Below are 72089 nucleotides of genomic sequence, written 5' to 3' on the forward strand. Positions count from 1 at the left end.
TGGGCCACTGTGGGGAGCCACTGTGGGGAGCCCTGAACCCTCCACCTTGGGCGGTGTGCCACAGTGGGCAGGGACATGGGTCAGGTTCTTCTCTCAGGGCCCCCAGCCTCCCACTCAGGCTTACTCCTGCTGGCGGTGGCCCTGCCTTCAGAGCGGGGCACCTGGCCAGCAGCTGCCACTTTCTCTACTCTGCCATCGGAGCTGGGTGGAGGGAAAGCAGTGGCTGCTATGGGGTGGCTATGGGGAGGCTGAGGAAAATTTTGGGGTGTCAAGAGCCCCTACAAGCTCCCCATAGCACCACCCCTGGTCAGAGCCTGGGTGTCAAAGATGTGAAGGGCACAGACTGAAGCATGCACAAGAACAGCTGGAGAAGGTGCATAGGCAGACGCAGGAAGCAGGACAGGCAAATGTGCTGAGCAGCCAGTGAGCTCTGGCTGTTGCTGGATCAAGTAGTAGCTAGCTCCACGCCGCCACCAGTCAGGAAGTGCAGTGGCTCAGGCAGCCCCTGCTGAGATCAGCTCTGTCCAGTGTGTTGCTAGGGAGCTGACCCTGCTGCAGCTGGGTCCCTGAGAGGGCATGGCCACTGTAATGAACTTGCCCCAAGCTGGAATCGCCAAGGGGCATGCATGGGTGTGTGCTCGGATTTAAATAGGGAGGTGATGTCCTGGGATGGCGACCCTGGAGCAGAAGCGCTGGAACCTTGGTAGAAGCGGGGTCAGGCAGTAACTTTATGTGGCCCCACCCTCAGCTCCTCCTCTCACTCCTGAGGCCCCGCCCCTAGCCAGGCTGGAAGCCAGAGCTCGGCAGCAGAAAGAGCCACCCAGGGAGCCCAGGCCACTGTGGGGAGCCCCGGACCCTCCACTTGCCATGGGCAGGGCTCTGTGGGTCCCAAGTGGTGCACAGCCCAGGACAGGTGGAGAGTCTGGGGTGCCCACAGTGGCCCAGGCTCCCTGGGCACCTCTTATCACAGCCCAGCTCTGGATTCCAGCCTGGCCAGGGGATGGGGCTTTGGAGGAAAAAGGAGGAGCCAGGGAGGAGCCACTGAGAGGGACCAAGCCTCATGGCGAGGCGGAGCTAAGGCCCACCTCAGCCCCCCTACCTGGAAATGGCTGGCACCATCGGCAGGGGCTGCACTTCATGGAAGGGGAGCTGATCACATTATCAGCTGATCACCCCTACCATGAAGCACAGGCCCTGCCAGCACCGCTCTGCGCCTGCCCAAGGCTTGCAGTTTGGGGGGGAGGGCAACATGGCTCCCAGCCCCCCAAACTACACCCATGTTAAAAAGTGGGCAGGCATGGCTCTCCTTTTTTTAAAAGTTGCGGGGGGGGGGCATGGCTCGCCTGATCCTTCTGGTTCTGGCGTCCTTGCCCTGGAGCAGTGGAGGGCACACAAGTAAGCAGACAGGCTCATCCAGATGTGAAGCAATGCAGAGTGGGAGGACTGCCTGAAGTGGTATAGTTAATTTGAAATAGGGATACAGCCACACAAATCATATAGCTAAGGCCCTACTTAATTTGCAATATTGCAGATCCCACAATATTAGGCTTCCACCACAGTTTTGATTTTAATGAGCTTACTTTGCATAGTCTATAATTTTGCATACATTCTGAGATCTACAACACACACTTTTTTTTCCCCATTAGTACCCTAGAACCCCATTTATCCAAGCTGATAGCAGCTGAGGCTTGGGCTGTCAGCCCCATGCATGGCGGGGCTCCCACTGTCAGCCCTGCACATTAATGACTTTAATATAGTTGCAGCAAAATGTCTAGTTGTCAAAAATCTAGCAGGCATAACGTAATACTTGAGTGCTTATATTGTTGAAGCATATTTTTTCTAAAACAAATAGGTCTTCTCTGGCTTTTCCAAATGACTGCAATTAATAAAGGTCCATTGTTACTTTTCCACCGTTTTCCATGATTTGTCCGCAACTCAGTGCAATTATTTGACAATCATCCCACAATTCAAGTAGGGCCTTGCTTATAGCAGTTTAACTCATTCTGAAATAGAGATGTGTTGCTTCCAAAGTGGATTAGTTAAAGTGGGATCAGACACCAGATAAATTGGAAAAAAAACTGTTTGGGGGGAGGGATGACAGGAAGCTAGGCAGTTTATGTCAAAAAAACCAAAGTTATACACAAAAGAAAAAAAACCCACCCGTTCCTGTGTAGACAAGTCTGAAGTCTGTGTCTCTGCGGCGTGTAGAGTATATACACTGCACACACCCCTAGCAGGGATATAAATAGCAGTGTAGATGGCAAGGCACTGCTTAGGAGAATAAAGACATGCCTGAACCTTTGGGTATGTACGCTATACTGCTCCTTACAAGGTCAAGCAGTGCTGCCCATGTCTGCACTGCTATTTTCAGCAGAGTAGTTTCCCATAGCTTCCCCACTGCCAGAGCCTTATGTGTAACTGCACCTACACTAAACTCTGCCACCAGCATAGACAAGGCCCTTAGATGTGATACAGTATATATTCTGGGGAGCACCCAGTTTCCTGGCTCCTTTGTAGCCCAGCCCTCCAATGCTGAAGAACTAAAGCTAGTCTGATTTCTGTTTATTTTTTAATTGAAAATTTCCATGGACACTTTTGAGTTTTTACTAAAAACTCAAAGCCAAAACTTGTTTTCCCCTGAAAACTTGAAAATAGAAAGATTTCGTCTGAACATCAAAAGCTGTCATCTGAAATCTTTCGGTCTTGCAGCTGAAATATGTGGGTAAAAAACCATTGTTTTCCCGTGAAAAGCAGGCACTGTTCACTATATAGTTTCATCAACAACACAATTTTCTCACTCAGTTTGGGTGGAAAAATTTCAACCTGCCCTATGTAGACTGTCCAGAGGAGTCAGGCCTATCACCTGCTGTCAGCCTGGAGTTTAGTATTCTGCCAGCACAGTGAGTCTGGCTGGGTGTGTAACCCACACACCTACTGGGTGTGGTGTTGTGTCCCATCTAGTGGCAGGGAGACCACTTTGGGCTTGTCTACACTTACATTTTATAGTGCTCTAACTGGCTGGCTCAGGGGTGTGAAAAATCACCCCCAGCGCTCGGAGCTATTCCCCTTGTGGAGGTGGATTACCAGGAGTGCTGGGCGAGCTCTCTCCCAGCGCCCACGTGTGACCACACTCGCACTTCAAAGCGCTGAGGCCGGAGTACTCCCACAGCAGCGCTTTGAAGTTTCTAGTGTGGCAGTAGCCTTAGAGAGAGAGTTAAACGAGGCTGCTCTACAAGGTTGGTGACCAGCCAGTTGGCTTCTAGCTCATGCTGTAGAGGCTCATGCACTAAGCTCCAGAAGTCTCCAGTTCGATCCCCCCCCGGTCTGTTGGGGCCACAGGTGCACACGGGGTAAGTGACTTTGGCAAAGATCAAACAGGATGGCGGGGGGGAACCCACGAGTCCCTATCCCTTGGCCCCTCGCTAGCCCGCGGGGGGTGCCAGCCTCTCTTCAGCCCATTTGCCTTTGGCCTCCCTGTTTCACGCAGTGACGCTGCAGAGCTCAGGCCGGCTGCTTTCTTGTTTTTGCCGCTTCAGTCCCCCGCCCCGGCTTCCTGGCACCTGCAGCTGCGTAGCCCAGCCGGGCCTGGACGCCAAGCCGCGTGTCACTGCTCCGCCCATGCAGCGCTCCCGGCCGGCATTACCGAGCAACACCGCCAGGGGGTGCCGGAAGCGCTGAGCAAGACAGGAGCCCCAGCCTGCAGACGCGGAGGGCCAGGCTGCCCCGCTCAGAGAGCCTGGCTGTCGCCCGGCGGGTACCTGTGCGAGGGGAGGGCCAGGAGCAGTGCGCCTCTAGGCCACTGTGTGGCGCTCCTAGCACAGGCATCAGCGTCTGCTTGAGCAGCTGCCAGAGCTGCGACCCTGGATGCTGAAATAACTCACATTCTTCCTACGTGTCACAGCTGGGAGCGCAGTTCAGTGTCTGTCCCATGGTCTCCCCGCTCCCGCGCCTCCCCCCTGGGGTTGCAGGCCGAGATGCTACTCGCCTCGTCAGTCGCATAAACTCCGCAAAAGTCGTTGGTTTTTTAAATCTTTCAAACATGCAGCGATTTGAGCCTTCTGCTGCAGGGGCGTCTAAGCAGGGGCCCTGGGCAGAGTCTCCTTCAGCCACTGAGCCAACCATGTGCTGATAAACAATGACCATATTGTGAAATAGAAAACAGGCTCCCGCTCCTTATAAAACGCTCTCTCGCTACCGGATGTGTTAAATAAAAACCACTGAGAAAGTCAAGAAAATCGGGTTCAGACTGGTAAAGATGAGGGCAGGAAAGCCAGAGAGAAACTGGTTTATATGCCCGAGGGCCAGTAATCCTCCCTCAGGTGGACTAATGGACAATAGATTTACCTTTTTAAAAAATCAGCTGTTTGGTTGTGTGATTATCTGGGGGGACGGGGTTGCTATTATTATTTTAATATTAAAACCTCTTACTCCAGGGGCCTGTGAATAATAAAAAGGAACCCGCGTTCTGTTCTGGAGGATTGTAATCCAGATGCACAAAGGCAGCTGCAGATGATCATGCCATTAAGGTTTGGCTGGTAAATCCAACTCCGGTTCTGGACCGTGCCTCAGAGTAGCGCGATGCCAGCACTATATTGCGCTTTATTTTCTTCTTTCAAACGTTACTATCTTGCCTGGGCGTGTTGAGGTGCACTGCCCAAGAATTTATGGTACAAATACGTCTCTCGCTCTCCCTGCTTCGCCTGGTTAAAATCTCCACCGTCCCTACCAAATGGCTGCAAATTGGACATTTTAATAAACTTGCTTCCCCCCCCCCAGTGGTAAACAGATCTCCCGCCCTCTCCGCCCCTTTTTTTAAAAAAAGTATTTGCAATTGATTTGAGTAAGTGATTCATATAATTAAATGGTTAGGGATTTGTTTAATGTGATTTTATATAAGCTGCGGACATTTCCAAAGCAAACAATGAGTTCAAGTACAACATACATGGTTGTGTTACAAGTGTTACCCAGCTGGCTAGGAGATCTTCAGAGAGCAAACAGTCTAAATCTGGAGAGTAAACAGCTTCAGAAAAATCTACAAGTCCCCAGGTCACTGAAAACAGCCTTTTATTTGTTTTCCCTAATGTCTAGTAAAATCTGATACATTTTTGCAGTGCTATTGTAAAATACCTTGAGACCGGCGCTCACAGATCTATTTCTGTTTTAAGGGGACCTGGGGCTGCTTTGGCGGGGGTTGTTGTATGTGTGCTTTTATTTAACTGCTCTGCGGTGTGGATCTAGTGCTACATTTACTTAAGACTATATTTTGACCATCATAGAGAGACCAATGTTAGGGGGGTTGTGAATGGTTTTGCTGCAAATAAAAGAATGGCTCTTGAAAACAGACCTCGTTAAACCAGTCTTTGGGGGCAGTGGGATTGTTATGTTCTAAGGGGGGAAATATTTTATACCAAATTTAAAAAGCCTAAGCAGACTGGAAAGGACATTATATATGTATCTTAGTACATAGAACTTAGAAGGATGAATGAGTTCTGGGATGGCGAGGAGACCTCATAAAACCTGAATCGTAAGTGATTTAACTACAAAACATCTTCCCACCAGCCATTTTTTTTTTTTTTTGATGGAAGTAGCTCCGGAAATAACTCTTGGGACGAACCCTCAGTTAAGAAGCGCAGCACGCTTTCTCCCATTTCTACGTGTCACCCTGTCCTTTCTTTAGGTACCATCGATTTAGTGTGGATCGCTAAGCATTTTCCCCAGCCTCTCTCTCTGGTCACAGCAACAGTGGGGTCATTTGCAAGGAGACAGTTTTAAACCTCCAGAGCTATGGTCGTGTGGAGCAATAGCATTATCAAGCCAGGGGGCTTGAGGAAGGGGAGAAGGATCCGGCCCGCTGGGATTCGGTTCTGGCGTCCTGTGTGAAAGGCAGCTGGCAGTCGCGTGGGGCTGCGTGTGACACACTTATTCTTTTTGCGAATACAGACTAACACGGCTGCTACTCTGAAACTTATTCCAATGGCGCGTTCCACAGCGATGGAACCCACGTAACAGAGAAACTTACTAGACCCTATCCCGTGCTCAAGTCTCCTACAACCCCTTGTTGATAGCAATGGGGAGGTCGGCTGGAAAACTGATACCCCGGGATGAGGTCTTTATTGCATGCAGTGATTGGACTAGATCTATTTTACATTCATTCGTTGTATTTAACAGAAGCTCTGCAGCATGTCTCTGAGGGGAGGAAGAGCCCCGGCATGAGAAAGTTACTCATTTGTTTCCCACCAAATCAGAATTCAGAATTTAAATCAGAAATGTCCGCTACGTTAGTTACAAATACTGAAGAAGCCACCACACTGCACTTTTCTTTCTGGACTTCCCTTCGTTATTGATCTCGCAGCAATAGACAGTACGGCGGTATTGGGCCAAATGTATCCCTGGTCTGAATCCACGGCAGTGCGTGGATTTGCACCAGGGATGAATTTAGCTCCGTGTATGTATTGAGCAGTAATGGTGACGATCTTTCACCAAGCGTGGTGTCTATAATATTTGCACATCTCTCTCCAGCTGACTGGGGAGCAGAGAATCTTCTGATACCGATGTTATGCCTTGTGCATTGCTGTTGTTATTCACTTTAAAAGAGCTTGAAATGGACTTTCTCTCCCCCCCCCCTCCCCAGCAAAGCTTTGTTGTGCAAAACTAGTTGGACGAGTTAGGGTGTCGCTGCTCCTGATTGCTCTGGCCAATGGAACCCGATCCACCCTGCTGTGCGTAAGAGCGCAATTAAGGATTTAACCAAGCCTATGCTGCGCCCCAGCCAGCAGTCTGCCAGAGACAGAGACAGACACAGAGACTCAAAGACTCCCAGCCTCCTCCCCCAGACATGTCTGCTTAGCCCTGAGCAGTCCCAGCAGCCAGCCCCAGCAAACAGCCGTCTCCAAGCTATGACAGGAGTATTTGACAGAAGGGTCCCCAATATCAGATCCAGCGATTTCCAGGCTCCTTTCCAGACGTCTGCAGCCATGCACCATCCGTCTCAGGAATCTCCAACTTTACCCGAGTCCTCGGCTACGGATTCTGACTATTATAGTCCAACGGGGGGAGCCCCGCACGGCTATTGCTCGCCTACCTCGGCTTCCTACGGCAAAGCGCTCAATCCGTACCAGTACCAGTACCACGGCATGAATGGACCTGCTGGGAACTATCCTGCCAAAGCCTATGCAGACTACGGCTACGCGAGTCCTTACCACCAGTACAGCGGGGCTTACAACCGGGCACAGAGTTCTTCAAACCAGCCAGGTGAGAGTTGGGGAAGGGGGCGGAGGTGGCCTGGATTAATGGGGGGACATCTTGCTGGTGCGGAGGGGGAGGAAATTGACGCTATGAGAAACAGTCTGTGGGAGTAGTGGCTGCTGGGAACCCAAACCACCAGAGCAGAATGATTCCCCGAGAGGGTTGCTGGGATGGATCCTTCCTCGGATAGGTCTGGGTGCCTGGCTTCATGGCGTTTTAATATGTATCTTGCGCAGTTAGCGATCCTTAAATGGGGTGGGAATAAAGCCACGGAATTAATCTGCATGATCTGAAAACTCCTCTCAGAAGCAGCCATCCATTAGCAAAGCAAATGTTTGTAAATTGCCCAGGGCCTCTGGGGCTGCCTCCAGAGAAATCTAAGTAAAGAAAGAGAAAGAATGTCGGAGCTTGTCTCAAACGCCGGCTTCTTGCAATCGTGGAAAGCGAAACTCTGAAGTTTGCTTCTCCCACCCCTCCCGGCCCCCGCGGCTGGGAAAATCCCTGGGAAGGGAAGGGTGCGGATCTGGCCGGAATTCTACCCCCAAAACATTGAAATGTCTGACTGCTCGAGCAGTTTGCAATGTTCTGCTTTAGCCGATCGGAGCCTGCTTCGAGATGAATCTCGTGAGGACATTGTGGTGTTCACGGCTCGGTCAATGGCTGGGGGAGGGCAGGCTCGGGTGGGGAAGGGAGAGATCTAGCTTTTGGAAAAGTTTCTGGTCCGATCTGATCTGGTCCCAGCAGCTCGTGTTTAATCCTGCTCGTATTTAGCCTCCCGTTCGTGTGCGGAATGAAAACCATCCGCCCGCGAGCGAATCTGCTTCTCTGGGGCTCTTCTTACACAGGTCAAGATGCACACTCAGGAGCAGACGGATATACTGGGGTACCTTATCTTTCCCCTGCCCCCACCCCTTTGTGAAACAGATTGGATCGCAAACCAGACTTTGCCAGTAGCAGTCCCAATGGATTGCAGCCTCTGCAATTCTCTCCCGCCAACCTCTTACGTCATTATACTCACAGATATTTGCTTTCACGTTTTTTCCCTGTCGTTTGCTCTTGCTCATCAAATCAAAGGGAAAATAAAGGCCACTGGCGCATTAAGGCTATTTGTAAAAGAAACCAGACGCATCTGCGCGCCCTTTGCAGATCAGCAGCGAGATGATTATAACTATAATCGGCCCTCTGTCTGAGCCGGAGCCGGCCACTTTCTGTCGAGCTGAAGGAGGCCAGTTTTCTTGTGGGCCTTTGAACTGTGTAGACCTCAGTATCGCGTCTTCCCAGCCTGGCCGTCTGGGCTCTGCGGGTTGGAATTCGAGACATTGCAGCCTGCAATTCAGTGGCTGCCACTCGCCCGAGGGGGGAATGGAGGGATGAAATATACTGCCCAGTGCACACACCCCCCCCCCCCCATAACTGGGCTCCTTCACAATGGGACTTCAGAGGTTTAAAACCAACAACAACCCTGAACGACTTGTAGGCTGGAAGGAACTGATCTGCCGTCCCCGAGAGCTCTCCCCCAATACATTTCACAAAGAGTGAACGGAAAGTGGTTAGGTGGGAGATTACTCCATTTACCCCCTGCTCATTTCTTCACCTCTATTCCACCAGTGGCTTTAAATAGCCCTTACCCCGCGCGGTTTGTGTTTGCAGAGCTGGCGGCTGCAGTGGCTGGGCGAGTGGGCTGGATCTTTGCTCTTTTTCTCCACTGGGGACTTGATTTTTCCGGGAAGCTCTAACCTGGTCTATTTTGGATTGTTTAGAAAAAGAGGTGGCAGAGCCCGAGGTGCGAATGGTGAATGGCAAACCAAAGAAAGTTCGCAAACCCAGGACTATTTACTCTAGCTTCCAGCTGGCTGCCTTACAGAGGAGGTTTCAGAAAACTCAGTACCTAGCCCTGCCAGAAAGAGCTGAACTGGCTGCTTCTTTGGGACTGACACAGACACAGGTAATGCAGCCTTGGGACCTATTGCGTTTTCCTTGTCGGTATTAAGACGGTCTTTCTCACCCCCCTGAGAGGAGAGCCGATACCACTGGTGAGGGATAGAAACAGTAGCCGGATCCTATGCATTAAAACGCGCGAGAGAGGCCTGCTGTTCTTGAAACGGGCGGGGTGGGTTTTGTTTCCTTGTTGTGCTGGTTGATTTTTGATTCCTGATTTGTCTGTTACATACAGCTCTATATTGAAAGGCTTAGGAGCTCGCTGGCGTACACACACAGGAGCCGGGCTCTGCGTAAAAAGGGGAGCGGGGGGATGTGATGGGGTCTCTCGCACTCTCATAGTCTGCTTGAAGGCTTTCGGATCCATATGCAGAGAACAACTCCATGGGCACCTATCTCCAACGTTGCCCGTTACAAACATAACCTGTCACTGTTACCTTCCGGGTTGAATTCATGGCACAGAAAGCGATAGATCGATGTGCTGGCCAACCGCCCACCCGGCCTGCTTCTCTGGGGCGAGACTGGCGCGGTTGTTGGTGGTGTTTACAGTCTGTCTCCGGAAAGGCACGGGAACAAAAATAATCCTGGTGGCGGTGCAGAGCCGGCTCAGTTTGCCAGAGAGCGCAGAGATTGCAAAAGACGTATCTGAATCAGATGCGGTTCTCTCGTTTGCCTTCACTCCCCCCCCCACCCGCTTCCTTTGAAATGTTTTTATGGGCTTCTATTACCCTCCCATAAACAAAATACTTCAGAAAGAGACGGCGGTGGATTTCGCAAGATAATTGCGGCAAGGCACTGCCTTCCGCAGACAAGGGAGGGGTAGCGCAGGGGCAGAATATCTCCCGACCGGACCCGATCTTGCAACCCTCGAGCCTGGAGACTTAAGTTGGCCCGCAAGATCGGGCCCGGCACGGTCGTTGTAAATACCACACTCGATAGTAGATTGCGCTGGGTAACTGACCAGCTGGTGTTGGGAAAGATTTAACTCGCTTCTCTCCCCTCCTTGACTGAAGACAGACCCTTAGCCTGTTGCCTCAGATCGTTTCCGTTACGCTGGTATTAATCATCTTGATTTCCCCTCCTCTCAGGTGAAAATTTGGTTTCAGAATAAAAGATCCAAGATCAAGAAGATTATGAAAAACGGGGAAATGCCTCCGGAGCACAGTCCCAGCTCCAGCGACCCCATGGCGTGCAACTCTCCACAGTCACCTGCGGTTTGGGAACCTCAGGGCTCTTCCAGATCCCTCAGCCATCATCATCCTCATCCTCATGCTCCAAACTCCAACCTATCCCCTGCATCCAGCTACTTAGAAACCTCCACCTCCTGGTATTCCAGTGCTAACTCCCTCAATTCCCACCTCCAGCCCCACGGCTCCCTACAGCACCCGTTAGCGCTAGCCTCTGGGACAATTTATTAGACTGTTTTTTTCCCTTGGACTCCTATGTTTTACTGTTAAGGAATCATAACGAAAGGAATGCCTGTGGGGGAGTTTTAAAGGGAAACAAAACAAACAAACAAAAAAGATTAAATGTGTAACGCTTGTGCATGTAACTTATTGCATTTCAAAGGAGACCCTTTTTTTACAGACGGACAATTTTTGCTCAGCTGTGGACACTATCAATGGTGCCTTGAAATCTATGACCTCAACTTTTCCAGAGACTTTTTTTTCCCAATGTTATTTTAACCCTGTAAATAAGTGTAGATAGAGGGATTAAACTGTATATTCTGAATAAATAAAATTATTTCGACCACAAGAGACGTTTCCAAAATATCCCTTCTTCCATTGCAAGGAGAAAACAGAACAGCTTCGTTTGCTTTTCTTGTTTGTTGGCGAGATAGATTTTTAGGGCCCGATCCTTGTGCAGATAACGACTCCTTGCTTAAAGGCGCAACCTCATTGGAAGCACTATGGATTGTAAAAGTTTACAGGCTATGGCCCGTGTAGCCCCCCCACCCCCTTGTAAATCTAGAGCTGCCAACTAGGGCAGCTTTCATCTGGAGAATGGGCTTTTCAAAGACAATTTGCACTTTACCCAACCTTATTTACAATTAAAAGAAACGTACAAATTTTAACACTGGGAAAGAGAAATCTCCCAGTAAAGCCCCTCTGAATCCTGGGCCGAGAGCAATTAGCCTTGAGAGCTGCGCACTCGTCAGTCGCTGTGTGCGCTAGGGTAATTATACAAATTACATTTCCTTCAAAGGAGGCTTCTAAATGCGACCAAAGGATAACATGAGGGCAAAACTCCCCTTGTGCCTATTAAAAAGCGTGCGTCGGGTAGAGGCCAGCGGTACCCTGTGAATAAGGGATGTTGGAGGAACCTTTTTAACTCTGTTCATGGAAAAGCCCAGACCTCCGAGCGATCGTTATCTTCTTCATATTTAAAGTCTTACTGCAATTAACGGGGACAATTTTCAGATAAGAGGTTGGAGAGCTGATAATGGGGCAGGAGAAATGGCTTTCCCACAATACACCGGACTGATTCCAGTCGGGGGCATCAGTGATTGTATTGTGTGAGCTGGACGTGACTTCAAAATGTGTGCTTTGCTGTCGGCCTCCTCTTCTGCAGAATAAAACCATCTCAGCGCCCTTTATTACTATTTATTTTCACCTGGAAGAATTTCCCCCTTAAAATAAAAGAGCGGACAGGCAGACGTCCACTGTGCAAATAGAGCAGCTGCTTTCCCAGGGCTGCACAGTGTTCTGCAGGGCCAAGAGTTGGCCAGCTCTGGGGCAGAACTGAGCGATTGCTATTAAAACCCGGGCTAGAAATAGGAAAATGTATGTGAAATTGATTGCAATGCGGGAAAACTGCAGCGATCAATGTGACAAGGGGCTGGGTTTTTTTTCTTTTCCCCTGGGTTAGAACATTAAAAATGGTATCCTGTCAGCTGAGGAGCTCAGTAAGAGCTGTTCCAGGGCTCAGAGACAAGACCTGAAAAGACACGCTTTGTACCCTCGGGCACAGTTACCTGTCTCTAGTCCCTTCTTCCCCGGCCCCCTCCTTCTTTTCTCCCTCCATTCTTGACCGCCGTCCTTTTTTTTTTTCCTTCCAAAGAAAGAAGCCAAGGCTTGCTGTTTTGTAGCAGGTTGGGGGTGGGCGTGGGGGGGGGAGAGCAATTGACTTTTAGTACAATGGATTAGTCTGTTCTTTAGAACTTCTTCTTGGACGTTGGGAAGGTGTGTGTGTGTGTGTGTGCGTGTAGGAGGGAGGTTCGTGCAGACACACGCGGACCCACAGACACATGCAGCATGCAAGGACTTCATACGTGTTCCTTAGCTGGGGAGGGAGGTTGGTTATCTGTAAACATTTACTCTTTTTCTTTCATTCATCCATTCATTTTTTTTAACTCGCTGCTTACGGGGCAACCTGCTCCATTTTACGCATTGTTCCGGTGCGCTTCGGTTGTTTGTTGAGTATTGCCTGCTGATTGTTACTGTAAGGGTTTAGGGAATTTCCATCACTCTGAAGAGGCTGAAAAAACGCAACTTTTATCTCCTGCTAATTTCCTCTTCATTAAAAGAAAAGCGTGTGCTTTCTTTCTTGTTCTGTGCTCGTCCTGGCGCTGCTCTAGGCAAGCGTTATTCTCAAAACAGCTTTTGAACCTGCTATGGACGTTCCCCCTTTTTGTGATTCTCTGTCCTTTTGTTTTCAAGGTTAGGACATAAAAAGTGAAAATATATTTTCCAGAGTTTCCCCGTTTCTTTCTTTCTTTCTTTCTTTCTTTCTTTCTTTCTTTCTTTCTTTCTTTCTTTCTTTCTTTCTTTCTTTCTTTCTTTCTTTCTTTCTTTCGGATTTTTGATCCCAGCCACTTTGGTGGGTGGGGGAGAGGCAGAAAGAGAAGGGCATTTTATGGTCAGCCTTGACCTTGAAGCTTTGGGTCTGGGATTGTTTAGCCTGATATTAAAAGCAACGGCTCCTGGTTCTGCCCGTAGATGTTTGGATTCAGCGTCAATCCCACTCCAGGATTTAATTGCTTCTGATGATGCTCCCCCCCCCATATCCTCCTCCCACAAACACGCTGCCCGTGGTGCTGGGCAGATCTGCGATGGTGTAATGCCCCGGAGCTCTGAGGCCAGGTATGTCAAGAAGACTAGGCCTGGAGAGAGGCTAGGTATAAATCCCCCAGTATATACAAGTGTATATGTCCATCCCTGAAATAGGTAGCTGTGTACACACCCTTGCCGGAGTTGCTGTGTGAAAGCCATCATCAGATCAGATGCGCGCACATCAATATCTAGCTAATGCTGCTTGGACCTGCATGGGACGGGATAGATTTTAGGACCCTTCTCCCCATCCCTGTGTTCCCCTCTCCATCACAACAGCCGGTCCCCGTCCAGCTCTGGGCTCTCTCCAGCCCTCTCTGGGTAAGAGACCAGATGAACTGGCCTTTGTCTGACGTTCAGTCTGTACTCGGCGAGTTGCTGCCTTTCTTTTTTTTTCTTTTTTCCTGGCGGCCATGTGGAGTTGGGGCAACCTGGGGAGCCGAGAGGAGCCGCATTCCTGTGGGTGCCGAGCGGCTCCAGGGCTGAGCCGCAGGGCCTCACACACACACACACACACACACACACACCCCACTCCTGACAGTGCACCCACACAGGAGTTTACCCCCACGCAGCTCCACCATGCTCGCCCCCGGAAAGTGCACACACACACACACACACACACACAAACACACCCTGCCGCCGCGACACACACAAAGTCCCCGCTTCGCCTCTGCCCTGCAGCGTCCTCCTTGGCACCCGATCGCTCCGGATATCACAGTAACAGATGTCGGATAAATCGTCCAGGAGCCTCTCTGCTGGGCTCCCCTAATTCCGTGTCCCCGCTGGGCTCCCTTATTACAGACAAACCGTCCACTCCTGACTCCTGGTCACTCGCCGAAATATCTCCTGGGCACTTCCTCCGGATGGAGAGTGCTTCACCCCTGAGAAATGTCCAAGTTTCCTTCCGAGCACACATACACACGCCAACCTGTCACCACACAAACCCCAGCCAGCTCAGGCAGGCATTTTTCTCGCTTTCACTTCTCTAGGGCTCCCCAATAAATTATCCCGAGCTGCAACTATTCCTTTGTATAGGCACTCAGGCCTCCAGACGTTACACATTTCAGATCTGGCAGCACGGATGTAGGAATATATCAGAAACGGGCTTCACACATGTGTTATTTATTAAATATTTCTACCACGCAATTTTGCGACTGACAGTCTTTAGGGTGTTTAGTTGTGGATTACAGAACATATATATATTGCTTCAGTTAAATTAAACACACACACACCCCTCCTTGCTTTTAGTCATTGGAGTGATGTCTGCAGTAATGTAATAACCTGTTTTTAGGTCAGACAAGAACCTTGGAGATAGAAATTGGGTAATTTACATGGAGCCTCTTTTTTTGTAAGGGAGATCCTGTGTGACAGCAATTAGATATTTCTGTTCTTTGTTCTGCGGTGCCTCTGTTTACATGTGATTCATGGGAATAAGCAGTATTTTATCTGCCAAAAATACATACCTTATTGGGCCTGATCCACATCCTCATGCAAGAAATATACAAACCCGTAAAAAACCACACATTGCTACCTTTAACCAAAGAAAAATACCTTCTCAAGACACCATAGAGTTTTCATTTCATTCGGATGAGGAATCTCAGTTTAGGTTCAGCTGTGCACTGCCAGCCACCAGATTAAATTCTGAGCACAGGGAACTGCAACCTGAAATATGGGCTGCACTTTATAGGATTTCATTGTTTTCTGCCGTTCAGAAAAGCCTGTTATGTGCATAAGACTTCAGTCGATGCGTTTGCAATAGCGATAAGGAAGCCTTTTCTAATACAAATTCATTTGAAGGGCCAAATCCTCAACTAGTGTAAATCGAAGTAGTATCATTGACTTCATGGCTGCTGTACACCAGCTGAAGATCTGGCGCTAATTGTCAGATTCCAGGAAATCCTTACGGTCCCCTTTACATGTACCATATAATGTGTTGTGTAGGCTTCGACTTGTATTATCCCTTTATCCTCCCTTTTCCTTTCTTCACGCTATTCTTATTGATTTCCATGAGGAACAGGCGCATACAAATCGCATATTATTAATACTCATTAACAGTAACATTATTAACATTCCCAAGAACGAATTTAGTCCGTAAAGATCATAAATCCACACTGAATTGATCAATTCCACCCTACAAGGAGCCCAGGACAATGGACTCTGTAGGAACTATAGGAATTTACCTATAGAACAGTTCGAATTCCTTTCCAGGTTTAATACTGAGTGGGACCAACACTAAAGGCAAGAAAATATCCCGTTTGCTACCATTAACCTACAGTGATTAACCCAACATATATCTCCTGGATCGACTTGTTTAAAAAGGCTTAACATTAATACAGTAAAACAAGCAAAAACAAGCAAGCAAACAAAAGCACTTCGATGATTTGGACCATTAAAAACGAAGCAGGATGGTTTGCTTCACATCCGGGGTTAATATAAACTAATCCTGAGTCTAAAGCCAATAGCCCAATGAGTCAACCTGACTAGCTGTTAGGCAGCCGTGTTAGTCAGATTCCTTTGTTTAATTAATTACCATTAAGGCATTCTCTGCTAATTTCCTGTAGGACTCCTGATGACTTCTCCACTGAGTGAACGCGAAAGGGAATTAGGCCTATTGGCTCCATACTCGAGTGCTTTTTCCACGATGGCCAGATAGGATGCAAATTCAATTTGGATCTTATTATTATTATTATTATTACTATTATTACTATTATTAGAAAGAAAATGGTTCTGTTCCTAGAAAAGTGAGGTGCAGATGGTTAAATCATCTGAGAGAAAGCAATCACTCCACTGACAAATTTGCTTTCTTTTGGGGATGGGAGGAACCATAGGAGTGTTTAAAAAAAACCTAGGGAAATACTGCCTGGGACAAGATGAGCTGAGAAAAAGAATGATTTCAGACAGCAGCTAGCAGAAGTATCAGCCCCTGAATGCACAACAAACTCACACTATCTGAGATTTGGACACGTAACACTACAGACCACTGATTTGCTATTTTCTTAATTCCCGCTCTTCCTATTCTGTATGAATCAAACAGTCTTTTGTCCTTCAGTGTTTGATTTGATCGCTACTGTTCACATTTCACTTTTGTATTTTTCTCTTCCTATACCATTACTCATTGAGTGCCCCGTAAAATAACAATCCTACATTTTCAACTCAGCAACCCATTTGCAGTGCAAAAATAGGGTCTAAATAATGGCTGAATTAGCCCTACTGGACAGTTTCAGATGTAACACTCTGTAATAATTATATTGCAGGCTGGATTAGGATGCTATTATCATAATCTGGACGTTTACAATTATCTGTAATTTGCAAAGATGCGCCAGGTCTTGATTACAGCAGTTTTTTTTTTATCAAGCTAACCATCACTAAACAGTGACAGTAATAACAGCTAATTTTGCTGGCAATATAAGAGGTGCTGGGGTGTGCAAACAATTTCACACCTGGATGTGCTCACTCAACCAAGAATATAGAGAAAGAGCTTCTGCCCTGAGACTGCTTCTGTTCAGTATAGATTTCTAGACCCTGATCATTGCTTAACAGATTTTCACTGGGGGTAAGTTTTTATTTTTTGTATACTTCAACGCACAGTTCATCTTTATCTTTTCACACTTCCGTGGTTACTTTTGCGGCTTTTGTAATTTCTGTCATCCTATTCGACCGCTGTTTCATTGATTCAGAAATCTGTCCTTTTTATTAGTATTTCTACATAGTCGATAGGATTTGGGTTGGTTCACGTTCAGTGACAATAGCTTTCGCTCCAGAAGCTGGGGACCTATAGGAAATTCTCTTTCTCTAGATAGGTTTGCTAGTCGGCTCGATAGACGTTCAGAGTGGACTTGTTTTCTATTTAGATGCGTTGGAAGAAGGCTGATCGCTATACCGCAATAACTCTGAGTGTAAATCGTGAGTCCATTTTTTTGAACTGCTAGTCAAAGAGCGCACGATATATTCATTCAGATCTTTCCCTGCTGCCATGTATTTTGTACTCGTGTACCTCGTATTCATTGTCATAAATACACCGTACATTTTGAGAGGCAGGCTGTCGTTTTAACCTTGCAATTTCACTCCGAAGTTTTGCTTACTGTTACTGCAAAGGCGGTAGAGTTTCTGATCAGGCAAGCACCGTTCCATCTGCAAAGAGGCACATGTAAACTACGCTTCGCCAAAGGCTTGATTCAAAGCTCTCCCCTTTTATCTGAGAAGGGGTGGGCTGTGAAGGGAGCCGTCATTTTATTTCTTGAGGGTCCAAACTTTAATGCACCCCAAAGTTTTAGAAGAAAAATGTATTGCTTACCGAATATTATACAAACGTGCTGCTGAACAACAGTTCCGTGAAACCAAAATTGTAGGAAGCCGCAAGGAAAGAATACTCAGAGACTTGTTCCAATTCTATCTATAGATGACGCTGTTTCATGAAACTCTCTTTTGGTGGCAGCTATATAATGTTAGATGACACTGTCTTTGCTATCATTTGCTCACCATATTACTCTTGGAAAGGCCTGCTTGTGTCATCCTACATGTCTGTATTGGGTTCATTGCTTTTTTTAAAAAAAAAAAAAAGTCTATCCTTGAAATATTCATAAAGTACAAGAAAAATTGTATCACATTTTTCTATGCAGTACTCCACAACGCAATGGCTATTGACAGAGCGTGCACATGTATTTTACAGTACAGCAGCAACATCTACTCCAAAATACACGAGTAGAGCTCTTCTGATTCATCATATTTATGGATCACTCACACCGATTAAGTCAGTGGCTAGGAAAGGGTTAAGTATTAGCCCACGCAATTAAGGGACAACTGCTGTATCTTTGATAGAAATGGTCCTCTTGGGAGATAGTATGGGTGAGTGAAGAGATAGATAGATCTAACATACATTTGCAATGTTTCAACTGGTTTAGGATTAACCTGCATAAACAGAGACTAGGTAGATATGCACTGGATTGTCTAAAAAAGAAAAAATACGGTTGGTTTAAATGTATGGTAGCTTTCTCTCTCACGTAATTTGAATAATTCAGTGAGACCCACTACCAGCTGTACTTCTGAAGCCTCTTCCATTCTTTTCAGCATTATAATTTTGGTTAATTTTCAATTTTAGGTCCTACGTCTCTGCAATTTGTGTATGAATAACAGAATAATTTCCCTCTTTTGTTTCGCCTTTTCTGTTCCTGAATCTAAATAAAGATGGCTTTTTAGTATTAAAAGTGGAAGAAAATTACAGGTAATTATCTTTGACGGTAAAAACGCTGTAATCAGCGGGCTACATGAAAAATTACTCTAATTATGGCTGCATTTAAGAGAATGGAAAAAAACCTTCTTGTGGATAAAAACCTTAAATTGTCCCCAATGTCTGCTTCAAATTGGATGGCACTGCAGCTGGAGGCTTTGTTCAGAATTGATCCTGGGGAGCTCTGAACCCAAAGTTTCACAGTGGGAAGGGGGGGGAAGAAAAGAAAACATTTTTCTTAATGTAACAATGCGAGTGGTAGAAAATGACAAGACTGATCGGTTTTAAACCATTCTGAAGACTGACTGAGCGTGGAAGTTGCTCAACAAAAAAAAAGGAACTCGTATATTGGTAAGTAGTCTTTGCTTTGTGTCTAATTATAGTGACTGTCCTTTTGCACGACTGTATGTAGCTGTCATTATATGGAGCACTCTGAGTATCTCTATTGACTTCTGATAAATGGCTCAGTGGTTTCAAGGTTCATAATTTGAAGGATGCCCAGGTCTCTAGCCATTAATTCTCGCAGTATGGGGCTTGTGTGACGAAAGGACTTTCATTTTCATTATTTCTGTGCTTTATACAATATAATAAAGATATAATTCGCCCTGGTCAGTGCATTGTATACCTATGCACCTTTCACGCTTTTCAAAATAGTGCACAGCTTTAATTGTCTGTCTGTTAATCAAAAGGAGGGCAGCTCTTTCTCTCTCTCTCCCACCCCCACGCCCTACTTGTGTAGGAAGTAATGCAAAGCAGTGAATTTTACTTTGAGATAAACCTCAGATTAAATGTCACCATAATGTTTTTTCAAATATTGGAATTACCGAAGTAACATAGGCTAAGAAATGACCGGGCGATTAGAAACATCCACGATTCTCTTTGCAATAGTTACATATATATTGTCTCAGGCTTATTCTTTTTAAGAAAAATATTTTCAAGGGTTTGTTGTTAGATATATTGCTCTCTATGTCACAAAATGTGTGAATATCTAGCTAGCTATCTAGAGCGGGTGTTCTTTATAATATAGAGAGAAATACAGGACACAGGGACGTTTTGTGGCTTTTACTCTATATATGAAAGAAGACAAAAACATACAAAGTATATTTACAACTAAAATTCAGCAATATATACAGAAAAGGTTGCTCAATATAAACGTCTCTATAGCTTAGTGAATTGGTGAGAATACCACCAATCAAGTACTGAACCTTTCAAAGCCATAGGATGGTTGTTTTGGTGGGTTCCTCCTTTGCCTTTTTCCTTAGATTTCAGGGGACTTTGGGAGGGGGAAGTTGGGGGGAGAGATCTGAGGGAGAGACAGTGGTTTCTTCTTGGTTGCTGTCCATTCCATTTTGATAAAGCATGCAGTTTTTGCTTCGTGGTAATGTTTTAATCGTACAGTATATTTTCCTTTTCAAGCACTTTCGCGCCCCCTCCCCTCCAGTCTGGGTTTGATGAATACAAATACAGGAGCTTGAATAGCCTCCCTTTCATCATGTAATATCTTTAGCTCATTAAACAAGTAAAAACGTTGCCGGGTATACTCAGGTTCTTCTGGTGGGAAAAAGTCTGTAAAAAGTTTGCTTTGACAGTATACTCCAAAGCGACGAGGCTGGTTCCTTCGAGTCCAAATTAAAATATCCTAAAGAGAAGTGTCTTATGTGCGCCAGCATGGGGAAAAAAAAGTCTCTTTCTGTTCAAGATCAATCACTGAGGTTACTAAAAAGAAAAAAGCAAAACAAAACAAAACAAAAGCCCCACCTTGTCTCCTTGCCACACATACAAGTTCACACAGAGCCTGTTAAATTGGCACCGTTGGCAAGACAGCGGACTCCTTGCCATGTCGAGACTAGGGCTTCTTGATTGATTATTTCTCTTGGACAATTCACATCATCTGTGGTCTCTGCATTGTGTCTTGATGTGGAGAGGAATACCAGTGAGAATAACCAGGCATGTAGCTGTTGGGAGGCATACTGACTCCCTTGGCAGAAGCTGAAACGTCCCAGACTGGAGGCAGAGCTGGAGACCGCGGGGACAGGGCCGCGGAGCCTGGCAGAGGGTCGCTCTCATGAGGATTGTTGCCCTGCTTTAGCAGCTTCTTAAACTTGGAGCGTTTGTTCTGAAACCAGATCTTCACCTATAATCAAAGGGCAGAAGAGATTAGGCCGCTGAGGAGCACCTAGCTGACAGCAGGAAGCACCCGAAGGGGGTTATTTTTGAAATATAGAGGGTCCTGAGTTTCCAAATGGTAGGGATGGAGATGTGGGGTCAAGCTGGCATTTTTAGGGGGTTAAACACGCCAGCATTGGAACTAGCCTATTGTTAATAACAAGAATAGTGACGCTGGGAATCGAGATGTAGGTTTTAAAATTGAGTGTCATTTTCTTGTCCAGACCACAAGTAGTGCACAGTAGAATTTATTCTGTTTTAATTTCTCACTCTCTCACCTACCTATGTTTGTACAGTTAAGTACTTACACGCACAGACATATACATATACACATACACAAATACACACATGTAAACATACATGTCATATTCCTCATTCAGTATTTTGGAGGTCGTTTGATCAGTTGGAGAAACTGGTCAAACAGAGGGAAGCCTATCACCCTATGCTAGGAGACACAGTAATAGTCAAAGGGCATCTTAAAAGTAAAACCTGAATCAGACAATTTGTACCACCAAGCTGTCCTTGTTTATATCCTTGGGGAAGGGGCTGACTAGAACAAGTGCTTTATCTTCATTTTAAAACTAATTTTGCATGGAAATTGCCTTTTCAGAAAGAGCAACTGATATAAATCATCTTGGGTCGCATCCTGCCCTCTCTAGACAAGTAAAACTCCCCTAAATTGAGTTTTCCTTGCATAGGGTCTGCAGGATCGGGCCCTCCATGTTCAAAAGGTATATGGGTGTAATTTAAAGATTCAAACTTTTGATCCTGCAACCCTTGTCTTTATGCAAGGCTACTATCTCAGTGGGACTACTCGTTTGTCTGTAGATTTTCAGGATCAAGCCCACATCTTGTGTGTGTCAGAACAAATGCCATTTGTACAATAAGCAAACATATTTTCAAAATTCATATCCACTCAATTGCCCAGGTAAGCTACTGTTGCCAATTGCAATTATAAAATATATACATTATTTATTAAAGTAATAAATGCACATAAATATGATTTCAATGAATTGATAGCATTTATCCATTTGCTTTTTTACTAACCCCTGCTTGTGAAGTCTGTAAGGCCACCATGTGTCTTTCAAGCTTAAATTAGCCAAGCTAGGACAGCTCCACCAACCACACTTAACTATGGCTTAACTTGCTATAATTTTGTACACGGTTGTCTTTGATCTGCAGATCTATTATCACCTTTTGTACATTTTGCCCAAGGGTAACCACTGCATTTGAGTTAGTCATCCAGGATGAATTAACTATTGATTTTACAGGTATTTTCTAATGCGCTCTTGCTTTCTCTGTCTCTATAGGTTGCCACGATCTGACTTTTTATTTTTACCTCTGCCTCAGGCCTAAGGTTTTCTTGCCTTTGTTTTATTCTCTTGTCACAACTGAACAATTTCATGTTGGTGCAGTAATTATTTTGAGCCATTTATTTTTTCTAGTTGTGCCATCAAAGGGTAAAATTGGATAACTAGTCGGCAAGGGAAAGTGCAGATTCAGTCAGTTATTTCAGTAGTAAGCCAGTTACTCTGTATTGTGTAATAAGATAACTCACATCACATTTGGCACAGTAGCATGTGTGTTACCTTTTCTACTATCAAGTACTTGCGAGTGAAGATCTTTCTTTGGCTGGCCTTGTATTGTCTGACCAGGATTGCAATGATTTGGGTTTCCCATAATTTACCTGTGTCTGAGTAAGTCCTAAGGAAGCTGCCAGTTCAGCTCTCTCTGGAAGTGCCAGGTACTGAGTCTGCTGAAAGCGATGATTTAAAGCCTGAAGTTGTAAACTCGAATAAATGGTTCGAGGCTTCCGTATCTTCTTTCCTTTTCCATTGAATCTGATTTCACCATTTTCAATCACTGTTGTTTTTTGCTGATCTGCAAGCAAGCAACACATTTGAAATGTCACCACCGCAGAGAACTCTCCTTGACTGTTTAACTTGGGCATTTTGTTGCTCTTCCACCACCACCCCCACCCCCCAACAGCCCGCATGCAATAATCCCATTGCTGTTTCAGTCCCACTGGCATAGTATGGGTGCTTAAAGGCATCACACCGGAATACCTCTTTTTAGAATAGTGCGAATCAACGGACATAAAGAAGCCGTGCCTGCGTGCTGGATGGCTTGTTTTACTTGCAAAAACACAGTATTTGTTTAATGAATGGATTGCTAGCTGCCTGGCCATTTACACGGCTAATTGACTTCATGTCGCCAGTTTGGTGGTCAGTGAATCACCAGTCGCAGTTTTAACAATGCTTTTTTTCTTCTTCCGAGATCAGTACATAAAAATAATCTGCTAACTTCGGGGGGAAGGAAGCACAACAAACTCATCTTGAAACTTGCACTCATCAGGTGTTAATAGTCATTTGCCTTATGCAGATCCCCTTGCCGAGTGTCACAAAGGAGCAACAAACATTGTCTTGTATCCCTTAGCTGAGGATGGGATCACTGCAACCTATAGCATTGCTCCCCAGCCGTAAAGAGGCTGCTGCAGAAGCAGGGCGCTTGGTGAAATGCGAACGGCCAGTTTCACGTTAAATTTAGATGAGCAGTAGGCCAGCGCTCGGAGTATATTAATGGGCAACACAAACAAACAAACACACCCACACCTCACCAGTCCAAACCCACCTCCAAAGAGCGCTCTCGGGATGGAGAGATCGCAGCAAAGCAAGGCAGGGCTGTTGATATCGCCCTGGGAAATAGCCGCCCCGGGCTTCCTAGCCCCACGACCAGATGTGCCCCCTGAAAGCCACCCAGCCCGGGATGTCCGCACAGACACGCATAGCTACGGGGACCGTCCGCAATGCATAAGCCGGCTCCTGCAGTCGCATGCCGTGCACACCGCTGCACAGCCCCAGGGCGAAGCGAAGGGAAAGCAGCGGCTGGTGCAAAGACGCGAGCCCCGGCTGCTCCGGGGCCGGCACGGGAGCCGGCCCCCCGCAGGCTGGCGGCGGGGGCCGCGGAGCCCGGCCGGAGGCAGGAGCCGAACGCGAGAAGAAAGCGGCCGCGCTCACCTGCATCGTCCGCCCGCGTCTGGCCGGCCGCGCCGCTGGCGTGGTAGGACTGGAGGTAAGGGCTGTGCTGCGAGTGGCTCACGTAGGGATAGGCGGCCAGCGAGCGGTGGCTGTAGGAGTTGCCGCTGGCGGGGTAGGGCGAGCCGTGGTGGTGGTGCTGGTGGTGCGGGTGCGAGCCGGCCGCCGAGTGCAGGCAGTGCAGCGGGTAGTGGGCGCCTGCCATGGCCGGCGAGCTCTGCTGGGAGTGGGGCGGCGGCGGCGGCGGCGGCGGCTGCTGCCCGAACTCCATGAAGGCGGATTTGGAGGAGTCCTGCGCTTCCAGCCCGTCAGCCATCGTAGTCATGGTCATCATCAAAGTTTGGGAGTGAGAGAGCGGATCCCTCCGGCTCGCCCCCCGCGCGCTCGCTCTCTCCCCAGCCACCTTAGAGCCTATTATCCTGCGCTGGGAATTAGTGAGGTGGCTTTTTTTTTTTTTTTTGGAGCGGGGGGGGGGAAGAGCAGGAGCGAGAGGGGCCTTGTTCCCGGAGGGAGGGGTGAGGGGAGGGGTGTGTAAGGGGGGGGGGGGCTAGTCCTGTGATTTTTTCCCTCTCCTCTTCCCCTCCATTCCCCCCCCCGGGTGGTGGCTGGGGGGGGGGGGGGGGCGTGGTTTTTTGTTGTTGTTGTTGTGGGGGGGTTGGTTTGTTTTTTTTTTGTTTGGTTTTTTTGGCTGGCGGAGTTTGAAGCGGAGATTGGCGAAGGTGGATGCTGGTAAAGTTGAGCGTCTGCTTCTCGACTTGAGGCAGAGACGCCACAAGTCGAACGGTTTGTCTCCAAAGGGCAGTGCCTCCCCATTGGTCAGTCAACCCCTGACGTCACCCTCCCGGAGGCTGCGACTGGCGTCGGTGCGAGCTTGAGCTGAGCCCACTTTCGGCAGCTCCCAATGCCGCCTAGAGCGCGGCGAGGCGGCGGGCGGGCGCGCGCGCGCGCGCCTTCCCCTGCCGCTCCCCGCCCGCCAGCAGCCCCCAGCCTCGGCAAACGCAGGCTTCCTCGCCGCTCGCTTCCTCCGAGCCACAGATGAGACAAAAGGCGTGTACGCTGCAGTCACGGGGGGCATTTTTTGCTCGCGTCGTGTGCATTGTCGAGCCAATGTAGCAGGCAGCCAAGTGTAACCCAACTACTAACCTACTAAAGGTATTTCAGTCCATCTATGCAGCCCAGACTTTAAATGCGCCTTAGGTTTCCCTTTCCTCTACTTCAAAACATGCAGTAAACACGAGTGACAAGGAAAATTTAAAAGTGCAAAAACAGAACCCAAGGGCCTGCTCCAGCCCCCTGTTCCTCCTGGGACTGGCTCCTTATTGATCAAGACAATATTTTCTATATTTTAGGAAGAGCAGCAGCCTGCTCACTGCAGCAGCGAATCGTTGGAGATGTGACAGTAGTGCATTTTTTCCTATTGAAAACAGAAGCTACTGTAATACTTTCAAATATATGCAAATGATACATGCGGTTAGTGGTTTGGCAAATCTTGATTACAATATAAACTATCCAAGAAAAAGTGCCTTCCTCTTAAATTTGTCTTTAGATTACAATTCCAGTTGATTTTATTTTATTGTCAACATTGTTAATGATAAAAATAGAGACGTTTTACAGTTATTTTTACTTTCTGGAAGGAGGCAATTAGACGTCTAATCAGGAATACACAAAAATCTCCCATGATTAACTGCAGTACTTTGTTCAAATTGCTGCTATAAAATTCAGAACAATTTGCCTGTAATGATTATGGACTGGGTTTATTTTGGGAGGTGGAATAAAAGTGGATATAGCATAAATTATCCTCTAATTATACACCAGTGTCGCCTCAATTATCCTCTTATCAAAATGGTTGTCTAACTGCCGCATTTAGTTTCAATTCTCTCCTTTTTTTCTATAAAAAGAACTTCATACCTTGTTATTATTAATCCATTTATTATTTGCTAGGGGATTTATATCTGAACATCCAGGTGGTATTACCACTTCTCTTCCAAAGATGGACTGGGGAAAGACATTTAGTTTTAACCAGCACTGTTGTGGATCTATCCTTTTTTTTTGCTTCCCCTGTTTAAATCTCCTCGCGTCCAGCTAGAGAAAGCATGAACTCCAGAGCCAGACCCTACCGAAGAGGACCCAGGTAGAGAAAGAAAGGAGACGTGCAATTGGTTAAACCTAGAGAAAGCTGAAAGTTCTGTAGATTGGGAAATGGGATCAATCTTCGGGCTTTGAAAACCACCAGCAGCTGCAATTTGCAAAACAACTTTCAGGACTAAGCCCAGAAACGTATCAAAAACGAAGTACATGTCCTGACACTATCTCTGAGAGCGACATTTCCAGGGGATTTGTTTCGAACCTTTGCAGAATATTTAAAAACGCATCGCTTTTGGAAACATCAAGAGGGATTTAAAAAACAAACAAACAAACAAACAAACCGTTGCTTTGCTTCTCAGCACGGTTATTAGCCCTAGGAAAGAGGTGGAAGTGGTAGAACGTGATCTCACCATTTGCATATTGCACCGTACATGCAGTCGATGGGTTTAAGATATTTTTCCCCCCGGTGCATAGCCCCTAATCTCTCGACGTTTATGGTGCAATCTGATCATTTGGGGTTGGGGGGGTGTCTTTTTTTTTAAGGAGGCCGGGATGTTTTATTCCCCCCCCCCACCATCGGTGTTCAACTTCTTGAGCCTCTGGAGTCGGTTCAGTAACTCTGAATGCAATTGTAAGTGTCTCGCTTTTGCTCTCCTCTGTTAACAGGAATTCTGCGTTAACACGCGAAAGGGTAATCCGATCCACGCGTTTACAAATCTACAATGAATAAAAATGCTCATAGTAATACAGAGAGAGGGGAAGACAAGGGAAAGAGCGGACTATAACATTCGTGCTCCAGCCTCCAGTGGCTATTGGGACTCTTGAGTCATAGGGTGTAGGTAATGTACTCAATAGGAACAGGTACATTTGGCAGTTTTATTGCTTTATACCCTCCAGCTTGTTGTTAACATCACGAAGGCGTTTTTCTGCAGGTGCGCATACTACCATTTTCTCCACGCTTTTCGGCAACAGCAAAAGCATGCATTACAAAAGATGTCAGACAACGGGCTAAGAATGCATTCTTCAGCACCTTGTTTTGGAAGGACTCTGGCTGCATACTGTATAGCTCTGGATTAGAGCCTGCGAAAGGTGGAACGCTTTACATATTTTTTTAGTAAAATCTACATGTCACGCTTAAGAAGGAACTAGACATCCTAGTCCTGAAACAAATAAGCAAAACAAACAAACAAACAAGAGGCAGGAATAGCCTAAAGTAACTGCTTCATCGATAGGCAACCTAGGGGTATAGCTGTGTTTCATCTCAAATCTTGGGCTAAGTGACGGGTGTGCACCTGTATGTAGAACACATAGGGGAATGTGTGTGTGTGTGTGTGTGTGTGTGTGTAGACTTTCACGTTAGAATAATAAAAGAATACAGGAGTATAAATAACAATAAAAGTATAAAGTATATATACTTTTATTTATTAGTGATTTATTATTGCTCACGGTGTGTACACACACACACACACACACACACACACACATTCTCAAGGTGTATATCTAGATATAGATTAAGATGTCCCTTGAGCAATTTACAGAGTAAGGACTGGCATTTTCTATAGGAGGGTTGAATACATCAAGCCGTATACTGGTAATTTCACCAAATTTAATTAGGCAAATGTGTCAGTATGGAGCGAGCGCTTTTCAGGGTTGATTGGCTGATGTTAATAACTCTTGACTAAAAGGAGCGATGGTGGTTGTAAATATTGATTGTTTTCTTGTTATCCTCGAGTTCGGGGGGATCACACCTTTAGGGAGTGGAGAGTGCTGAGGGGGGGTTGTTGTAATGTCGCACAAAAGGGGTGTGTGTTTGTGTCTTTTCTTTCCTGAACTCTGGTTTCATCGCCGGCAGGAGCTAGGCTGCTCCTCTCTCGCCCCATTGTCCCTGCGGCTCCCACTGCTTCAGGGTGTCCTCTCCCCCGCAGAGAAGGGAGGGCGATGCCTGCCCGGGAAGGGACCTCTATTATTCTAAAGGGGGGGGGGGGCGGAAGGCAATTTGGAGAAGATTGGATGCCGAAACCTTTCTGGGTGTGGGGGGGGGGAGAGGAGGCAGGTGTAGCTGATATTTCTTCTCATACGGAAAGGCAGGATTTGAGGCCTAAGCTTTTTGAGGGGTGGGAAGAAAGAAAGAAATTTCTGAAAAGGGCTCTCACACTAATTTCTGTCTCAAACAAGAGTCTTGAACCGAGAATGTATCTATTTATCATCTAGGTGTGTGTGCCCTTCAATGTATTGTATGAAGCTCTAGTAAAGCAGAGAAGGGGTTGGTTGCCAAGTTGGGCTCAGTTACCAGGTTGATTCTAAAGAAATTAGACCTGTATAAATAGCCTTTGAATTCACAGAAATAACTCGGTATTAATTTACCTGGTCACTAAAAAATCAGATGGTATGGAAAAAGCCTTCATTTCTTTCTAGTATGGACTTCAAGTGTTTGAAAAGATATCAAAAATCAATAAGCAAATCGTGAATCCGCACAGAGAAAGAAATCCCTTGCTCCCACACCTGAAGCAAAGACAATTTTGCTCTCCTTTCTAGACACTCTCGGGACTGAGGTTTGCAAAGTTAGTTTTGATGGGTTGTGAGAGGGTCTAGCCTCACTAGAAAAGCTCCTCGTACATTTCAGTCCCTGGTAGAACTGTTCAAGATTTCGATTTTTTTTTTTCAGTAGACACCAACTGGGTTCTCTGGGATTTAGACAAAAGCTAAAGAGCCACTTTTAAATATCATCATCCCTTAACAAATATTTCCCCAAAATGAAAAGCAGCAGTTAATCATTAATGATCTTTCTTCTAATTGTTTGGTTTGTGTACATTTCTTTTGACTGACAAATTCGAGCTCCCGAAGCAAGGGTATAAAGACCAGTTCCAGCAAATGTTTATTCACGGCCACAAACCCCAAACTACAACCATTTCAGAGGTTTAACCGGCCTCTAGTCAATAATAGGCCAACGTTGATTTCATTGCAGCTTTACCGAAACACAATGACTTTCATATTATAGATATAAAATGCATTAGGCATGTGTGATGCCACTGTATTTGAAACATTAAGTTAAATGCCTGGCAAGTTGGCATTTTAAAGAGAGATGGGTTGTTGTTGTTTTCAGAGCGGTACTGGCAGCTAGATGGAAAAATAACTCAATGCTATCTAGAAAACTCCACCATGGAATTTAGGCCTTAAGAAATAGAAAATAATTAATTGGAGAGGAATGGATGATGTACATTCATTCTTACACATATGCAAACACACACACTATCCTCATCTGCATATGCATGTATGAATATATCATGTATACATCTATTTATAGTTTTTAAACGAAAATGTAAAGCATGCAATATTAACAAAGCCACTTCTCTCTCTCCTATTTTATTTTATTTTTACGTCTATAAAGTCATGTTTCTTTGCCCACAAAAGCTACATGTAACACAACGGACACAACCGGTTGAAGGAATTGACAACAACAGGAAACAGGAATCTATTTTTAGGGTATAATACGGAGTTATATAATCAGCCAGAGTCTTCCTAAATGCCTCCGAGCAGCTTCTGTTTCATTCATTCATTCAACAACACCAAAGAAAAACAAAACACCACATTTGTATTTCTTATTCTTTTTCTTTACACTAAGGCGTATTCTGACAATATAGGGATGGATTTCTGAGATTTATTCTCTACTATATCAGGGACCTAAAATCCAGAAGCTTTTTGTTTGTTTGTTTGTTTGTTGTTTTGAAATCGAGTCTTTAATTAGTTTAAACTCCTAAGCATGTAAATACAGGCGCTAGCTGAATGATCATTTTAGACCGTATTATTGAAAAATGGCTCAAAGCAGTTTTGTACCCATTTTGGACATCGGCGCACCCTCCACCCCCCCATAGGCCAACACGCGAGCCGGTAAATCCCATCAACACATACAAACATGGACACATTTTGAGCTAGGGAATTATTTACCCAAGATTTTCTGGAAAAGTCAGATAGGAACGAATTTTATAGTGCTATTATCATGTGTATTTTCTAGTTATCAGAACAATGCATCTAGTTACTTAGTTTCTGAGGGGGAAAAGGCCGGTAATATTGTATGATTTCTTTATGGACCTGTTGGTGATATAGTGAAAAGAACTTAAAAAGGGAGGTTATTTATTTTAAGCCGTGGAAAAAGCGTGTGTGTGTGTGTGTGTGTGTGTGTGTGTGTGTGTGTGTGTGTGTGTGTGTGTGTGTGTGTGTGTGTGTGTGTGTGTGTGTGTGTGTGTGTGTGTGTGTGTGAGAGAGAGAGAGAGAGAGAGAGAGAGAGAGAGAGAGAGGAAAATACTGCTCCTGGTGATAACCCGGTAAAGATATCTTAAAATAAACCCTGCTCTATCTATCTAATCTATATATCTATCTATCGTTAATCGTGTATTGCCTTTATTGACAGTAAATTCTCGACTAACTAAATACACGGACTACGCATATGCATAAATTCTAAATTTACAGCCCAGTCTGAAGGCGACTGGTTCACATGGGAGGAATGTTTCCTACATACTTTACTTTTGACATTGTTCACAAGCGTTAACTGCCCGGGAATGACGATTCCACAACAAATAAGCAAAAATATGCCTGATTAAAACCGTCCTTCCTTGGCAGCACCACTTTGCCTTCATTATTTATTGCTCCCAGAGAGCAGAGAAAGGCTAAACAAAATTTCTCTCCCTACATCTGCTGATCACATTTCTCTTTTCAGGCTCATACGCCTGTTTACCCTAAAACACATTACTGGTCTCTTCTGCCAGGATGTCATATTGCCATCGCCTTAATAGCAACTGAGTGGGAAGCAAAGGATCCCACAAAAAGAGGTCACCTCCTCAATCTGAAAGCAAGCTATTTTAAGGAGAAGCTGGGGAGTTAAACGCTGCCAGTCCAAGAGTAAGAGCGGCGTGGAGGTTTTTCTGGATTTCAACCCACTAGCATCATAACAGACAGGCAGGCGTCGATGGCTTTCCTTACCGCTAGTGTGAAGGAAGTGGCAAGGGGGGGAAAAAAACCCTCCGAGCCTGCAGATGGATCACACACGCAGCTTTCTGTATTGTAACGTGGGTCAAAATAATAGAACTCAGAAGGGAAAGATCCGCAGAGAGCCAGCCACTGTCTCTTGTATAGATTTGTAGCGAAGCCTGCGCTGTAATTAAAACCTTACAGCCAGATTAATTCAATGTGTTGCTCTGCAGCGGGGTTTTTTTTTTTTAATAGTCAAAATCCGCTTTACAATTGAATTAGGTTTAAGGACTATTTCTGCGAGGCTCTTCGCATTTGTCAGGGGATGGGAGATAATGTTATTGCCTAGCACTTTTCTGTCTTCTCCCAAGGTACCAGATCCAGGGGTCGACTTGGCTGGGGAACATGATCGGTGCGGGACCCAGAGAATGCTTTGAGCAGGGAGCTAAGCATGGTGGCTTTGGCAGTGAGGGGGAAATATATACCTGCCAGGCAAACAGCAATGATACGAGTATTGAGCAAAACACACCAACACGACTGATCGTGTTCAGTTTTCTCTCTCTCAGACACACACACGTACGTCTGTCCCCAGATTCATGAGGGAAAATTCCCCAGTCTATCTCGAAACGATTTCAGATTGAATGCTCCCCCGAGTGTAAATGATCGGTGCCCTCTCTCTATTAGCAGCTGGGTGACAGACAAGAGAAACTTGTGGTTCTTTTTTTCCCTACCCTGCTCCTCTCCCCTCCTTTTTTTTTTTTTTGAAAACCTTCCAAAAATTAAGAGTAATATTTCAAGATCTCTGTCAAGATGTCTCCAAAGCTTTTTTATTTGGCACGCCCCCCTAGTGCTCTGGTGGTGCTGAAATAAATGTTTTATTATATAGAAAGAAAGAAAGAACCCTTCTGAAAAACACACTTCAAACTTTCAAACTCCGAAGTGCCCGACTTGGAAAAGCTCAGAACCTAATATAAACTCTAGGCCCTTTTAAGTCAGCCACAGGCTACAATTTCTTCTGCGGTACCAGCCAGTCTACCCCCAAACCAAACTCAGCGCTCAGGGTTTCAAGAATTCTTATACCTTCCTCTGATCGAGTTGCAGCTCTTTCGTCAATGTTTTAGACGCTCAGCTGAACGTGTCTCTTAAAAACATAGGTCTTCTAGTAGCATTCACGATTAGTATGTCACTTCAGCACCGTTTGCAAAATCGCCAGCTCCTTGGCAAGTGAAAGCAGACGCTTTAATTGCAGCAAATTATCGCGAGGTCCTCTTTTCATTGTTTCGCCCCAGTTTATTTTTAGTGCGCTTCAAATGCCTACACATTTCCCTTGTTGGGATCAGTGCAATTATTTACTCTACCTTTAGGGATGCATTTACCCACCACTGAATGGCAATGTAGTAAACACTGAAAAAAGTCAATCCCGTTATTGAGGTTTATTTAATATTAAGGGAGGTAAACATCGTGGTTTTACTTTTTCTTCAGGCCGTCCTCATTATCTGGAAGAGATTGCAATGAGCTGTTCCTATTTTTCCTTTCGATATTGTTGCTTCTTTTTCAGGATCTCGGTAGAGAGTAAAAAACAAAGCTTAAAATAAAACTGGAACAGGTATCCCAGAGGGATTCATTATCTAAAAACTCTCTGGAGAAAAATCTAAGCAGAAACCAGTGTCTGGGACTTAAAAAAAAAGTAGCACCCTCTTTAGCAACCGTCTTCCCCAGATTCCTCATGGTCTGATCACCTGGTGCAAAAAAGATCCTGACAACGTCACTAATTCGCTTTCACTGGAGTATTGAGTTCGCCTGCCTGATTAATTGCTCTCACATACAACACTGAGATTTCATTTTCTGTGAGTGGAGATCGTCACCTTTCCCAACCTGGATGGCCCCCTGAATCATCACCCCACGACAAAGAGCATCGTGCACTGAACAAATGCAATAAGAAAGGGACGAAGAGAAGGGGGTAGGGATAGGCCAGGTATCTGTAGCACGAAAGGAGGGAGGTATCCAAGGATTCTGACAGATGGATCTGAAACATATCAGATCTGGATTAACGTGCCTGCTTTGTGAATTGTCTGCATTTGAGAAACCAGGCCTCCTCCACTCTGCCCCTGGCAGGTTTTGTTACAAAGCGCCTTTAAAAATGTTGGATCCCCCTCTCCCTCCTTAAAGATCCGCTCCCCTTCTTTCTCTCACATTGGAATATTTCCACTCCCTGTGAAATAAAACAAAAAAGCTCAGAAGAAGTAGAAACCTTTGGGTTTTTTTTTTTTTAACGAAACCATAAGTAACCTAATTTTGTATCGTGGAAGTAAATTTCATGCTAGGATATATTTTGCATAACATGTAATCTCTCAGAGCCGGAAGACATTTAATTAAAGCCATACTCCGAGAAGTACAGTTAAAAGCGAAGTCATATCACCACATAACCTCATTCACATTCAGGATTCAGGACAGAATTCATATTGTTTTACTGATAGTATATCGCCTTCTCCGAGGCCTGGAAACACAAGAAACAACGCAAAGGATATCAGGAAAAAAGATAAAAAAGTGCGTGAAGCGCTAACAAATGGGTTCCTTTATTTTGCCTAAATACCATTGCTCTCTGGTTCATGATTCAGAATTTCCCATCAAAATAATTTAGAGGAATACAAATAAGAATACGGTTGGTATAGGATGGAGGTCAGTTTAAATCTCTGGGACAGTTGTATGATGTTATCACTTCACTCTGGTGCGCTGATGTCTTCTTAAGACTGTTTTGGAACACACACCATCGGGTCTAGAATATATGGCACATTTCAGGGGGAAGCGGGTTGCTCTTGGGCCATTTCTGAAATTTCCTGCAGTTCATACGAAAAAGGAGCAGGATTGCACTTGTTTTTTTTCAACGTCTAGTACCTGCCACTAGCCCAGTGTTCTTTCTGTGCATGTGCACAAACGGCTAGGGACCGAGTTCTTAGAAAACCAGACACAAAACTCCAAATAGCCTGTCTGCTCATTTAAACGTCAGACTTTTGGAAATGGTTGTATTACACTCGGCTGATCAGTATGTGTAGGAAAAGAGCCAGCACCACCAGTACCATCATGGGATCCATAAGATTTTATTCCCAGAAGAGTTTTGCCCCGCAGATAAATTTCCTATTGAAGTTTTTTTCTCCTCCTCTCTCAGTATTTTGACTAATCCAATGTCATAATACTGGTTTAGCCCCCAAAAAGAGGGGAGAAATACCCACATCCCAAAACGTATGCATTTGGTAAAGAACTCTCAGCAGAACACCAAGGCTGCTCTGCTCAGAAAGGAGTATTCATCATTAGTATTTTTTTAAAGATCATCTCGTAAATTCCAAATGGAAACAGTAGCGTTATTGCAAGTAGCGTTACTGTTGGTTGTCCTGTATAATATTTACACAGGCAAGGATATTTAATTATAATTTAATTATATAGTCCCCTCTCCTCCCCCATCTTTCTTCTGTCCAAGTGAATAGAAAAACTCCAGGGAATGTGTGGGAATAGGATCGGGCCGTAGGTAATAATTCTGTCTACAGCAAATTTTGTTTCACAGGCTGCTAGATCTTTCTCCTTTCTGTGTGTGCTTTTGTAACTGGTGCTCTTAGTACGGTTTGATATCCTTAAAAATGACTGTCTGTGCCCCAATAACGTGTAATTAAGATATTCTGCCTTTTTTTCCCTTTAAAGTGGTATCAAGACATTATAAAGGCGTGAAAAGAAAACAGCAGCAGTCCTACCTCACGGTTGTAACTGTTTCATTTCACAGGAGATAAAATTCAGCGGTCAAATCAAATCAGAAAGGCTCTGGTTAGTCTCCATGTAGCGGTAATTAAAAATATTAATTGGCTGTGTCGACTGCTCAAGAAGACAAGTGTTGGTAAAAAAGCATCATTAATCCTCCAGTCATTAACATGTAGTAGTGGAAGCTGGGCTGATAGGACGCTCAAAGAGGCAATTTGTTTAGTAAGTGTTTCCCAAGACCGAAGAAATGATTTTTTTAAAAAATATTTTCCATTACTTAAAAAAAAACATTCACTTTTATGTGCCACTAAGCAAAAGTCGGTGAAAGCGTTTTAAATGACCTAAGTGCAGTTTTAAAGGACTAAAGTTAACCCCCCCCCCCCCCAAAGCCACAGCTCTCATTAATAAAAAGAAAAGGAGTACTTGTGGCACCTTAGAGACTAACAAATTTATTTGAGCATAAACTTTCGTGAGCTCTCACGAAAGCTTATGCTCAAATAAATTTGTTAGTCTCTAAGGTGCCACAAGTACTCCTATTCTTTTTGCGAATACAGACTAACACGGCTGCTACTTTGAAAGCTCTCATTAATGTTGCTATCAGCAAACGAGGCAGAGACGTGTCACTTCAGCTCTTGCAGGTGTGTCCTAAGGGCCTTGCCCCTCCTCATCCCTGATTTCAGGAAGGTCTTGTTAGACTAGCCCGCAAACAGCTTTTCACAAGTTGTCAAGGCATTGACCACTGGGCCTGATTCTCCCCTTACCTGGAGTCACCCGCTGCAATCAATGGAGTTACACTGGTGAGTGCGTGGAAGTGGAGGAAAATCCGCCCCAAAATATGGAACCCGATTCTGCACTTCTTACATGCCCAGGGAAGTCACTGGCGAGCTTCGTGGGGCTCATTAAGAGAGCGCAGGATCGGGCCCGGAGTGGACTGGCGAGGAAACTTCTGCAACTGCCGAACCAAGTTTGCCAAACGCAAAAGCACGTTCGGGCAGATCAGCTGATCGCTGCCCTTAAAGCTACGGAGACAAGAGCCCAGGAGCAGAGGGGAGATCTGCGAAAACGTCACGTCTGGCCGGATTCAGGGAGGGACCTTGCTGCTTGCTGCAGTGAGACTCTCATTTAATTCACCGACAGAAAACTTGCTAGGTTTCAGAGTAGCAGCCGTGTTAGTCTGTATTCTCAAAAAGAAAAGGAGGACTTGTGGCACCTTAGAGACTAACGCATTTATTTGAGCATAAGCTTTCCTGAGCTACAGCTCACTTCATCGGATGCATCAGCTCAGGAAAGCTTATGCTCAAATAAATGCGTTAGTCTCTAAGGTGCCGCAAGAAAACTTGCTGTTATCTGGGCTGACGGAAACCTGAGGAAGGCAGAACCTGCAGAGCCGACCTGGCCACCCGTCCTTGAAATCGCTGCTCTTCCATTGCCTACTCAGCGCAGGGGACCAGGCTGCTTCAGCCACCCTGCCCCCCAGGGCTGAGCCCGGCTGCAGTCAAAGCGGCTCAGTTAGCCTGCGGCAGGAGAGAGCTCGCGGTGTCCTACCGCTCCTGGGAGCGCGTAGGCCGCCTCGGTCCCCGCTCCTGCTGGCTGGGCCTGGGACTGCCCTTCCCTGTTAGGACAGCCGCGGTGAAAGGCGGAAGCCCGAGGAAGAGACACGGGCGGACCTGGGCCGGCGAGCGAGGCGGGAGCGTGAGGCCCAGGCCCCGCAGCAGCCAGCTCTGCAAAGGGAACCTGGTGAAGTGCGCTGCCAGGGGGCTTGCCCCATATCCACCTGCCCCTCCCCCCGGCTACTAGCCATTGCCCGCACGTTCCTGCCTTTCAGGTCTCTCTGCCCCCCCCCCCGTGGTGTATTGACAGCCCCCCCCCCCCAAGACGGCGACAAAGCCCCCTTTCCGTGAGTGGATTTCTCAGTGGCCCCTTCAGAACCGCCGCCCGCCTCTGCCCGGTGACAGCGGCCCCTCAGGGCGTGCGGCCGCCCCCGGGGATTATGGATAGGCCTCATCCAGGCCCTTGTGACCGCCCCGCTGCCCCTGGGCTCGCACAGCCACGGCCGCCCCTCGTGCGACTTCCACTCCGGGGCATGCGCGCCGAGGCCCCGCGAGCAACAGCCTCGTTCCGGTTTTGTCCACAGAAAGTGCCCGAGCATGCTCAGTCACCGCTTTCCCATCTACCCCAGGCCTTCACCCCTCCCCCGCGCGCGCGCGCCCCCGCCTTCAGTAATCCCGCCGCTGGACTGGTGGGCGGCCGTGTCTCCGCGGCCGGGGGCCATCCTGTTAGCTAAAGAGAGACGCGAGAAGGTGGAAGGACGTCGCGTGGGACCGTCACTCTCTTGTTGTTGCCCCCCCCCCCCCCCCCGGTTTCAGCCCTTGCCATGAACCCACGTGCTGCCGGAGCTGCCGCAAGGCCCCCCCCCCCCCCGCACGCTCTTCTCCAACCCAGGAGGCGCGAGGCCCCGCGATTTCTCTCCATTCCGCAAACTAGCTTTACCCCTTCCCCGCTGAAAGAAGCGGGCGCTAGTTGTAGGGGATGAAATTTCCCCCGATTACTGCGATGTTTAGGCATGAGGGAGCTGCCTGAGGTTTGGGCGCCTGCCTTAATCTCCATGGCCCATTGTCAAAGGAAGATGCGCCTTTCGCTTAACGCGGGGAACGTTTTGAAAGCCTGTTCTGCAAAGGGTTGTTGTGCATCACAGTCACATAGGCCACTTAATTGGGAAAAAGAAAAGGAGGACTTGTGGCACCTTAGAGACTAGCAAATTTATTAGAGCATAAGCTTTCGTGAGCTACAGCTCACTTCATCGGATGCATTTGTGTTTTGTTTTTGTTTTGTTTTTTTCCCCACCAAATGCATCCGATGAAGTGAGCTGTAGCTCACGAAAGCTTATGCTCTAATAAATTTGCTAGTCTCTAAGGTGCCACAAGGCCTCCTTTTCTTTTTGCGAATACAGACTAACACAGCTGCTACTCTGAAACCTGTCATTAATTGGGAAAGGTTCACTCGCCTTACTGCAGCTCCACTTGTTATAACAGCCTACGAAGTGTCAGCCCCGAACTGCCGCCATCTATTTATAATTTAGCACCACGAGCCAAGGACCCCGTTCTGGGGAGTTTTGCTTAAGGACGCAGAATCGGGTCCTAGATTTCTGACACGCAATATTACTGGTTTACTACAAAATCCCTATGCCACCTGATCTCAAGCATTACAATTCCTTGGAGCTATACTTTCCTTAACGGGTTTTGTTTTGTTTTTATCAGCTGAGGGCCATGCGCCTCTACATAAACGTAAGTGGTAATATGCAAAGTCTTTATATACCACTTACTTTATTTCAATAATCATTTATTTTGGATTTGAGTAACACGAATTTACCTGAAAGCTTAGTGTGGTTTTATTTGCATAACAAGGGACTTTTCCTACATATAAAAAAAAAAGTATTAACCAGTAGAAAGTAAGACATGGGATTTTGATGCTCTGATGTGACATTAATAATTGTTGCATCATGTAACTTCCTACATCTTGGTTTTAATTTGCAGTGAACCAAACAGAGATATTTGCAATTTTTTAAATAAGCACTCTATGTAATAAATGGGAACATTGTGCATGAATGCTGTTTCTTCCCCTTTTCTTTAGAAGACATTATTAGCTCTGACAGCATGCAGCTCAGGTTTGGAGGAGAGGATTTTGTAAAGGGATGACAGACAGGAAGGGCAGCAATCATGGGCTTCTTGGGCTAAAGCTTTTTTTCTTTTTTATCAGAATGTTCTGTTCGATGCCATTTATCCTTGATGATAGAAAATTGCTCTGTTGCCAGGACGCTGCTGCTGAAATAGAGGGCAGGAGCCACATTTCCATTTTGCAGCTTGAAAGCTATTCAAATGAATGGGGGGGGGGGAAATCTAGAAATAAACAAATGAGAATAAATGGAGTTCCCCTTTTCTTTCTTTTCCTCCCTCTTTTTTGAGGGGATGGGGAAGCTCTTCATTTCTTACATAACATTTTTTGTTAATCAGTAGTTGGAATACCTGTGAAGTGTTGTAAATCAAGGGGCATTTATTCTGGTGCTGCTAACGCTATTGAACATGTAAACATATTAAAGAAACTTATGTATATGTGTGTGTATACACATCCACTCTCAGTTTTTATGTGTATGTCTATAGCTACACACGGAGAGAGAGAAAGAGAACAGCAAAAATGATCTTTCAACAATCTTTCAATAAGTACGATTATCTACCAAGGCTTTTAAGTGTTAACTATTATGGAAACATGTCATTCTAAGACTATTAAAAAAGAAATATTTAAATCGGAGTATTTACACTTCTTATCCACTTGCTTATTTTTGATCCTCTATTTTCACTTTATGTAACACACTGGTTATGTTTTAGATCTTTTCTGATTGCCAAACAGCTATGTACTAGTGCACATGACTAATGTTCAATATTTAGCCCTTTTATTTATAAATTTATTTTTAAATTTATTTATTTATTTATTTATAAATTAAAAGCTAGAAAAGGTAAAAATAAGTCGGGCCTCATATTTGTAAACCAGATTTATTAAAATGATAAATAATTCTGTTCTTCCTTGATGTTTATCCAACTTTCAGATCAACTGAATAGTTTAAAAACAAATTCATGAAACCGGAGGAGAGGTTTTTTAAACAATTTCAATCTCTTGTTTCTTTTACAGGCTGCTGCTGTATCAGGCTAGAAACGTTGGCCATACCTTGACTGAAGCTGTAAAAACTCCCAAAGCGCCCTTTTACCACAAAATAACTTTTAAAGAATTCTAACTGCACTGGTCTGTGCAAAGTCTGGTGCCAGTGAGTCATGGGGTTTTGCAGATTATGCAGCGTCCTCTTAAACACAGAATTTTAAGTGACCATAATGTATATGGTGACATACTAAATTTGATCCTCTGGGATTTTTTCACTATGTCATTTCAACCGAGTTTTGCCTCCTATTAATCTATAATTAGCATGTTGGCTTCAAGTATAATGTATTCCAAAGTGGCACCTTGTTAGATGTGGTTCTCGTCTGCACTGAAGAAAACCTGAAGAAGAAGAAAGAACTATGAGTGAGAGACATTGATTTATTGGCCTTCACCAATAGCTTCTCCATGCGTGTCCAATCCAGCCAAGCACAAGACTTCATTATTGATTTTTAAATCTCTCTTCAGCTCAAAGTATCACACTGCAGATAACAATGAAGTATAATCACTGCTGCTATTAGATTATACTAAATACACAAATCCAAGGGCTCAAGAGTGTTCATTTTTCTAAATGATTAAGGTGATGTTTCTTGCAGACTTACTTGTTGGGGATATGTCTTTGTCCCGGAGCATACACATCAACGATCTCCCCAACAAGCAATTTTGGATATATTCATGTACAATATATACATCGTACATATATAATAATTACATATTCATTGTTTGCACTCTACAAAGCGTTTGTTATTGTGGTCCAAGACTTTTAGTGTTTGCAAATGGGACATCCTAACAAAACAAACAAACAAAAAAACCCGCCATCTATATGGCTCAACATACACCTAGCTGGCTCAAGTTTGCACTCTAATTTAATATGGTCTCTGGGGATATTTTAATGAAAAGTATATGCATATATAGACGCTTTCTCCTGGATTGGACATTACGGAAAAGCTATTGGGGAAGGCCAATAAATCCCCCGCCCCCTTCTCTTTCTTCAGGTTTTCTTTAATTGCAGAGGAGAATCACACCTAATAAGTTGCCACTGTGGAATGAACTTTGTATCCCCAAAGTGCAGTACATGTACAGTGTATGCATTTCCCAGGCTCTATTAGACTATGGAGCATTAAGTTGTGTTCACACACTGCGAGGCTCTTTTCCTCTCATGGACTGTGGTTGTTTCCCTACGCTGCCAGGATACGTCCTGGCCAGTTTGGCCTTCCAATGAAAGAATGAGCGTAGATAGTTTGATTTGCTGTTGCGGGGGAAGGGACGGTCTGCCCTGTGGGAAGCAAAATGCTTTCTTTGCAAATGTTGAACTAATGTCCATAAAGCTAAGGGGTCTCTGATCTTACAACTCTTTCTCAAGCGACTAGATCTTGCCCTCAAGAGGAATCACAAGGAAGTCAACGGGCTAGTCCCCTGATAAGGATTTGCAGGCTGGAGCCCTGAATCGGCGCTTGCAGAAAAGTTTCTCTCTGGAGACATTGAAATTAACTGTCTCCCGGTCTGTATGCAATAGATTAGAGACCAGGATTAATTGACTGTTCCCTAGACACACATTTTTGCAGTGTTGTTACATTAGCCTTATCGTAAACACAGCCAGCGACCCATCAGGGCTGTTAAAGTCAGGAAAATGATTGAAACACTCAGAGGAAGAGAAATCGCTTCAGTTTTCAGTATAAATGAGCTCTTTAGATACTTTTTTTGTGTGCAAAGAACCATGAGCCGGTACAATTGTACACAACTCCCATTTAAAGCGAGAGTTTAGCTACTTGACTTCGTGTGTGAGTGTAGGGGACCCAGTTCTGTGTATCAGAACCATCACACTCGCCTGCATCATCTCCGATGCTGCGGGTCCGCTGCCCTGGGGTGGCTCTCCGATAGGTAATGGAGTTAAAATACTAAGCTTTGGAGGAGGGACAGTTTTCCCGTCCCCAGTGGGGTGTACAATATGCACTAGTAACGGGGGCGGCTTTGATCACCGTCCCGCGATTTCTAGACAACGTGCCTGGCGTTTATTCTCAGGGTTGGCTTAAAAAAGCTGGAGTCACAGAAGCCCATTCGGGGTTCGCGGCGCCCGAGAATGTGACACCCAGAGCGAATGTAAAAGCGAAACATTGTGAATCTTCAACAGGATTTGGGGGTAGGGGGGCGTCAGATTCCGCTAAAACGCTTTAGTGTGAAAACCCGCCGCGAGGTCCCTTGCCCTTGCATCGCTGAACAGCGGCGGCAACAGCAGCTATGTGTGTGTGTGTGTGTGTCAGAATAAAGTCATTATCGAAACGATCATGTTAATAACGTTTTCTCTCTCACACACAAACACACACACACTTAGTCCTGATGGGACCTGGAACCTACCGCCTGGGCCGAACTGCACCAGCCCCACTACCTACTCTCAGCCCACTGGGATAGTTACACATGAAGGGCCAGATCCAAAGTCCATTGAGATCAGTGGCAAGATTCCCACTGAGTTCAGTGAGGTTTGGATCAGCCCCATGTCAGGATGGTATTAGCATGATGCATAGGAAACGGAGAGGACTCTACACGGGTACGGGTTTAAAAACTACTCGATGGGGAAATGCCCGTCAGCATTTACTGGTGTCCTTTAATTCAAAACTCGCTGGGTTCCATTTCCCCCGGCATCTCTAGGCTGCCTCCGTCCTTATTTGCCACCCCCTCGCCAGAGTTGGGTGATGTGCGATGCAAAGTGTAAAGAATTACATTAATCCCGCTTTGATCTCTAGTCTAAAGGATGATCACAGCAGAAATCAGGTCATCACAGAGACAGGCACCGCTGTGGAAATGAGCTTTTTGCAGGATATCTCACTTGGCTTCAGGGCTTCCATTGCCAGGTGGCAAACCGCAGACGTGTCAATATTAAGGAATAAATTGCGATTTGCGGGTAGAGATTAAAGCTACTTCAATCCAAGCACTTGCTATTATCCAGTCGATTCACAGCTCGGTGTCTGTGCTTCCCACTCCTAGCCATCCGAAAGGTATTAACTTTGCTGGACTTTAGAAAATATAAGATGATGCATGCAAGCTTAATGACCTGCAAAGTAACAGCATCAATGGTTAAACTCCATTTTGGTTTTGGAGGAGGGGCTGGGGTGAGAGTCTAGGGTTGATTATGAACAGTTTACTTATTTGTAAAGGAGGACAACCTTGGTGCTAACATCAATTAATTAAAATAAATTAACTAACTTTTTTAAAAACACCTTTTCCGCTAGGCTAGTCAGGGTCATAGAGCACCGTGTATGTACAATAGCACCCAATCTGTTGAGAGAACTACCAAGACAAGATGAGAAGACCTGAGTTAGTTTCAAAAGACCAAACTGAATTTCTGATGACGAAATATTGAAAGAAGAGGTGACAAAAGTCTCGAAAACTGCCTGCAAATAGAGTCTACAACAGGGGCCGGCAACCTTTCAGAAGTGGTGTGCCGAGTCTTCAAACAACAACAAAACATAGCCATTGTCATTGTCATTGTCAAAACGAAAAGGAGTACTTGTGGCACCTTAGAGACTAACAAATTTATTAGAGCATAAGCTTTCGTGAGCTACATCTGATGAAGTGAGCTGTAGCTCACGAAAGCTTATGCTCAAATAAATTTGTTAGTCTCTAAGGTGCCACAAGTACTCCTTTTCTTTTTGCGAATACAGACTAACACGGCTGCTACTCTGAAACCTGTCATTATTGTCAAAACATTGTCAATACTGAATTTATAATATGAAAAAGGAAATGTGTTATAAACCAAGGAGAAACATTTATGCAGACATGCACTCATTGTCTTGCACATTTCTTCCTTGGTATTTGATATAGTGCACACTACCATGCCCACTCCCATCTATCTATCTATCTATCTATCTATCTATCTATCTATCTATCTATCTATCTATCTATCTATCTATCTAGTGGAGCTGGTCGTGTTGCCTATAATTAAGGTTGCCTGACACTTCCCATTGTAAAATCCTGTTTTCAGTTTTTTACAGTGACAATTTTAACCATTCACGCTGAATATTTTCATGTCCAGTGGAAAAAAATAGAATGTGATCATATAATTAAAGTCTATATCATAATCCATTCACACAAGGGAAATGAATTAAGGTTACACAGGCAACCTTAATTCTGGCTAGGGCTTCAAGCATTTAAAATTAATTGCAATTAATCATGATGTTAAAAAAATTAATAGTGATTAATCACGCTGTTAAACAATAATAGAATACCTTTTATTTAAATATTTTTGGATGTTTTCTGCATTTTCAAATATATTTATTTCAATTACAATACAGAATACAGAGTGTACAGTGTTCACTTTATATTTATTTTTGATTACAAATATTTTCACTGTAAAAAACAAAAGAAATAGTATTTTTCAAATTCACCTCATACAACTAGTGTAGTACAATCTCTTTACTATGAAAGTTGAACTTACAAATGTAGAATTATGTACAAAAAACCTGCATTCAAAAATAAAACAATGTAAAACTTTAGAGCCTACAAGTCCACTCAGTCCTACTTCTTGTTTGACAATCACTCAGACAAACAAGTTTGTTTACATTTGCAGGAGATAATTTTGCCCACTTCTTGCTTACAGTATCACCTGCAAGTGAGAAAATGCCTTCACATGGTGCTATTGTAGCTGGTGTTGCAAGCTATTTACATGCTAGATGCACTAAAGATTTATATATCCATTCGTTGCTTCAACCACCATTCCAGAGGACATGTCCATGGTGATGATGAGTTCTGCTCGATAATGATCCAAAGCAGTGTGGACTGATGCATGTTCATTTTCATCATCTGAGGCCATGTCTACACTTACTGGGGATTGATGCTGTTGCAATCGATGCAGCAAGGGTCGATTTAGTGGGTCGAGTGAAGACCTGATAAATTGACTGCAGAGCACTCTCTGGTCGACTCTGATTTTCCACCAGAATGAGAGGAGTAAGGTAAGTCAATGGGAAAGCGTCTCCCATTGACACAGCATGGTGTAGACACCACAGTAAATTGACCTAACCTACATCAGTTCCAGCTACGCTATTCATGTAGTTGGAGTAGGGTAACTTAGGTCAACTTACCTGGGTAGTGTAGACAAGGCCTGAGTCAGACACCACCAACAAAAGGTTGATTTTCTTTTTTGGTGGTTTGGGTTCTGTATTTTCCACATCGGAGTGTTGCTCTTTTAAGACTTCTGAAAGCATGCTCCACACCTTGTCCCTCTCAGATTTTGAAAGGTACTTCAGATTCTTAAACTGTGGGTCAAGTGTTGCAGCTATCTTTAGAAATCTCATATTGTACCTTCTTTCTGTTTTGTCAAATCTGCAGTGAAAGTGTTCTTAAAATGAACAACATGGGCTGGGTCATCATCCAAGACTGCTATAATATGAAATATATGGCAGAATGTGGGTAAAACAGAGCAGGAGAAATACAATTCTCCCCCAAGGAGTTGAGTCAGAAATTTAATTAAGACAGTATTTTTTTAATGAGTGTCATCATCATGGAAGCATGTCCTCTGAAATGGTGGCCAAAGCATGAAGGGTATATGAATGCTTAGCATATCTGGCACATAAATATCTTGTAATGCTGGTTACAAAAGTGCCATGCGAATGCTTGTTCTCACTTTCAGGTGACATTGTAAATAAGAAGTGGGCAGTATTATCTCCCATAAATGTAAGCAATTGGCTGAACAAGAAGTAGGACTGAGTGGACTTGTAGGTGCTAAAGTTTTACATTTTTTTTTGAGTGCAGTTATGTAACAAAAAAAATCTACTTTTGTAAATTGCATGTTCACATAAAGAGATTGCACTACTCTACTTGTATGAGATGAATTGAAAAATACTATTCTTTATTTATCATTTTTACAGTGCAAATATTTATAATCAATAATAATAATATAAAGTGAGCACTGTACACTATGTATTTTGTGTTGTAATTGAAATCAATATAATTGAAAATGTAGAAAAGCATCCAAAAATATTTAATAAATTTCAATTGGTATTCTATTGTTTAACTGTGTGATTAAAACTGTGATTAATTGTTTTTAATCTCAATTATTTTTTTTGAGTTAATCTCATGAGTTAACTGCAATTAATCAACAGCCCTATTTTTGGAATTTCCTAACTTTTGGATGCTTGACTTTGCAACCTTAGCATTATTTTAATGTCATTTGTGTGTAATCTCTATATAAGTTGAACCAAAATGAATATGTCTGGAACCTTGTCTCTAAATCCCTTTGAATCTGAGGTTGTTGATGGATTGGATTTGAGCCTCAAGAAGAGATCTGTTCCTACAGTTTTGGGTCTGGGTCTGGCCTAAATCCTGTTTTGTGACTCTGGTTCAAATGTAGTCAAAGTCTCATGGCAATAGCTCATGAAATTTCATTGTTATGAATTTGAACACAGCTTGGAACCTGGCCTAAACTGGATCTACATGTGATTCAAAAATCACCTCCTCAGCTACCACTATTTAAGAGATCACATATCTGAGTGTTTAGGAGGTGAATATTTATCTATCTTTCCTCAGCTCTTCATTACTGATACCTCAAAATGCTTAGGTTTTATTAACAGTAGCATTCCTTAGACTACTACATACTATAGCAGCAACCTTAACTGAGTCAACTTTTTTTTAATAACTATGTAGGACTAATATAGAGTGTAAGAGGTCCACAGGGTCTCTATAACACAGATCCAATGAGCTCTGCAAGGCTCCTGGTTACCACCAGACTCCATTGCCCTGCAGATGTCATGAACTCCACAAAGTACAAGGGAATCCATTCACAAGGGGGATGCCACTTTAGGTGCATAAGTCCAACATTTAGGTCCCCGCTGGTATTCACAAAACCACCACTCATCTACCAACCACCAGAAGGCAAACTACTTATACACGCTCTACAACCATTATAATTAGATACAATTATTAATAACTGTACTTAATTACAATCTATTTTCTTCTTCTAATACAGTCTGCACATGTTTTCAAGGAGATTTAACCATGTGGAAAATCTGGAGTAGTCACAAACCATTTTTTAACTAGAGGGATACAAAGAAATGTTACACACATGTTAACATTTCAAGGCAGAGCAATTTTGTAATGATCTGAAACTCAAAACACTGTTTGACAAAGTTTATCTAAACATTGCAAAAAATTGTACTTAAGCCTTCAGAGTAAACATACAAAAAAAAAAGAACAATATACAAAATGTGAAATTCTACTAGATCAGCGATTCTCAAACTTTTCTATACCATGACCCCAAGTTACAACAGAAAATATTTCAGGACCCACTTAGCCAACCATAAGGAAAGGTAGGGTGGTCATGATCCCCTGAAACATGTTTGTGACTTTTAGGTTGAGATACCATGACCTAGATGATAGTAGACCCACCAACTGGAATATCTAATCAGGAGAGAGAAAAAGAGAAAGAAAGATCTTATTCAGGATTTATTTATATAGCAGAGGTTGTAAGGATAAATAAGTGATAAGAAAGGAGCAGAAGGATGGACCAGGTTAGGGTGTTAATTTGGTATTTGAGAGACTTGGGTTTAACTCTCCATTCTGCCACAGCCTTCTTGTGTGATGTTGTATAGGTCACTTAGTCTCTCTGTACCAGCTCCCCATCTTTAAAATGGGACTAACAACATTCCCTTTCCTTACAGGGCTGTTATGCAGATAAGCACACTAAAGATTATGAAAAAACAATGAGGGGTCCTTGTGGCACCTTAGAGACTAACAGATGTATTTGGGCAAAAGCTTTCATCAGCATCTGATGAAGTTGGTTTTAGCCCACGAAAGCTTACACCCAAATAAATTTGTTAGTCTCTAAGGTGCCACAAGGACTCCTCATTGTTTTTGCTGATACAGACTAACACGGCTACCACTCTAAAGATTATGAGGTGCTCAAATAGGATATTTCCATCTAATTCTTTCAGCTTCTGTCTGTTAAATCCCCAGGAGGGATGGGGCACATGTGACAGGAATCTATCTATGTGAGCCTAGATTCAGAGAAAGGAAAAGCCAAGTCAGTGATTAATCAAAATCATACCTAACAAGGCTTCTTTTTTATTGCTTTGTAGGCCTGATCCTACATGCAATACTCAGATAAAATTGTCCATTGAAATCAAATAGTAATTTTGGCTGAGAATGACTAATGGGTTGGGTCGGATCCTCGGCTGGTGCAAATCAGCACCAGTCCATTGAAGTCAATGAAGTTGTGCTGAGGATCTGCCTCTAAATGCTTACACTGTCTAAAAAATATTTTTCAGATCAGCATATTTAGAACAATTTCCTGCATATAAGAGACAAACCATTATACTGCTGGACTGCCCAATGGAAGCAGTTTTATCTACTATATAGAGGTTTGTTGAAAAAGGGAAAATAATCAGCTATTCTCCTCTCCCTCTATAAGGGCTGGTCTAATGCACGTTAAAGTCATTGGGAGTCTTTCCATTGACTTTGGTTCAGGGAGTTAAGCATGGGAAGAGGAGAATAGAGCCCTTTGGCTTTTAATTAAGGTTACCCAACTTGTGGGAAGTAGTTTTTCTCCAGAGTTAGATCTCTTTGCTCCACTATTTTATTTTTACATGTCCCACCCTAGTTCCTGCCTCCTTGCCAGACTAGTACACTTAGCACCAAAATTTCAGCCATTCAATGTAAGGAAACATACTGAATTTAATATGCTTCTCTTGGGAAAAATGCTTTTGCCCTCCATAACTGATGTCTGTTACATATGAAATATATTGTCCAACATAGTCACGTATACATATCATACTGCATATGCTACTTTTCTAGTCCTTGTTTCATTCTAAAAAGCAGACTAGTTAAATTGCCTTGTTTCTGAGGTTATGAAATGTATCTGATTGGCTGTCCGCTTGGAGAAACAGAGGCCTTGTCTACACTACAGAGTTTTGTCAACAAAAGTCAGCTTTCATTGACAAAATGGTGGAAGTGTACACACTACAGTGCTCCTTCCAATGACGAAAATCTCCTGCTTTGCTGACAAAATAAAACCACCTTGACGAGAGGCATAGAGTTTTTTGCACCAACGTGTCAGTGTAGACACTGCGCTTGATTATGTCACTGTAAATGGCCTCCAGGAAGTGTCCTGCAATGCTAATCCTGACTGCTCTGGTCAGCAGTTCAAACTCCGTTGCCCAGTATGTAGGTATACAGGTATCCACCCCTCCCCATTTAAAGGCCTGGGAATTTTTGAGATTCCACTTCCTGTTTGCTTGGCATGGAGAGCTCACATTGCATCTTGCTATCTGACCATGGTGGCTCCATGCAGCAAACGCTGTCCCACTTGGAGCACACATGAGTTGTTGGATCTGCTGGCACTGTGGGGAGAGGAGACTGTGCAGTCCCAGATCCTCTCCAGCCATAGGATCTTCGATACCTATGGGCAGATTTCTCATGGCATGTTGGATAAGGGATACAAATGGGACATGTATCGCTGTGCAAAGACAAAGGTGCTGAGGCAGGCATACCAGAAAACAAGGGAATCAAACCATCACTCTGGTGCTGTGCTGAAGACCTGCTGCTTCTATAAGGAGCTAGATGCCCTCGTTGGTGGTGACCTCACATCCATTGCCAAGAGCCCCATGGATACTTGGTGGGGCTGGACACAGCAGACAGCAGAATTAATCCCAAGGACAAAGTCATGGATGAGGAGTTTGAGTAGGAGGACAATGTGGAGCATGCAGGGTCATCCCCTTCCCCTGGGCCAAACTCATCCTGTTCACCGAGCTTGTCAAGGGACAGTGAGAAACTGATTTGTATTTAAAAAGAAGTGCATTTTACTACAATGATTTGATGTTGTGCATGAACTAAAATCATGCTTCTGTTTATTGATTCTTTTTCTTCTACAGATGTGGCCTTCAGGAGAACCCCCTACACACAGCGGAGTGCCTCCACCAGATAAGGAAGCAACCAAGGAAGAGTAAGGAGGACATGAGTCAAGAGGTGCTCCAATCCTCAGAGGCCAAAAAACAAGAATGCAGGGCATGGAGAGAGACTTTAAAAGAAAATTTATAAAATATACAGGCAGGACATAAAGGAGAGTCAAGAGTGAATTTTAATGGGTCAGGAGCAGATTATAAAAGTGATGGAAGAGCAAATGGAGATGTTGAAGTCCCTAATCATGCTGCACGCTGAATTCATACATGCTTCTCCACCCCCGCAGCTGATACAGAACTGCTTTCCATGCCCTCCTGAAACTCCTCCCATATATTCCTTGCAACTTCCTGGCTGTCTAGGTACCCCATTTATTCCATCCCTTCTGACAGCTTCAAAATAACAGCTGGACTTACACACAGCTATAAGAGCCTACATTGATGTTCACTGTTATCTCCCTTCCCACCAAGCCTTTTGTATGTGTTGTTAATTAGTATTTAATAAAAACAAACTCTCTGAAAGATAACCAATCTTTATTTATCTCCTACATGTGGTGGTTGCTGCTGGAATTAATACACAGCGGCAATTTGATCATTTGCTGAGTACAAATCATGGTCAGGAATCATCAGCATTTTCCTGCAAGTTAACAAAGCATGGCAGAGTGCTGTGTAGAAAGACACTTACTGGAACTCATTGTCCAAATGGTGCCTCAAAGCCTCCCTGATTCAATTAGCCCCCCATTATGCCCTTCTAATAGCCCTGGTATCTGGCTGCTCAATATCAGCTGCCAGGTGATCAGCCTCCACATTCCGCTCCCGGGGAAACATTTCACCTTTAGCGTCACAACTATTATGGAGTGCACAGCAGGCTGCTATGACCATGAGAATATTTTCCTCATTTAGGTCTAACCTGCCATAAAGGCAGCACCAGCGCACTTTTAATCTGTCAAAGGTACATTCCACAGTCATTCTGTACTTGCTTAGTCTATTGTTGAAGCAGTCTTTGCTGTTGTCCAGGTTTCCTGTGTAAGGCTTCATCAACCATGGCTGGGTCTCCCAGGATCACTATGATCATTTCAACATCCCCCACTGAAATCTTCTGGTTTGGAAAGAAAGTCCCTGCTTGCAGCTTTTTGTACAGGCCAGTGTTCCTGAAGAAGCAGAATTTCATTTTGTGGCATTTCACGTCTTTGAGTACACAAAACGACAAGCAGCACTTGTTCATAGGAACAAGCTGATTCAGCTCTGCTCACCGGATTCCTTTCCAAGTGGCACATTTATTGAGTCCTTGTTTGGGGTGTCCTTCTCAAAGCCTGTTATATCTCAGGTGGTGCACCCTTTTGTGGGGTCCTGTTAAACACACAGGATCAGACAAGAGCTGTGTTAAGTGTGGTATGAGAACCTAAAAGTAATATTCAGGGGAGGGGGGTGCCAAACCCTTCACTCAGCAGTAACACAAAAGGGGGAAAATGTAAAGCAGAAAATGGGGAAGAGAAAGGTCATCCAAAGGAAGTACCTTGTGACAAAGAAAGATGATCCTGGTGAAAAGCTTACCCTTTTCTAAAAAAAAAAAAAAAAAAAATCATCTGTGATTGTGTAACCCACTGTTCAGTGTGTTACATATTTCCCTTTGTGACTGATCCGGAGAGGATCTGGGTTTGTTATAGCTACCAGCAAAGGCCATGTAACCCTTTAGCTCAAGCTGTAGAGGCTTAATATGCTCATAACAGTGGAGGTCCAGGTTCATTTCTTAATGATGACCAAGATAACAGTATTGATAACTGTATGCCACAAGGATACAGAATGTAGGTTATTATCAGGGTTATCCTAGCACTCACCTCTCCTTGTTATTTTATCTCAACAGATGAGATCAGGAGATGCTCTCACAGATAATCCCTAGATTTTCATTTGTTGGATCTGGAGGCAGGGTCTTCTCCCTGGAGGACACACAGACCCAGAATTTGCTTCTCTCATTGATCTCACAGGACCTAAGCATGTTATTTTTCAGGGCAAGCCCTATCTACTCACTCAGGAGTATGCTTGAGGGGTGGTTTAACCTTGTGGAGAGGTAGGGCTGAATTTCTTTTACTGGAGGGTTGGTTGAGTTCTGGTCAATTGACTTGTGTCAGTTTTGCAGTGTTTTAATTAGTGTGTGGTTGCAGGATTTATTGTGGCTAGAAAATGGGATAGGCAATTTCTATACATTATATGGTATTCAGCCCTTAGTTTTCTGCACTGGCAGATCAGGCTTTGAGTGGCATTACTCTTTTAGTGCATTTCTATCTATCTATAATAACATGGTCCTGTTCACCCCCTACATTGGTCCCGGCAAGGTTTTCTATTTACATATATTTTGCTTCTCAAGTGTGCTTTATTTTAGCTTTAACGTAACAAATGAGGTTCCTAGGGCCTCATTCTCCTCTTATTCACACTGGCTTCCACTTACGTTATTCCACTGGCTCCTGATTCACACACTCATGTAAATGGGTGGAGAATCATTTCATTACCTGCAATAACATGGGCCATTTAGTAAGACCATTGACAGAGAATCAATTCTTATTCTGCTTAAACCAGAAGGCTCCAAAAGCTGACTTTAAAGGGCATTACTGGAGCAGAGAGGTCTGTACAAGAATCACAAGGGAACTATATCACGTATGAAAGATCATATAAATTATGACCAAGCAATAATCTTTAGGCATATTCAAATCATATTCTTCAAATAATGCTCTTCACAGTTAGTGAGGGACTACATGATAACACTGTTAGCTATTTTTCCTGTCAAATAACATCTGATGGCCAAAACACATTTGACAGACATATACAGACTTCCTTTTGGGTGAACTCCAAAGAAACATATAGGTCAGTTTGATCCAGCCTTTTATTACAACTTTGAAAATATAGGTTTTTACAATGGAATAGCATCTTTGCAGTATCTAGACTGTCAAAAACCACAATTTTAGTAATTGTTTATGCATTAGGGAAACCTCAACCTAAATCTGAAACCATGTGAGTGTGAAAAGAGCAACAGCTGACATTTCAGAATAACCTTTATGATCTAGCTGGAGATATGAGTCATCATGATCTGTCTGACAACAAGGAGGGAGAACCCTCTCCCCGCGCAAAAAACAACAATCCCCAACCAAGGTTGAAGAGGCCTGGGCAGATTTCAAATGTAATTTCAGATGCCAGCCCACGTGCATTACCAAGCAAGGAGACTTTCATACCGCATGTAGGGAAGCAGCTCCCAACCGTTTACAACTTTGAAGAAGCCCAAATGCACACATGGTTCCATCAGAGATCACTTGTGCTTCAGATAGCCAAAATAGGTGGGGAGGCATCCAATGGGAAAAAGAGGGCAGCCCTTGAAGAGCTTCAGAATTTTGATAATTTTTCTCATTTTTGCAAAATATTACTCAGTGCTTTCTTGCATGCCACCTCCACAGATATGTACACCAGTTAGATAGCAGCTTTTCATGAATTGTGGAGGTCAGCAGACTTCCTTCTGATCTGAAGATAACAAGAGCTGGATGGTTTCTCTGTGTCTTAGATCCTTAGATTTCAAGGCCAGAAGGGACCAATGTGAACTTTTAGTCTGACCTCCTGTATAACACAGGCCATAGAATGTCCCCAAAATAATTCCTAGTGCAGCACTACGTGTGAGTTTAACGCCAGCCTTCTAGACTTTAAATTACTGCTTAATTTCCTTCCCATGATGCCTATAGTGAATCTCACTGATTTGTGTAGAAAAACCCCCTCTATTGTTTCACTGCCCTGCCTTTGTCTGCCTGTATATCCTCACGTAGACTGTAAGCTTTTTGAGGCAGGGACCATCCTTTCTTGTATGTCTGGAAAGGACCTAACACTCTGTGGGAACTATCACAAATGAATAGTAATTGCACACCTGCTTTCTTTATACCAAAACAGGGCATCTACAGTGTGAATCTAACCATGGAATGAGGCCCTCAAATGATTTGTGACATACAGGTGCTGTGAGAACACTGGCTGAAACTTTTGAAGCCATGCAAAGGACTCTGGGCTGTTTGAGACAGTACTATGCTAAAGCACAATAGGGAACCATTGGTGTGCAGTGGCTGGATCGTAATGGACCAATCAGTGCACACCAAGTTAGTGGCTTTAGAAATCCCACTTCTGTAGTGCTCATTTCCCCTCTGTGTAGACAAGCTCTCAGACATGGGAGATGTGTGGTGAAATCCTCTACACTGCTTTGAAAATCTCAAGCATTTTGTATATTCTCACCAAATAAATGGCAGATTCCTAAACATCTCAAACAATGTTGCTAAAGTCATCCTCAGAAATTAGATAAATACATAAATATATATTAGGAACCAGACTCCTAAAATCCCTGTCATGTACATTTGAAAAGATACTATTAAACAACTAGTAAATATAGTTCCATAATTTTCTTGCCTTCTTTTGTCTGTGGGGGAGGGTAATATGGCTAAAGAGTGTGGACCTGTGCACTTACACTAGATAACTCTATATTTATGTGTTTATAATGGGTACACGGGCAAGGATTGGCATAACTAACTGACCCTGTTATTATTTAGCATTTGTATTATGGGAGTACCTGGAGATTCCACTCAGGATCAGGGTGCCTTTGCACTAGAGACTGTACAGAGCAAAAGATGGCCCCTGCCCCAAAGCTAATCAGAAGCTGTAAGTGTGCTCAGTTGACATGGGGGCAGCTAATTCCCTGCTGCTCAATATGTGCACAGGGTAAGGAAGGCACAAGGAGCACCCTGTTGCATAGCTATGTATCAGTGGGATACAAGTACAGGCCTTGTGTTTCCCAGAGGGCAGGGACTGCTTCCTCCAGGGACTCCTTGCTCTGGGACATGATACTCTCCAAATGAATGGGGAGGAGATGAGAGGAGGCAAGTCAATGGTCTTGAGCCCATGTGTAATGTCCAGCTGACTGGCCATGCAGGAGGGAGTGTGCTGTAGCCCTTACAGGGGTGTAATAGTGGGCACATTCTGCCTGGGTGCAGAGTTGTTCCAGGCCACATCCTGCCTCCTCGAGGCAGAATAGTGCCCAGAGCTCCTGCTGGGGTGATAAGACTTCACACCACTTCCAATATGGAGCTCTGTCATAAAAGCACAATGAAGCCTGTGGTAAGAACCTGCATTTTACTTGCTAAATACCATCCAACTGCATCACACTATAAGTTAGAAATGGAAAAGATCTATTAGCTTAGCCAGCCCATCTCCCTGCCAAATTGTTCCCCACAGCACATTTTCTAGTTCTTTGTCCATTCTAATTTTAAAAGCCCAAGCAATTGGGCTTCCACCACTTCCCTTTGGAGACTACGTCAAAGCCTAATGCATCTCACTGTCAGGAAGTTTCTCCTTCTATTCAGCCTAAATTCTTCCTCTCTTAATTTCATCCCACTACTCCAAGATATATTGCCATGTGCCACACTAATCAATTTCTCCTCTTAAAATATGTGCTGCCCTTAGTCATTACCAATCGGTAATATACACATTTAGATATTTTAATATTTCATCATGTCAGTATTTCATGGCTATTGGTAATTTTTGTTGCTTATCTCTACAGTCCCTCCAGTTTGTTTATTTTACTGCAATAATGTAGTTCCTGGAGTCAACAGAGAATGTACATGTCCGCACATGTGTCAGGCAGCACTAAACTGCAATCTATTGCCTATACTCCAGCAGCTCTCACAAACGCTCTGCCTGCTCTCAGAGTCTATTGGCTGTTGTTATCTCTTGCCTTGTGAAGAGCTGTGTGATTTGTTTCCTTGAATCTACAGCAGGGGTGCTGTCATTTGATATGTGCACTTTTGGTGTGGATAGTGGTATTACCAAAGACACTGGGGCTATGGATCTGTCCACGGGACAACTCTAAAACATGTGCTCTATTAACCTGTGGGCCATGGAGTTGGGCAACAGTAGCTGAGAGGCAATACCCAGCAGTCAACAGAGAAACACAGAGATGGCATTTTCATGAACATTTTCCATTTTTGTTCCGATTTGACTTGTTTGTGTATTTCTTTATGGTCCACTGGATGGCTCTCTTATCACTTGGACACTTTGTCCACTACATTTTTTCACTCAATTGCAGCTCTGTCTGTTGCTCAATTTAAGGTCTAAGAAACCAACACAGGTTGGTTGTTGTTGATAAGTTTTTATTTTCTGTCCTTAAGAGGCTGAGAGAATAACCATTTTAATTAGCCCAGAGCAACAGACGAGGTTAAGCCATCAGTGCTGAAAACATAGGGGGCTGGTTGTATGGATTTGGGGGACCTTTCACTCTCTCTTGCTGATTATAATCCATGTTCTTGATGCTCAGGTGGTCTTCTGGGAAATGCAGTATGTTGTGGTGCAACTTGAGATGTCTGATTGCCAGGTAGGCTCCTGTGAGTCAACACAGCTGGTGTACATTTTTTCTGCAGTGAGGCAGTATATAGGTCTAATGATATGAAAGTCCCCCCCCACACACCCCCAAAAAAATTGCCAGCAAGCCTGCAGACTTCTTTTTAGAAAATTAAAATATGAATGTATTTCATTTATAACATAACATCTATTGTGCAAACAAATGACCATAACTTACAGTAAAGGTTATTTACATCGTTGTTTATATCGTAGAAGTGTTAACCTGGGGGGATGGAGGGGAAACTTAGCAGGTACTGTGGCTAGCTGCTTAGCTGCATTAACTAATTAATGCCCATTAGTACTTTATTCATCGCTTTGCAGTACATCTATTATATTTAATGGAAGAACCATTTTAATGCATTAGCTGCCCCACAAGAAGACACCTTAAATTTGACATGTATCTGTTCTAAAATGCATATGAAGATAACCCACCCAAGATTCTGAATTGTCATATTCTCTTGAGAGACCAGCTGGGTGAGGTAGTATCTTTTATTGGAGCAACTTCTGTTGGTGAGAAAGACAAGCTTTCACGAGTACACACAGCTCATCTTCAAGTCTGGGAAACTTAATCAGAATGTCACAGCTAAATACAAGGTGGAACAGATTGTTTAGCATAGTTAACAAGTGACCATTCAAGGTGAACTGGCCCATTCATACCCCTCCAGTAACAGGGAGGAAAGAAGGAGGGAAAGCAACTGGGGCAGGGGGAGTGAGTTGTTAGTGGATTATAGATGTTCTGATAAGACATAAAACTAGTGTCTCTATTCAGTTAATGATTTTTAGTGTCTAGCAAAGTTATGAATTTAAGCTCCCAGGCTCCTCGTTTGAAAATGTTGTACAGATTTCCTTTGAGGATGAGGACTGATGGGTCAGATATTGAGTGATCACTTCATGAAAAGTGTTCACCCATAGGTAATGCAGTGTTTTTGTCTTTTATCATTTTCCTGTGGGAGTTCATTCGAGAGCATAGTGATTGTCTGGTTTCACCCATAGTTGCTATTGGGGCATTTAGTGCACTGGATGTGGTACACCACATGTTGTGATAGGTATGTGCAGGACCCTCACATCTTGAAAGATATGTTGTGGGGGGTGTTGATCACTGTAGCATTAGAGATATGTCTGCAGGTTTTGCAGCTGTTGTTCTGGCAGGATCTGGTGCTGCTTTGAGTTGGTGTGTCCTGGTCTTTGGGAATCTTACATCTGATGAGCTCGGAGAGGTTGGGGGTTGTTGAGGGCCAAAAGAGGGGGTTCAGGAAAGATTTTTTTCTGGATGTAGTCCCCAACAAGTATGGGTTGTAGCTGTTTAATGATACCCCATATAGGTTCCAGTGAGGGGTGATAGGTGACAACTGGAGGTGTGTGGTGCAAGGGGGTTTTATTTCTGTATTGAAGTAGGTTCTCTCAGGGTATTTGGGTGGTCTGTTTCAGGGTATGATCTACTTCTCTGATGGAGTGTCCTTGTTTGGTGAAGGAGGTTTTGAGTGTGTCACGGAGTATATGCCAGACTTTCTCCTAAGAGCATATTCCATGGTATCTGAATGCTTGGGTGTAGATAACAGATTTCTTGGTGTGTTTGGGATGGTTACTGGATCTATAAAGATAGGGGTGCTGATCATGGGTTTCTTGTATGCAGCTGTCTGTAGGGTCCCATTGTTGAAGCTGATTGTGGTGTCCAGGAAGTTGATGCTGGTGTGGGTGTGTTCCAGAGACTGTTTAATGGATGGGTGGTGGTTGTTGAAATTGTGGTGGAAGTCTATGAGGGAGTTTAAGCTGTCTGTCCAGAGGATGAAAATATCATTGATGTATCTCAGGTATATCATTGGTTTCATGGTGCATTTGTCCAGAAATTCTTCTTCAAGGTGGTCCATGAAGAAGTTGGCATATTGGAGAGCCATCCTAATAACAATGGCTGTTCCCATGGTTTGGATAAAGTTTTGTTGTTGAATGTAAAATTGTTAATGGTGAGGATGACATGGATGAGTTTGGCTATGTGTTTGGGGTCGATATCTGAGGATTGTCCATTGTCTTGTAAATATTTGAGGCAGGCAGCTATATATTGGGACTCAAAGAAACCATCCTCAAACCACTCACCACACACTGGGCCAGCTTCTTCCAGGACACAACCAACCTCTTTCACAAACTCTGCAGCACTAACAACTTCTTTCAGAGCATCTTCCTTGCCACCATGGATGTCACCAGGATACACCAACATCCTGAGAAAGATGGCATAGCTGCCCTCCCCAGCAGCTCCCCCCCTTCCCTTCCTTTCCTCCCTATGACTGGAGGGGTGTTAATGGGCCACTTCACCATGGTCCCTTGAGATATGTTTTCACTACTTTGTATTACTTTCCACCTTGTATTTAGCTGTGACACTCTGAGTAAGTTTCCCAGACCTGAAGAAGAGCTCTGTGTAAGCTTGAAAACTTCTCTCTCTCATCAAAAGAAGTTGGTCCAATGAAAGATATTACCTCACCCACACTGTCTTTCTAATACTCTGGGACCAACACAGCTACAACAACACTGCATATCCTCTTGGACAGTGAAGGCAATCTAAATAACAAATACAGAAGAATGGACTGTTGCAGATGGCAGATACCATTGACAAAACCTTTCCATTAGCTTAATTTTATCTGCACTTTTCATTGCATTCCTACAAAATGGCTATGGCTACAATGGGAGCAGAACTATATTCACTACAGTCATGCGCAGAAGTCTTCCAGCTCGGAGGTTGTGATCACGGTGAACATGCCTGAGCAGAAAAGTGTGTTTTTTGTTTTGTTTTGTTTTGCTTTTAATAACTACAGTAGCAGAAACAATCCTTCCAGCAAATGAATAGCATTATTTCTTTACACAGTGGAAAACCAGGCCTCTTTCTGCCTTCTTTCTTCAAAATTTACAGAAGGAATCTCTTATACAGCTTTTACAGATCAGCTTTTAGGGCTGCACCCTGAGGTGGGGTCCAGGGGACAAGGTAACAAGAAGCAGGGCCAAGAAATAAGTGGAGGCTGGCAACCCATGGGAAACCCTGGAATCTCTGGCCAGACATGTGGATGGTTTCTTGTTCAATGCTCTTTGCAGGTCTCTCCTGGCAGCACTGGCAATATAAATGCCTACTGGCTGAGCTACCACTGGATATACACTGTTCTTTGGGAATCCTCCAGTAGCAGGATAGTAGTGCTAATTTAAAAAATCATTAGCTCAGTCCTTTTTTTTACACTGGTTAGCATTGCAATGAAGTGGGATAATGGTACTAGGAATGGGAGTTCCTTGGCTTCTTCCTTATACTCTGGTTATGGCCTCTATTCCCATGGACACGCTGACTTCAGCAGTAGTTCAGGGCACTCAGCGTTTTATAGGAGCCCTAATGTGGCCTGGGCCAGTATTTCCAAAATATAGACTTTGGGTTGAATCATTTTGATTCAGCAGAAGACACCTTCTAGGGTCTTCACTAAAATCATTGGCTTAAGCACTAGCTAAGATATTTGCAGCTAGAAATATTCAGGTGGAAGAAACATCTATGAAAACATATCGCATGCTAAAATAAATATTTGTAATTAGTATATTGAACACAATTAAAAAACACAGAGACCATATTTAGGCCCTGATTCTGTAATCAGGTCTATATTAGTAGATCTTGTTGCTGGGCCTTAGTCTTCATTGATTTCCTAGACAATAGTAAAGATGTATATTTATAAAATTCAAAAAAGGCTGCTGCTACCATTAATCAAAGTGATAGATTGTTTGACTGAGGATCTATTGTATTAAACTGTCATGTGGTTGGAATCACGTCATTTTAATTGCTATTGTAAGTAGCTGTCAACCACATAATGTCTAATGTCTTCTATGCAATCTTTAACTGCGTTTGCTCTTCAAAGCCCCATCTTCAGGCCAGTGCTCCTTGTGCCGTACATTAGTGACCTCCTTAGTACCTATACAAAAGCTACTGTGTTCACTGGTCAGGCATCATGGTAATTCTACATAGACACAACAGATCATCTGATGTCAAAATGACATTATAATACGACTTTGCCAAAAGCTTCAGAACTCACAGAAAGATGCTATTTAGTTCTAAATTTGGTGGCAGATTGTTCATTCTAGCCATATAAAGCAAATAACCAGATCCTGCTTTTAGTTACACTGGTATAAATCTGGAGCAAATGGATTTACTCCAGATTTATGACAGCAGAACTGAGATGAGAATCTGGCTCATCAAGTTTGCAGCAGATAAAACATAATATTTTTCAAAGTAGGAGTTGTGAAGGGTGCTAGTGCTTAATTAGGTAGTTGTCATTTCTGACAGAAGCAGGACATGTCTGAAGGTATTACTGTGATACAAACTGCTTTCTAAATTTAGTATTGAGGCATATTTTTTATACCACTGTGTAATTCAATAAATATATGTTGGCAATATTTTCATGATAGGTTTTTCTAAATTAAGATTAGTTCTTTTCCTTGACTGAATCTCACCTCAGGATTATATATAACAAAGACACAGCAGCTGATATCTATCTTACAGACAGCAGTGTTGCAAGACATTTTGTCACCTGTGCTTTGTTACACTATTTAAACTTCTGATAAACTTCTTGCTTTATAACAACCCTTCAGGTGGGATCATACAGTAATAATCCACCTCCTTGGAAGACAGTTCTTAACAAATAATAGTGTAGAAAAAAATAAGAAGTGAAGTCCACATTTGATCCAGCCTTGAAAAATTCTACTTGCTCACTTGCCCCACATGTAATTTTTTTGACAGATGACTAAAATATTGACTTTTTTTTTCATCATCATTAATCACAGTATAGGAGGAGGTTAGTAGATTTTGTCTAATATGGTACATTTTCATGGTAATGCTTGCAGGTTGTATTAATCTAACCTTCTATTCTGAGATGATCAAAATGATCTATCAATCCAAACATTTGTGGATATGTTTATTTACTTAGATCTGAATATTCTGATTTTTTTAAATAGTGGCTACATTCCTATCATATCCAGAAATATTATTTTTAACTATTATTACAACAGGACTTCCTGGTTGGGAAAAATGTTCCAAACCATTTTCATACCAGTCTTGAAAGTGTTTGGATGAAATAAATATTTGCCAGGGCCCTGGGTTATCAGCTCTGGCTGTGGAGCATTTGGTGCAGATTAGGGTGATGATACAAACTTGCCTTTAGTCACCTTTGTGCTTCCCCAGTGCTGGGACTGTTCTGGACTGGGTTGGTACCTCAGCACAAACTATAGCAGTCTGAACTTTATGGGTGCCACATTCCCTTTCATGTGGAATTGGAACTAGAATCAGCCAGGCTGGCGGGGGGAAGCATGGGAATCACTGTGGTTGTTCTCTGCCACCGAAGTCATAGAATCATGGAATTGTAGGACTGGAAGGGACCTTGCAAGGTCATCTAGTCCAATCCCCTGCACTCATGGCAGGACTAAGTATTATGTAGATAATTCCTGACAGGTGTTTGTCTAATCTGCTCTTAAAAATCTCCAATGATGGAGATTCCACAACCTTCCTAGGCAATTTATTCCAGTGCTTAACCACCCTGACAGATAGGACATTTTTCCTAATGTGCAATCTAAATCCATGTTGCTGCAACTTAAGCTCATTGCTTCTTGTCCTAGCCTCAGAAGGTTAAGGAGAAAATGTTTTCTCCCTCCTCCTTGTAACAACCTTTTCTATACTTGAAAACTGTTATCATGTCCCCTCTCAGTCTTCTCTTCTCCACACTAAACAAACCCAGTTTTTTCAATCTTCCCTCATAGGTCATATTTTCCAGACCTTTAATAATTTTCATTGCTCTTCTTTGGACTTTCTCCAATTTGTCCACATCTTTCCTGAAATGTGGCACCCAGAACTGGACACAATACTCCAGCTGAAACCTAATCAGTGCATAGAAGAGCAGAAGACTTGCTTCTTGTGTCTTCCTTACAACACTCCTCCTAATACATCCCAGAAAGATGTTTGCTTTTTTTGCAACAGTGTTACACTATATTTAGCTTGTGATCCAGTTTTGACTCCCGGATCCTTTTCCACAGTATTCCTTCCTAGGCAGTCATTGCCCATTTTGTAGGTGTGCAACTGATTGTTCCTTCCTAAGTGGAGTACTTTGCATTTATTCTTATTGAATTTCATTCTATTTACTTCTGACCATTTCTTCAGTTGGTCCAAATCATTTTGAATTTTAATCCTATCCTCCAAAGCACTTGCAACTCCTTCCAGCTTGGTATCATCTGCAAATTTTATAAGTGTACTCTCAATGCCATTATCTAAATCTTTGATGAAGATATTGAACAGAACTGGATCAAGAACTGATCCCTGGGGGACCCCACTTGATATGCCCTTCCAGCTTGACTGTGAATCACTGATAACTACTCTCTGGGAACAGTTTCCAGCCAGTTATGCACCCACCTTATAGTAGAAAGAAGAAAAGGAGTACTTGTGGCACCTTAGAGACTAACAAATTTATTAGAGCATAAGCTTTCATGAGCTACAGCTCACTTCATGAGTTGTAGCTCATGAAAGCTTATGCTCTAATAAATTTGTTAGTCTCTAAGGTGCCACAAGTACTCCTTTTCTTTTTGCGAATACAGACTAACATGGCTGCTACTCTGAAACCTTATAGTAGCTCCATCTAGATTGTATCTCCTTAGTTTGTTTATGAGAAGGTCATGCAAGACAGTATCAAAAAGCCTTACTAAAGTCAAGATATACATCTACACTTCCTTCCTATCCACAAGGCTTGTTACCCTGTCAAAGAAAGCTATCAGGTTACTTTGACATGATTTGTTCTTGACAAATCCATGCTGACTTTTACTTATCACCTTATTATCTTTTAGGTGTTTGCAAATCGCTTATTTAATTATTTGCTCCATTATCTTTCCGGGTACTGAAGTTAAGCTGACTGGTCTCTAATTCCCTTGGTTGTCCTTATTTCCCTTTTCATAGATTTGGCACTATATTTGTCCCTTTCCAGTCCTCTGGAATCTCTTCCTTCTTCCATGACTTTTCGAAGATAATCGCTAATGGCTCAGATATCTCCTCACTTAGCTCCTTGAGTATTCTAGGATGTATTTCATCAGGCCTTGGTGACTTGACAATATCTAACATGTCTAAGTAATTTTTAACTTGTTCTTTCTGTATTTTAGCCTCTGATCCTATCTCATTTTCACTGGCATTCATTATGTTAGCTGTCCAATCACTACTAACCTTTTTGGTGAAAACTGAAACAAAAAAGTCATTTAATACTTCTGCCATTTCCACATTTTTTGTTATTGTCTTTCTCCCCTCATTGAGTAATGGGCCTATTCTGTCCTTGGTCTTTCTCTTGCTTCTAATGCATTTGTAGAATGTTTTCTTGTTACTTTTTTATGTCTTTAGCTAGTCTAATCTTGTTTTGTGCCTTGGCCTTTCTAATTTTGTCCCCACATACTTGTGTTATTTGTTTCTATTCATCCTTTGTAATTTGACCTAGTTTCTACTTTTTGTAGGACTCTTTTTTGAGTTTCAGATAATTAAAGATCTCCTGGTTAACCCAGGATGGTCTCTTGCCATACTTCCGATCTTTCCTACACAGTGGGCTAGTTTGTGTTTGTGCCCTTAATAATGTCTCTTTGAAAAACTGCCAACTCTCTTAAATTGTTTTTCCTCTTAAACTTGCTTCCCATGGGATCTTACCTACCAAATCCCTGAGTTTGCTAAAGTCTGCCTTCTTGAAATCCATTATCTTTATTGTACCTCCTACCATTCCTTAGAATCATGAACTCCACCATTTCATGATCACTTTCACCCAAGTTGCCTTCTACTTTCAAATTCTCAACCAGTTCCTCCCTATTTGTCAAAATCAAATCTAGAACAGCCTCCCCCCCAGTAGCTTTCGTCACCTTCTTAACTAAAACATTGTCTCCAATACATTCCAAGAACTTGTTGGATAATCTGTGCCCTGCTGTATTATTTTCCCAACAGATATCTGGGTAGTAGAAGTCCCCCATCACCACCAAGTCCTGTGCTTTGGGTGATTTTGTTAGTTCTTTAAAAAAAGCCTCATCCACTCTTCTTCCTGGTTAGGTGGTCTGTAGGAAACCCTCTTCCATGACATCCCCTTGGGGTTTTTACACCTTTTATCCTTATCCAGAGACTTTTAACAAGCATGTCTCCTATTTCCAACTTAACCTCCATCCAAGTATATACATTTTTAATATATAGGGCAACACCTCCTCCCTTTTTTCCCTGCCTGTCCTTCCCGAGCAAGCTGTACCCTTCTATACTAATATTCTAGTCATGCGTATTATCCCACCAAGTCTCTGTGATGCCAACTATGTCATAGGAGTATTTATTAACTAGGAATTCAAATTCATCCTTCTTATTCCCCATACTTCTCACATTAGTATACAGACATCTAAGATACTGATTTGATTTCCTCCCTATGTTCTCTCATCCCTCCCTTATACCTGCTATAACAGACCATGCTTCCCCCGATTCTGACTCTTCTTCCAGGTTTCCATTGTAGCAGGCTTTTGTCACCTGCCCCCGTCAATCCTAGTTTAAAGCCCTCCTCACTAGGTTATACAGTTTGTGTTCAAATATGCTCTTCTCCTTTCTTGAAGTCCTGCTGTGTTGGTATGATTCTCCTGCAGCCAGGCACAGTGGATTTAAGGAAGCTTTGAATCAAAGTAATTCTAAGCAGCCTTAATGCCAGAGAGAAGCTTTTCATATGAACTTTCAACTGGTATATTTTCTATAATTTTATGTGGCCAAGTGGATCTATCTACCTTAGGGTAGATGTTGCCCATCACTAGAACTATCTAAGCATAAAACCAATAGCAAGAGCAAAGTCCACAGTGGACTTGACGCAGTCTCTGGCACTTCTTCCCTTTCCAGATCAAAACAATGAGCAGCCTGTTAAACTGTGTTTTGTGTTGTGCATATTAATTTATATGGGCTTCCAGAGCATAAGGTTGGCATCCACAGAGGTACTTGTAAATCTAAATAAATAATTGTATAACATGAATTATGAATTAAATTCTGTCACAGATGTTTAAGCAAAAACATGTGTTAATATAACCAGCAAAATGTAAAAAACAAACAAAAGAAAAGAAAAAACGTTAATTATATTCAGAAACAAAGACCCTATTACAGTATAGATTAAGGCTTAGACTTTCAAAGCTGCCTGGGGGATCTGAATATCTCATGCTAAAAGCTGATGCATTGTACATGCTAAAATGACATGGACTGAACACCAAGAGACCTATGTTGTTGGTATGCTTCAAGTTACATAACTGAATGAAACATATATTACCACAATAAATATAACATAACTCCAGGGAAATTGACTTCCATTAAATTGTGTCTTTGGTATGTAAAATATACCAAGATTAAAAAAAAAAAGTATTGCATGCCAAACTCTGGGAATACGCACAAGTCATTCAGCCCTGAAGTAAACCTGCTGATTCTGGAGTAGATATATGTATTGATAAGTATTACTTTGAAGTTACTTTGTACTTAGATTTTAAAAATACATTAAATATCAGACTAAACAGTAATGATAAGTAATTCAGTCACATAGTTAATCTGGTTATATAAATGAATGGTAATAACATGTACAAATTAATTATGTTGCAATTACATTGTGTAACTACTATGTAATTAATGTATCTGTATTGGGAAATTATCCAAAAATTTTATCTGAAGAAGGAGCCAAAAATGTATAACCAAGAAATGCAAAGCAAAGATATGAAAATTTTGTTCTAAAAATTGGCAAAATCCTAATTGTTTCTTTTTTAAAACCTAAAGTATACTTCAGCCACACAGTATGCATGACATGGCTTTATTGCAACATTTTCTGTAAGTAGTTTCCATTGTGAGACATTCTCACATATATTGCGATCTGACAAGTTAGGTTACAGAAAATAGGGACAGTAGAATCAAGATTTACATAGATCTCAAAGACTGAAATAACTTATGAAGCACACAGTATTAGCCAGATCTTTCAATGGGATAAATCAGTTTTGTTCCATTGACTTCAATGGAGCTATGCCAATTTATACAAGCAGAGGATCTGGCCCATGAATTCCAAATTCTCCAGAGAATATCAGAAATCTCCAGGATATTTCTGAGTGCAAGACTGTGTCATTTAAATCTGATTTAATTTGCTGGTTTTTAAATTCATGGCCAAACAGTGACTTACTGGCTATCCTTCTGAGGAAAAGACTTAGATAAATACATTATTTACTCAATGTTTTACTTTAGGTCAAAGTCTGCTGGGAAATATGGTACTGTAGCATGGGAGGAATTTTAGCATTTGATAAGTATCTTCATTCTGTGCCAAAACACACCTCTTCCAGAGGGTATTGACATGATGCAGATTTTAGAATAAGTGGGGAGATTGCTGTTAAATCCACTGTGACTCAATTTACCATAGCAAACAAGAATATTCAGTACAAATGATTAATGAACAAGTCAGCAGATGTATCAGATTTGAAAATTCTGTTCTTTACTCGTTGATTAACCGGACATTATTTTAATGTTTACAGCTGCCATGGAAAATTACCAGAAACCTATATTCTCAGAAAGCACATCCATCATTTTCAGGCATTCTTCCAATCTGTTAACGTTAACTGCTACTAATAAGTGTCTCTGTCCAGGAAAACCAATCATTAAGATGGTTCATGTGGAATGACTTCCAAATAATGTAAGAAGTAAACTTCGCTTGGGCTACATTACTTCTAACGAGTCTGCCGTCTTCTTTCATTCTGTCAGCAACTTTAACAGAGTCCAATGTGTTAAAAATGAAGATACAGGGCCAGCTCTTCAGCTGTTCTCAGTTGGCATTGCTCCACTGAAGTCACTGGAGCTCTGCCGAAGAACACCTGGCAAGGATCTGGCCCACAGTACTTTGTAAATCACCTGTTTTAGAGATTATGCAATGTGGAATCTCAGTGTATTTTCTTTTATCTAGGGGGGAGTTACAAACATTAAAAGTTGTGTTCACTGTATTGTGTCATGCAGAGCAAAATCAGGCATTTGGCTTTTTTCTTCTGTGTTCTTCCAGAAAACAATACTGTATCTACTATTTAAAATACATAATTAACAACACAAACAAATGCATAAGACTTAAGGAATTAAAGTCTGCTTCATCTAGTGCAACTTCAAGGCCCTAAATAAAGCTAATCACTGAGTATGGTAACATGATGGGCCACTGCCAGAAATCTGAATACAACTGGCCCACCATCTGAGCCAAGTTTGCATAAGCAATGGCTGCCTCTGTTTTCCCCTGCTGTGTCCCAGGACCATTGTGGACTGAAGGAATGGCCAGCTTGCCTCTGACTGGCATTCATTATGGAAAAGGACTAAGACGGTCTTTCCATTGGTTGGTCTAACTTTATGGAAGTCTTAAGGCACCATGCCTTTTGCTCCTGGCCCTGGGTTCCACTGCTTGTCCAACACTTTCTTTGGTCACCCCTGGAGCCCTTCACACAATTTGATAAGTGCTGCCAGCACTTTTATGTGCTACTAATCATCAGTGTTTCTTGGTTTGCAAGAGTGCTGCTCAAAGACACTTGTGGGATGTAGCTGTTGGTACTAACAGTGGCCCTGACTCCTGGGAGGCAACTCAGCACTCCAAGTTCCTTAGGAGAGTCTTCAGCAGCCGTTCGGTCCAAAGGGCTTTGTGCTTATTGCTGTCAAAGCTTCAGCTCACTTGTCTGCCTTCATCATGGTACATGGAGAGTAGGGATTGAGGGGCAGAATACCATGCCAGAGCATCTGCAGCTGCTTCAGAGTCTCTATGACCTCCTTCCTCCACCTCAGGCAAGCAGTGCCTTCATTGACATGCTTAGGGAGTTCACCAGGCAGGCAGAAGTATGGGTAGCACAGAAATGTGGTGTACTGCTGCTTTTGACAGTGGAGTCTGTCTTTGCCAGGATGTGACAAAGGCTTTGTGGCAGTAAATTACAGATTTACCTTTCTAATTGTTCTACTATATTTTATTCTACAGGGTGTTCCCTTGGAGTGTTTGGACTGCTGACCATAGAATTGTTTTCTGAGCTTAAAAATTCCTGGCCACCAAGAGGCTGGGCTCGCAGCTGGAATACTATGAAGGCATAATCTGGATCACCTAGGAAAGGACCAGAATTATGTGTTATGACCCTCATCATGGAGCGCAAGCAGTTTCCACCATCATCAAGAACCAGCTTCAAGCCATTGGTTAAAGTAAAGTAGGACTGGATGGCACTATGGAACTTCCAGAATCCATGTTCTTCTGATTTGTACTTTTCCCATTTGGGTCCAGAGATCATACCCTGGGAGATTAGAAACTATACTTGACCTTCCAGTGAACAAGCCATAAATTAGAGAGAGAGTTACTATGAGAGTGCCATGCTGTTTTGATGGGCTATCGTTAAATTGGTGTACATAATTGAGCTGCTTGGTGGCCTCCTGGACACCCCAGTCTAGTGCATTGGGGTGGAATTTTGTGGGTAACTTAATTCTTGAAGGGAGGGGAATAAAGCCCATGCTTCTTACCAAATTCTATAGTTTCAGGAACAACCTGCATTTGGGCAGCAGTGATATAAAGCAATAATGTAACAATGACCCCAAGAACAGTGCACAATTAATAGCATCCTTTTGATGAGAGATACTACTATGTTGGTTGGTTGTCGTAATGATGATAATGAACATAACCACACATAGGTTCCACAAACCGACTTAGGTGTCCCACTCCCATTAATATCAATGGGAGTTAGGTGCTTAAATACCTTTGTGAATCCCAACCTACAGCTCTTATTTATTAGGTGGAATTCAGCACTAAAGTAGAGTCCAAAAGTGCCAATTATTGTAGGTTAGAGGACAAGCACAAACCTATAGAATAGAAACCCCCTCATGATGTTACTATGTCTTATATAGGAGGGGCTTCTTCTTTTTTTAAATTACTGTTAAAAATAAGAATGAACATGAGCAAGGAAAGTCAAAATTACTGCCAGGTTGTACCATTTGTTTGGAACCAGAACTCCTCCTTGATTTCCGTGGTGAGTTCTGCTTACAAATGACTGGCACAATAAGGCCCATACAGTACTACATAAATTGTTCAGCAACTTACACAGCCAGTGAAATACATGCAAACATTAATTAAGTTAACCTGGCTCATTCATATTCATGCATGAGAAAGCCATGTTCCCTGGAACTTTTCATACTTGTCCTTTGATTTATATGCACAGCAGTACATTGACAATTCTATACTTTTCTTAGACAAAAAGTCAAGAGAGGAAAGAGGCAAATGAGTTTACTTGTCTCTGACCGTGTACAAACTACTCTGGTCCAAATGGAACTGATGCACTAATTATAAGAGTATATATCAGAATTCACTAGATGCAGAGAATGACCTCCCGACACATCAAAGAATATTCACATTAATGCTTCATGAGTGTAATTAACGTTTTTAAGCATTGCAAGCCTTTTGCACTCTTGTGCTCTGCAGCTTACTGATCAGCATGTTTGATATTTATTGCTATTGCTTCTCTGTGTTCATTGGGTTCGTGGTAACAGATTCATGAATGAAAAAACAACAACAATTGAATGCTACATCTCCTGGCCCAAAGAACACTGAAGTAAATGGAAAGACTCCCACGGGATTCACTGGGCTTTGGATCAGATCCAGTAGCATGAATGAAGAACTATCCATCATTTTGGTCTCATGCCAGCATTTTTATCTTCCACCTATAAAATGGAAATAATGATACTGACTTCCTTTGTAAAGTGCTTTGAGATCTCCAGATAAAAAGTGCAAAATAAGAGTTAGGTATTATTATAGTAATATAATCCCTTAGACATTTTAAGCAATGAAATAGCATTCAAAGAGAAACACTGTATTTCATTATCTTTTCTACAGCATGACTGAAAAACAAATTTTTTTATTTAAAAATCAGGCTCCATATTCGGTTTTGATTGCACTGTTCTATTCTGAAAGTAAGACTAACGAGAGCAATTACATGTTCAGAGTCCTGCTCGCTCACAAATGCCTTCCATTGTGAGAGTGTTTATACAACTGTGTGTGTGTGTGGCACAAAGGTTTTTACTACCTTCTCTAAAAGCAGTCTGTATAAAACACTTTCTTTTTGATTGTTTCTCTTTATATTATCAAGCATGTTTGCATCCTAAAGGGTTTTACTCATTAAAGCAATTACTGTTAAACCGACAGTAGTTTGTTGCTTTTTTTTCTCTCAGGGCACTAAAAATATCCCTAAACAGCTCTTGCTAGCTCAGGATGTTCTGTATTGTCCAGGGTAGCAGTGGGAAGCACCATTCTGAGAAAGAATCAACACAGCTTTTCTTTAGCTGGAGCATCAAAAACAGCACTAAGCTTAAAAGAGAAGGAAAATGGAACAGAACTCCACTTGCTCTAATAGTCCCTGCCCTCCCTCTGCCTGACATAGGTTCAGCAACAGGAACAGAAATTTCCAAGGACAAGGCTTAGCATGATAAAAAGCAAATATAATAAAGACTGATTGATCTGACACAGGGCCAGACTTTAGCTCCTCCAGAAGTGACTCTTCAGGGGTATAAGAGAAAGTAAGGCATTCCCACTGCTGCCTGGCCCTCCTGCATTGCACTCTGGGTGCTAGAAGGAGTGATGGACCCATATGTAGTATGGCCCTTATTGTATCAGACCCTTAATCAGGTGAGTAGGGAGAGGATGGAACCTTGAGTCTTCCCCCACAATGTACCTAGCCTGTGCTTCTGAGCCAGCGCAAGGTGGGGAATATGTCACACCTGGTAAGGTGCGTTAGCAAATTGCTTCCTGCTGGAGCAAGCAGGGGAGGGAATCAGATAGGGTCACAAATCCTCCCTGTGGTAGCACAGTTACATGTTGTCCCTTATGCTGAGCTGAGCTTGAAGGTGAAGTCTACCTCACAGTAACTTTTATTTATGATGAAATAGAACAGGGGTTCTCAAACTTCATTGCACCACGGCCCCCTTCTGACAACAAAAATTACTACAGGACCCCAGGAGTGGGGCCTGAAGCCTGAGCCCACCCGAGCCCTGCTGCCCTTGAGGTGGGGGAGGGCAAAGCCAAAGCCCCATCTCCCCAGGCAAGGGTCCTGTAACCAGAGCCCTGCTGTGGAAGGCTGAAGCCCTTGAGCATGGGCTTTGGCCCTGGGCCTCAGCAAGTCTAAGCCAGCCCTAGTGACCCCATTAAAATGGGGTTGTGACCCACTTTGGGGTCCTGACCCACAGTTTGAGAACTGCTGAAATAGAATCATTGTCAGGGCCAGACCTAATTATCTGTGATATTTTACTTAGCAGTCAGCATGGCAGTATCTGATGACAAATGTCCCAAGAGAATGAAAAATCCTAGAGAGAAGACCTGAAATGTGAGTCTCTGAAGATCTAACCTTAATTGTGATAAGGAGCAAATTGGTGCAGGAAAATAATAATTCATTATAGATTTAACGGCATGGAAAGCACACAACACTCAATAAGGGGGCCCTTTACTTTGCAGAGTACATTTAAGCAACTAACCTGAGTCTCTCAGTATCTATAGAATTATGAACTGAGCCACAAAGAAAAGAACAACTGAAAGAGAAGGTTCTGTAGCATGTTCAGGGAAGTCCCTCTTGAGGAACTTTGTGATTATAACCTCTATTAAACAATACACAGTGATCATTCCAGACTGGTTTTTCCCTTCAGATCTTAAACCAGGAGGATCCTAAGATTCCGGGCCAGATACTCCACTGCTCTTTACCTTTTGTATTTATATTTGTGTAAAGTAGATACAAAATGCTACCATTAAGAATTCTGATTAGGTCTCATTTTACATTCACTTGGTAGAGGTGTAAGTGAATATATACAACAGTAGAGAAACAGATCCTCTGGTTCAACTATGAGTCATGCTCTGGCCTGTTGCTCCTCAGGTAGATCTTCTAGGAATTCTCCTGGTGTAGAAGAATTCCTGAGTAACTTTGAGCCAGAGTAGCTGGCTACTTTGCCATGTCTCTTCCTGGTCCCCAGCCCAGAGAGCACAGCTCAAATGCCACTGCAATCTGGAGATCCCTGGCTGGTACATGAGAGCCATAGTCAGATCGGTGAAGTTTAGAGTATTTTGGGGTTAGTGGGCTTATTTGAGGATTGAGTCTTGTGTTCTACTCACCACCCATTGCAGTGTGAATAAGTGGGTACAAGCAGCAGGAAAAGCTGAGGTTACCAAGAAGACTTTAGAGCACTCCTTTCTCCTCCTGGCTTCACACAGGAAGGTTGGATGATCTTAATTGTGCCCAATCTTAGCTGTTTTACTCATGTAAATTTAATTGGAATTTTGCATTAATAAGGACTATAACCTCTCTGTGTAACTGAGGGTTAATTCCATGCCCAAAACAGAAAGCAAATGATACAACAGTGATTGTAAAGAGTTCCTCTCTCTTTTCCTTATTGGCTGCTCATGCTGTTGCCCCGGATCTCTGGGAGGTGCTGAATAGTTACCTTTCAGGCTCCAACTCCAAATCTTTATTCTTTAAATAAATCAAAACCTTAAAACCCCCAATGCCTCTTCCTTTGTGATTATATAAACTACTTAAACCAAATAATTCCCTCCAAATGCCCCCATCAGTTCAGAGTCTGAATTGATGTTGTTTTTCTTTCATT

General features: G+C 43.3%; 2 protein-coding genes and 1 long non-coding RNA gene across 3 annotated transcripts; 2 read left to right on the forward strand and 1 right to left on the reverse strand.

Moving 5' to 3' along the window:
* Nucleotides 1-6655: 6655 nt before the first annotated feature.
* On the forward strand, nucleotides 6656-11888 carry DLX5 (distal-less homeobox 5). Its single transcript, XM_038391162.2, has 3 exons — nucleotides 6656-7251; nucleotides 9006-9190; nucleotides 10272-11888. Exons 1-3 carry the CDS (start codon nucleotides 6756-6758, stop codon nucleotides 10599-10601), a joined length of 1011 nt encoding a protein of 336 aa, XP_038247090.2. The 5' UTR covers nucleotides 6656-6755; the 3' UTR covers nucleotides 10602-11888.
* Nucleotides 11889-16481: 4593 nt separating this feature from the next.
* Nucleotides 16482-49194, forward strand: LOC122458999. Its single transcript, XR_006279401.1, has 3 exons — nucleotides 16482-16785; nucleotides 18331-18810; nucleotides 49019-49194. It is a non-coding gene; the product is annotated as an uncharacterized LOC122458999 (long non-coding RNA).
* DLX6 (distal-less homeobox 6) lies at nucleotides 19507-24151 on the reverse strand. The gene is made up of 3 exons (XM_038393517.2): nucleotides 23643-24151; nucleotides 22313-22506; nucleotides 19507-20593 (listed from the first exon to the last, which is right to left on the reverse strand). Exons 1-3 carry the CDS (start codon nucleotides 23992-23994, stop codon nucleotides 20342-20344), a joined length of 798 nt encoding a protein of 265 aa, XP_038249445.1. The 5' UTR covers nucleotides 23995-24151; the 3' UTR covers nucleotides 19507-20341.
* Nucleotides 49195-72089: the final 22895 nt, after the last annotated feature.

The sequence above is a fragment of the Dermochelys coriacea genome, chromosome 2 (genome assembly GCF_009764565.3).
Source record: "Dermochelys coriacea isolate rDerCor1 chromosome 2, rDerCor1.pri.v4, whole genome shotgun sequence".
NCBI classification, from domain to species: Eukaryota; Metazoa; Chordata; order Testudines; family Dermochelyidae; genus Dermochelys; species Dermochelys coriacea.

Coding starts and splice junctions, on each gene's coding strand:
- DLX5 (XM_038391162.2), top strand. CDS start 6,756: ATGCTGCGCCCCAGCCAGCAGTCTGCCAGAGACAGAGACAGACACAGA. Junction 7,252..9,005: donor GAGTTCTTCAAACCAGCCAG/GTGAGAGTTGGG, acceptor TGGATTGTTTAG/AAAAAGAGGTGGCAGAGCCC. Junction 9,191..10,271: donor TGGGACTGACACAGACACAG/GTAATGCAGCCT, acceptor CCCTCCTCTCAG/GTGAAAATTTGGTTTCAGAA.
- DLX6 (XM_038393517.2), bottom strand. CDS start 23,994: ATGATGACCATGACTACGATGGCTGACGGGCTGGAAGCGCAGGACTCC. Junction 22,507..23,642: donor GACGCGGGCGGACGATGCAG/GTGAGCGCGGCC, acceptor GCTTGCTTGCAG/ATCAGCAAAAAACAACAGTG. Junction 20,594..22,312: donor TAGGACTTACTCAGACACAG/GTAAATTATGGG, acceptor CTTTGATTATAG/GTGAAGATCTGGTTTCAGAA.